The sequence below is a fragment of the Thamnophis elegans genome, chromosome 12, assembly GCF_009769535.1.
Source record: "Thamnophis elegans isolate rThaEle1 chromosome 12, rThaEle1.pri, whole genome shotgun sequence".
Taxonomy (NCBI): domain Eukaryota; kingdom Metazoa; phylum Chordata; class Lepidosauria; order Squamata; family Colubridae; genus Thamnophis; species Thamnophis elegans.
Genome location: NC_045552.1, coordinates 47,295,344 through 47,365,931, shown reverse-complemented (window position 1 = coordinate 47,365,931; position 70,588 = coordinate 47,295,344). Strand labels below are relative to the sequence as shown.

Sequence of the window (70,588 nt, the reverse complement as noted above, 5' to 3'; positions counted from 1 at the left end):
CACACCTACAGAAGAGGTTCCACTGTGGGCTTCGAGGGGAGGAGCTGCCGCCGTCGGGAGCTCAAAAAAGCTCCTGCCAGGACTCTGGTTCGTATATCTTATAAGATCTATAGATATCTCCCCTTTCTGGCAGAAAGGGGCAGAGAGGAGGTCAGTCGTTAGGATCTCTTTGTAATTCATAGCTTTTTTTTTGCTGTGAATGGAGAAGAGATTCAACATTAGCTGAGCCTTTACTCCGGCCAGTTTTCCGCGCTGCCTTTTTTGCAGCCTAGGCAGATTGCCTCCCCCCCCAGGACAAAGCTAAGCTATTTAAAAGCCAATCCGGGCGGGGACCATTCCCGAGGAATTTCTTCTATTACTATTTAAAATACCAGCTTCAATTTCGCAAAAGGCTCCCTTTCTTTTTTAGCTGCGTCACAAGATGGCGATCTCGTAGCTTTTGTGTTTGATGTGACGTACCTAGTAAGCCCTACCCTCCTGAAGGCTTCTCCGTACTAATTGCTAAAAGATTAACTGAGGGGAGCACAGACTTTGATTTTTGGCTCGCTTGATTGCTTGTCTTTTATTTTTATTCTGGAATGGCTCCCAAACCTAAACAGAAGCGCTTCCTTAATAACATATCTCCAAAAACTGCTATGAAGCCGCTACCCTTGTCTCCTACACCCTCCACGGGAGATTTGCTAACACAAGAATTCCTCCTCAAAACGCTTAATGATTTCAGACAGGAGATTAATCAACTGATATCGGATTTATGTGATCAATTTGATGCTAAAATTGCTCAGGCAAAGCAGGATATGATCGGAGTAATGACAGTCATGACAGATTATATTGCTGAAACAGAGGACAAATTGGAACTTTTGGAAGAAACTAACCTTAATCTGATATCAAAAATCCAAACGTTAGAACAGGAAATTGAATCTGCCCAAAAAGAACTTGTCATGATAAATTATAACAAGGCTGCCTTTGCCATACGAGTTAGAGGACTGCGTGAAAACCAACAGGAGAATTTGAAACAGACATTCTTTGAGGCTTTCAGTCGCTTGGTGGGAAGTCCGGGACTTAACTTTGATTGGCAGATTCAAAGAATTTACCGCCAGAATTCCTGGGTAGCAAAACAGCGACAGCTTCCGAGGGACATAATAATATACTTTACTACAAGGGAATCTAGAAATGAGATAATACAGAGGCTTTACGGAAAGAGGTTGATAATTGATGGGGAGGACTTGATTGTTTTTAAAGAGATACCATTTCAAATATTAAGAACAAGAAGACAGTACGCTTTCTTAACCGAAGAACTCAGAAATTCTCAGATTCCATACAAATGGGAAGTCCCAGCTGGTATTACAGTTACATTTGGCAACCAAAAACACCGCATTAACTCCGTCTGTGAAGCCCGAAAATTTTACTACGAGACCCTGAAGGCGGGACTTCCTGATTCATCCGGATCTGGGGAGAGGCAAGGAGAAGGAGAAGACAAACAGCGAGACACGTGGCTACAAGGCGGAGGGTGTTGTTTTTCTCTTTCGGAAGGGCAGAAGACTAAAGAATAAAGACTAAGCGATGTTTTTAAAGTTTTATGATTTCTGTCTGGGATAAAATGGAAAAGTGGCATATCGATGATGAGACATGGAGACTGAAAGAAGCGTTGCTGATTGTGGACATATATTGTACAGAAGTTTTGTCTGAACTCTAACTCAAATTGTGCATGAACTATTTTCTTAGGCGAGGAGAGCGGAAATTGTGATCTTTTTGAGTTGCGGTTTGGGACGAACGGAGTTGGGAGGTGCGTGGGAGAGGGAAGGGCAGCGAAAGTTTAATTAGATTACCTGGGGCTAGAACGCAAGCTGATGTTTGTTTGAGTTGCTATATCAATATAAAGTTAAGAAAGACTGGTCGGAGAATCTTCAGGAAAGTGGAGTAAACATGGGAGGAGCAATGAATGTGGATAAAATATGTATGTGGATATGGATAAAGGCAGGGTGGAAGGTAAAAAATTTATATGTGGAGGTGGGTAAGGATAGAAAGGGAGGTGTTGGAAATGAAAAATGAAAGAAGTATTTGAGTTTAATGGTGTTATAGAAAGGTTTGGATATTTGGATAAAAAAGAGATAAATTAAAGGTCTGAATAGATAGACAAAGCAAGGAGACTTTTAGTTGGGGAATTCTAATTGATCAACTTACCTGGCTCTAATACAGTTTGATACCCTGCAAGTAGCAAAATAATCGAAATTTGGAATGAGTCACATTGTTTAAGATTTACAGATAATGGGAAGCTGTGTTAACGTAGTGGGTTTATTGACCCTTTTTGTTTCTTTCTTCTTTTTGTGTGTGAGTGTGGGTGTTGTTTATTTCTTATTTTCTACTATTTTTCCTTTTTCTTTTTGGCTTTACTTTTATTTATTTTTTTAATTTTAAAGTTAGCTGGCCTTATTATACTCAAATGCTTGTTAAAGAATTATGCCGGGCATGGGACCTGCGAAGCCGTAAGGGGGTTAGGGAGGGGGGATTATAGGGGGGAGGGGGGAGGGTGGAATTACAGTTTCAATCCTTAGAACAATAAGAATTCACTTGTGTACTGCGGCTCGTTTTTCTTTTTTTTTTTTCTTTTTTTCTTTTTCTACTTTTATTGTAAAAAACAAATTGAATTGTATGGATACACCAAAGTGAGGAGAAGAGGGAAAGAGAAGGGAGAAGTAAAGAGGGAGTGAGAGGGAATGTATGGAGGGTGAAATGGAGGGAGGGGGAGATGTCTGAGGGGGTAGGGAAGTAGAAGAGGGGAATGCTGGAGGGGTGAAAGGAAAGTTGGAGGGGGAGAAGAGAGGGTGTATGGGGGAATGAAGTGTTATGTGGGGTTTTTTTTTTTTCCTTTTTTCTTTTTTTTTTTATGCACAGTATATAAGTGATTGTATAAAATGAAAATGAAAATGAAATAAAAGATATATATGAGAAGAGGTTCCACTGACACACACACACACACACACACACACACACACACACACACAGACGGACAGACAGACTGACAGAGAAAGTGAGAGAAAGAGAAAGAAAGGAAGAAATAAATAAAAAAGAAAAAAGAAAGAAAAAGAGTGAGAGAGATGAAAGAAAAAAGAAGAAAGGGACAGAGAGACAAAAGGAAGGGAAGAGAGAGAGAGAGAGAGAGAGAGAGAGAGAGAAAACACATGGCCGGCAAGCCACTCCCACCAGGTCACATGGCCAACAAGCCACTCCCACAAAGGAGGCCACGCTCAGAAAGTAGGTTCCAAAATGTTTTGAAACTCACCACTGGTTCAAATTACCATTAATATTCTTTCCTTTGTAACAATCCTTATTTCCTTGAATTCATAATTATCTATCAAATAACAATGAGTCTTTAAAGTATTATAATATCACCTATCTCCAAGGAGAAAAGGAACAAATTAGAACAAAGAATTCCCATTAATTTATAATATATTACTTGTTTCATTTTTAATGTATTTTTTAAAAAGAAAAACCCGAGTAGCAATGCCCTCACACCCTCAAAGCCCTTCGTTTTCCCCCTTAGCTTCAAAAAGTCTTTTTTTTTTTGGCAGACACTTTTGGGAGATCGAATACGGGATGACGAGATGTAACGTCAACTTTGGCCTATGCGGGCACATGAAATTTATTATTGGGGCCATCACAGGTCACGCAGATGCTTAAAACTTGTCAGTAGGGCTATGATTAGTGCATGGATGCCAGAAGACCCTGCGAGACTTTTACATCAAAGTAAAATGCAACTTCATGGCGCTTCCAATGCATGGTCTCATCTGTCAACTATTTGTAGTTATTGAACAAAACAGTGTACAAATTCGGTCAACTTCTTCCATAAAACCACCATCTGTTTAACAGACAACGACGGTATGGCTGCATATGAAATGAAAGCTACCGTATTTTTCGGAGTATAAGACACATTTCTCCCCCCCCCCAAAAGAGGGTGAAAATTTGAGTACATCTTATACACAGAATGTAGCCCCTGGCACCCTCCCACACTTTGGCTTCTGCCTCCAAGCAATTTGCCTCCTTGCAGCAAACAGCAAACTGCCTGTTTCAGTTTCAGCTTCAGCACAGCTTGATTAGCACAAACAGCTGATTGCTGGTTGGATGGGCCTCCCGAAGATCAGCTGTTTCAGGCTGCAGGGATTGCCATTGCCTACTGCCGTCTCCGCGCCCCGTTTTCGGCCTCTATTTTTGGCCTCCGCATCCTGTTTTCAGCCTCCGTATGCCCATTTTTGGCCTCCATGCGACCCATTTCCACCTGTTCTGAACCTTGCTGCCTAGAAAGGGTGGAAAATGGGGCGCATGAAGGCCAAAACAGGGGCGCGGAGGCGCCAATAGGCAATAGCAATCCCTGCAGCCTGAATAGCTGATCGTTGGGAGGCTGATCCAACTGACAACCAGCTGCTTCTACTAAACAGGCTCTGCTGAAACTGAAACTGAAACAGGCTGTTTGCTGTTTGCTGCAAGGAGGCAAATTGCTGGGAGGCAGACACAGATTTTTGTCCTTGTGCTTATCAGGCTGTGCTGAAACTGAAACTGAAACAGCTGTTTGCTGTTTGCTGTAAGGAAGCAAATTGCTGGAAGGCAGAGGCAGATTTTTTTTCTTGTTTTCCTCCCCAAAAGCTAGGTGTGTCTTATACTTTGGAGTGTCTTATTCTCTGAAAAATATGGTAACTGAATATGTGAATGAGTCCGGTTCCAGGAACTTCTGCTCTGGACTTGCGACCGTCTGCCGACTGTCTTGAACAAAACCTTGAATTCTAGAATTTGGGGGAGACTAAATTGATCGATTCCCGGTAGAGAAACTATTCCCATGATCGGCTCATTCTTTGTCTTCTTTCTGCAGGTCCAGTCTCTGAAGTAAGGGATGGGAAGGAACTCATAGAAGGAGACACAGTGAACATGGTGCACCCCAAAGTGGTCCGGAGTGCTGGGGGGCAAAGGCACAATGCCTGGCGGAGGTATCGCCGTCCTCGCCCTCGTCTTTCACATAAAGGACCCATGCCTTTCTAGCACAGGTAGGGAGAAGGCGGGAGACGGGCGATGGAAGAGGAGGGTGGACACCAGGGACATAATGCAAGGGGTTGGACTAGGTTGACTCAGCCTTCCATCCTTCCGAGGTGGGTAAAATGAGGACCCAGATTGTTTGGGGGCAATAGGGCTGACTCTGTCAACCGTTTAGAGAGGGCTGTATAGAGAGGGCTGTAAAGGCACTATGAAGCGGTATATAAGTGCTATTGCTATTGAAGTCATTTGCTAGTTCCGAGAGGGGCCTGCTGGATGATTTGGCTGAGCCCCTTGGATTCCAAAGAGATCATTCAACAGTCTTTATTTGGTCCTTATTTCTCCACATCCGTTGCTACAGTTTATGGACTTGCCTTCTCCGAACAGCCAAGGGTGCGATGTGGATGGTGGCCGGATGCCTCCAGGATGGTTCTAACTTGCTCTTTTCTTTGATCTTTACAGGATCAAGGACTGCTTGGGAATGACCCGCCCTGTTGTGTCCTCTCCGCTTGATCAACTTTGCTTGTAAAGGGCTTCCATCCATGGCAGAATTGGAACCAGCACTCTCTGCCCCCGGGAAGCCCCAAGTGGGAGGGAGGGAACCCGCCAGTCCAGCATTTCCGCCTTCTGTTGTCTCATGGGGCCTCCTGCTGAAGCTGGTGACACTTCTCGGATTCTCCTTTCCCACCGCCAGGCTAAGCTTAAAAGGATGCTGAGGAGGACCCAGAAGGCGGGGAGGGTAGAGAGGAAGGACGGAAGGAAGGAAGGGAGGAAGGAAGGAAGGAAGAAAGGGAGGGAGGGAGGAAGGAAGGCGTAGCATCGCTCTGCCTCTTTGCCACAGAAGTTAGGCGGCCTGTGGGAGAACAGCCTCATGTCCCGTCCCCCTCTAGCTGGTTTGCAAGGCCTTCCTCACCAGTGGTGCCCTTGGAGTCCAAGGCCCTTTGGCCAGTGAAAAGCACTTTTGATAGATCATCAGCACACACACCCCTCCCAGGTCAGCCCTCCTCCCTCCGCCCCCTTTTGCATTCCTCCCATCACAGCATTCCCAAGAGCAGCGTTTCCACGACGGCTCAAAACCCAGCCTTATAAACAGCTTCCCCCCTTTTTAGATGCTTAAGCTGAGCTGCTACATTTCTGCAAGACCTACGTAGAGCCACTGGCAAGGGTGGGTGCAGGGGTGGGTTCCTGCCAGTCCTAAGCTCTTCTATAGAAGAGGTTCCACAAATCTACAGTGCCGTTTAGAACCGGTTCCAGCTCCCTCCCGCCGCCCGTCCGCACATCATCAAGATGAAGAGCGAGAGGAGGAAATCTGGGAGTTGAAGTCCACAAGTCTTAAAGCTGTCAAGTTTGAACACCCTTAGGGTTTTTTTTTTCTAAAGGGTTAGGGGTGCAAAGGTCTTGTAACGTGAAAGCTTTAAGACTTGCGTGCTTCAAATGCCAGAGTTTCTGAGCCAACATTTTGGTTGCTAAGCAAGAGCATTGTTAAGTAGGTTTCACCACATTTTACAAGTTGGCCACGCCCACCCAGTCACATGACTGCCAAGCCACTTCCACTCGGTCACATGGCTGGCAAGCCACTCCCACCCGGTCACATGGCCAGCAAGCCACTCCCACAAAGCAGGCCACACCTACAGAAGAGGTTCTAAAAAATTTTGAAACCCACCACTGGGTGGGAAAGGAGACAGGCCAGGTTGAGGTGCTGCATCCTGCACCTACATTTCTGCGGGATGTCTTGGGAAGCCTCAAGCCTAGTCTTCCTCGGTGCAAAACGGGACATCCTCCCCTGTGTTTCTCTTTAAAAAAAAATAATAATCAAGCAACACTTTCCCGCACAAGACCATCCGTGTGCCTTCCCCCCCAAACACACAAACCAAGTTTTACCCAACCGAGATGGGCCCCGTTTCATACAGTCTTCTCCACCCTCCATCCTGAGCCGGGATACGATCTCTTGCTTGAACCTCACCCTTATTTTAAAAACAGTGGCAGCTGCAATGGGCCGGAGGACAAAGCCCCATCCCTCGAGAGTCCAAAGGAGAAAACCCCATGGAAATCAAGAATAGACAAGTTAGCTTCAAACCGTGTCCTTTCGGTCAGTGGCTTCTGCGACTGCTTTTTCTGCCTCTCTTGCCGAGATGGGCTAATAAGATAGGCCTACCTTGCCGGGAGGTTTGTCGGCGTTTCCGAAACAGATGTGGAAGCTCTTTCGATGCATGAAATGCGCCCTCTAAGTAGTAGCGTTGCAACTGCGTTTTTGGGCTTGGAGGAACCTTCTCACCAAAGACCACTGCTTGGGCTTTTTCCACACCTTGCAAAACAAAAATTCCCTGGCTTGTAAAAGAGGTTGCCTGCGCTCTTCTTGTTTTGCACTTGTGTGGGTGGGGTGGGATGGGGGGTGCGTGTGTGTTGGGCCACGGGGAGGGGGCTGCGCAGAAGGCCAGGGTGGCAGCTCCCATCTGTGTCACCTTTTTTTTTCCAGGTGGCTTTTCTTTGTAAAGAACACTAATTTATACCAGCTAGGGATGCCTACTTGCTTAAACCCTTGTTGGTAACTGAGTTACCAGTGTGTGTGTATCTGTAAAGATTTGTTCTGTGTAAATATAGCTTTATAATAAAGAGATACGAAAGAAATAAAACCTTGGGTTTTTTTTGGGTTGGAGTCATAAGACGGTCTTTATCTCTTCTCTTCTCCTCTCTTCCCTCCTCTCTTTCTTTGCCTCTTCCCTTCTCCTCTTCTTCCTTCCTTCTCTCTTCTCCCACTTCCCTTTCTTCTCTTCCCTCCCCTCCCCTCTTCCCTTTCCTCTTTTCTTCCCTTCCCTTCTGTTCCCTCTTCTGCTCACCTCGCCTTTCTTCCCTCTCTCTTCTCTTTCCTTCCCTCCTCCCTTTCTTTCCCTCCCCTTCCCTCTTCTCCTCTCCTTCCTTTCCTTTTTCTTTCCCCCTCCCCTCTCCTTCTCTTCCTCTTCCCTTTCCTCTTCTCCTCTTTCTTTCCCTTTTTTCTTCCCTGCTCTTCCCTCCCCTCTTCTGCTCTCCTCTCTCTTTCTTCCCTCTCTCTTCTCTTCCCTTTCCTCTTCTCCTCTTCCTTTCCCTTTCTTCTTCCCTGCTCTTCCCTCCCCTCTTCTGCTCTCCTTTCCCTTTCTTCCCTCTCTATTCTCTTTCCTTCCCACCTCCCTTCCCTCTTCTCCTCTCCTTCCTTTCCTTTCTCTTTCCCCCCTCTCCTTCTCTTCCTCTTCCCTTTACTCTTCTCCACTTCCCTTCCATTTTTTCTTCTCTGCTCTTCCCTCCCCCCTTCTGCTCTCCTTTCCTCCCTCTCTCTTCTCTTCTCCCCCTCCCCTTCCTCTCTCCCCCCAGCCTCTCTCCTTCCTTCTCCCTGTCCTTTCCTCTCCCTTTATTTCCAATCCAATCCTTCTCTTCATCAGAGAGGTCAAGGATGCACTAGGCTGTTATAAATATTTGTCCACCTCTGTCTGGAAGGCTTCAATTCATATAGAGAGTCACAGCAGCTGGTTCACATACCACCTTTTCCATCTGGCTGATTTGCGATGCTGCCTTGCTGCTATCAGGGGGTGAAACCTTTGGCCAACCGTGTTTGGTAGCCCATGAACTGTGTCACAGGCAACAAACATGGGTTGTCCTTGACTTAAGAACCACCCATTCAGCAACCCATTTGAATGCACAATGGCACTGAAAAAAAAATTACAACAGGTCCTTGCACATATGACCATTGCAGCATTCCCATGGTCAACAATTGAATGCCTGGCCACCAGCATGTATTTCCAACATGGTTGCGGCATCCCAGAGTCATGGGATGCCCATTTATGACCTTTCCAGCAACTTCTGCTAAGTAAAGTCAATGGGGTGTGGGGGGGGGGCAGACTGGATTTGCTTAACAACAGTGTGATTCAGCTATAGGGATTCACTTAACAACCAAGGCAACAAGAGTTGCAAAATCTGGGGCTACTCACTTGCTTATCAACAGAAATTCCAGTCCCAAATTCTGGACTACTTGTAAAATAAAATCTTCCAACAACTTCTTCCTCCTCCTCCTCCTCCTCCTCCTCCTCCTCCTCCTCCTCCTCCTCCTCCTCCTCCTCCTCCTCCTCCCTCTCCTCTTCTTTTTCTTCCTCCTCCACTACTACTACTACTACTACTACTACTACTACTACTACTACTACTTCTTCTTCTTCTTCTTCTTCTCTTCTCCTTCCTTCCTTCCTTCCTTCCTTCCTTCCTTCCTTCCTTCCTCCTCCTCCTCCTCCTCCTCCTCCTCCTCCTCCTCCTCCTTTTCTTTCTCTTTCTATTGTACATGTACATGATTCTGGTAGTAGCTAACATACCAGTAGATGAGCTGAGCTCTGTGTGTTTCCACATTTGCACAGCGTGTTGTTAGATCCACTAAGAGCCCCCCTTGAGTATGTTGGTTTTACATTTAGCCATTCCAATTCTCAACCTATTCAGGGTCCTCCAAGTAATATAAGGGAGGCCAGATCCTTCAGCCATATCCTCCTTCAATGTTATTCCTTGCTCGCTGGTCTCCTTCCCCCACCTTTTAATTCAATTTTTGTCCTTGAGTATCCTCAATAATGTTTTTCCTCAAGAATGCCATAGAACAAACTACCTGTTGTGGTAGTGTAACTCACAAGCATAGTGTAAAGATAAGCGTCTAGCTATAGTTCTGCAGAATGTCCAAATATTCCTTTGTCAAATCATCTTGCAAGCTGTGGGTAGCATTTACCATTTTGTTGGTGGTCTTCTCCTTTCTTCAAAATGTCTACAAGTGTTGACCTCACTCCAGCACAAGTGGTACAACTTAGCTAGGCTTCAGGCACACACCCATCTCTATTGATTAGAGTTGGAAGGGATCTTGTAGATCATTTAGTCCAACCCCCCACTCAAGCAGGAGACTCTACACCATTTCTGACAGAGGGCAGTCCAGTCTCTTCTTGAAAGCCTCCAGTGATGAAGCTCCTACAACTTCCAAAGGCAACTTCTGTTCCATGGGTTGATTATCCTCACTGTTAGAAAATGTCTTCTTATTTCTAGGTCGAATCTCTCCTTGATCAGTTTCCATCCATTATTCCTTGTCTGGCCTTCAGGTGCTTTGAAAAATAGCTTGACTCCCTCCTCTCTATGGCAGCCCCTCAGATATTGGAAGACTGCTATCATGTCTCCTCTGGTCCTTCTCTTCATTAGACTAGCCATGCCCAGTTCCTGCAACTGTTCATCGTGTGTTTTAGTCTCCAGTCCTCTAATCATTGTGATTGCTCTTCTCTGCACTTTTTCTAAAATCTCATCTGTGAAGCTCTCCAACCGTAGCTTAGGTTAATTCAACAGTTTTTGGCATTGTATTATGATGGCATTCCTTGCAGGAAAAGGCCAAGGGCTTAAGAAATAAAGAAATCCAGATTTGGTAGCTCGGGAAGCCAAAAGAATATCTCGGACAGAATTATGCACACTAATTATGTGGCTCCATCGTGCTTGAGGTTGTGTACAAGAATATCTGAACAACTTGAGGGCCGTTTGACCAAAGCTTCAAAATTCCCACAATTAAAGATAAATGCTGCATTTTTCTTTTTCTTCTTTGAAACTGCAGATGTGCCGTTCTGGGTTTAATCCCATCAAGCAGCTGTTTGAAAACACAACAGGGGAAAAAATGGGGGGGGGGGAGAGGGGAGGTTATTTTCAAAAAGAAAAAAAAATCTAATTCAACTTTTGCTTGACCTAAATTTGAACATGAATAAGTGTAAAAAAAAACCACCCAGGTGTCAACCTTGAAATTATTGGGGTTTGAATCTGTTAATTCTAGGACAGGGGCATAAGGAAGGAACTTCCACTTGGTGACGAACTGGTATTGTTTACAACCCATCGAGATGATTCAACATTTCAGGATCAAAATTTTGAATATCTGCCTTCGTTGACTTTGTTGCCCTCAATAGTCTTAAAAAAAGAATTTCACCCTGGCTCACTGGGATGAAGTATTTGCACGCCTGATGGGAGAAATCGTCCTCCCACCTAGGTTACTGGGAAAAGGTGCTTCCCAAATTTATGGTGATTTTCTGTATGTTCATTAGAGGCCTGGGCGTTAAACCAGGACAGAGAGAGCGAGAGTGAGAGTGAGAGAGAGAGAGCAAGAGAGAGAGAGAGAGGGAGGGAGTGAATGAGAGAGAATGAGAGAGAGAGAGAGAGGGAGGGAGGGAATGAGAGCGAGAGAGAGCAAGAGAGAGCCAGAGAGCAAGAGAGAGAGGGAGGGAGAGAGGGAGGGAATGAGAGAATGAGAGAGAGAGAGGGAGGGAGGGAGGGAGGGAATGAGAGAGAGGGAGAAAGAGGGAGGGTAGATTTTGACACAGGAATGGAAACTTTTCTGATTTGTGGAATTAATGGTCCACAATTTGGAAAATAGAGGGACCAGCTGCTGCAAAGACAGATGATTTTGTTTGTGTGTGTGTTTGTGTGCGCGCGCGTGTATGTTTCACTTAGGGAATTCCATCTGAAAATGGGAACTCCAGTTTTCTTTCTTCAAATGCTCAGAGCTCCATCTTGTGGCGAGTCGTTTTATTCAGGAGCTTCTGCTACAAGATTTTCATCCAATTTAGGGATTAAGATGAACCGGAGTTTTCCAAACGAAGACCGTCGGGGGGAGAAGTGTGGGTTTTAACGTTCGGATGAATTCCAGACAATTAAGAGTGCAGCCAATCATGGTTAAAGCATGGCCTAGCTACCACCAGGAGCCAAGCAGGGTTTTGTGCATTCAACCTCCTTGAGATACAAGAGCATCTACGGCAGGGGTGAAATCCAGCAGGTTCTGACAGGTTCGAGAGAACCGGTAGCAGAAAGTTTGAGTAGTTCGGAGAACCGGCAAATGCCACCTCTGGCTGGCCCCAGAGTGGGGTGGAAATGTTTCAGTTTCAGTTTAATAAAATTTGTATGCCGCCCACTCCCATTGGGACTCTGGGCGGCTCACAAGCAAGATAAAAGCATTTTAAAAAGTTAAGAAAAGATACAATTTTTAAAATTGATGGAGATTTTGCAGTATCCTTCTCCTGCCACGTCCACCAAGCCACACCCACAGAATCGATAATAAAAAAAATGAATTTCACCACTCATCTGTGGAGATGCTCAATCATCCAGGTCACGCAGAAGTGGTATTCAGCTGGTTTGGAATGGCTCGCCTGAACTGCTAGTGGAAATTGCGGGGGGGGGGGAGGGCGCCAACACCCCCCTCCCCACCCTTGCTCTATGCACGTTTTCCAGCCAAAGCACATGCACGAAAGGCCAAGCACATGTGTGGATAGGGCATGGGCGAGTGTAGTATGCATGCTTGCAAACCGGTAGAGAAAGTAAGGGAATACCATTCCCGAGATCCCGAGGACTTTTTTTGAGATACAAGACTTCTCTTCCAAACAAAACGTGAGGCTCTGTGCACTCACACAAATGTCTGTCTTTTTTAAGAAGATGGCCAATAGAACCCAAACGGAATCAAGTGTTGTGGCTCACCAACAGCCAGCAGAGCTGGTAGTAGATTTGGACAGTGAGGAGGTTGGGGAGGAACATGGACCAGTCCTGGAGTCTGGGGAAGGCTCTGATGAGGGCTCTGTGTCGGAGGCAGAGAGGGGACCAGGGCCGTCTGCCAGTTATCAGCTGCCTTCAGAGTCAGACATCAGTGAGGCAGAGGAACAGCTGGAGCCTGTTCCCAGTGTGTGCATGTGCAGAGTTGCCAGACGAAGGGAACAGCTAAAGAACAGGGGTTGACTTGAGAGTAAGGCCACAGGTGGATGATGAATGGCCCCACCCAGAGGAAATAAAAGAGGAGCGAAAGGGGAGTTGAGTTTGCAGGAGACAATGAGTTCACTTAATTGGTTCGTGACTCTCCGAGGCTCCTTGCCAAGTTTTGCAGCCATCGGCCTGGCAGCTCTCCAAGCCAGATAAGGTCTGTGACTGCAAATCCTCCCTTGAAAGACTTTGCTGGATGTGAACGAGCAGAATTCACACTCCATTAATAAATGGGGTTTTTGTTGGGACCAGGAGTTTGCTTCATGCTCTTGGGAAGCCTCGGTCAGAACAGCGAGGAACAATGAAGGTGCTAGAGTGGATTGCCTTGGAGATGCAGAATTTCCTCTTTTACTTTCTGGATATCACTCTGCTCAGTCGATGCCCCAATTTAGCAAGCGATGAAATTCAAGAGCACAGAGTACGTCAAGACTATGGTGTTTCTAAGGCCACGGAGATTCAGCCATGGGGAGAGCTTGCAGGAGACACTGTCATGGCAACGGTAGGGATTTCATGTTGCTTCTCTTCAGTCTCTCCCCCCCCCCCTCTCCCCCAGAATCGCTCATCCAAAACTTCGATGGGGCTGGTCGCCCTTTGCTTGAATCCAGGACGCTGAGCAGTTTGCAAACAAGGAGAAGCAGAGAAGGGAGGACCGGTGTTATGGACTGCCAGCTGCCAGCTGAGCTAGGGGCAGTCTCAGATGGTGAGGTTGGGGAAGATCTTGGGCCAATTTTGGAGTCTGGGGCAGATTCTGATGGATGCTCAGCGTCAGACGCAGAGATAAAGCCAGGGCCGTCCGGCATTTCCCGGAGCCTCAGAGAGGCTTTGAAATTTCTATTTGAAAGAGACATTCCTAGATTTTGGTGAGGCAGGAAAAGACTTGGGAGGTTACAGCTCCTTTAAAGGAGTCTTGATTAAAAGCATTGTGTGTGTGTGTGTGAACGGAACTGGAAAAATAAATTGCACCTGTTATTCCTTCCCATCATTTCCAGTCCTTCTTTCCAGATTCATGGACTGACCCTTTCCCTCCCAGCGCCCTCACCCTGCCCTTATATTAGAAACCCTCCTTCGTCTGAAAAACTTCCAAGCATTGCAAGGAAGATTTCACACAGACCTGAAGCCTGGCGAAGCAGAAACATCAACTCCCCACCCCCCACCTCTGCTAACTTTGGGTATTCCAACACCGTCTTCTACCTGGAGGAAGCCAACATGCTTGGTCACTTGGGACATAGCAGAGGCTGAAACATACAAAGAACGGTTGCAGGAACTGGGTATGTCTAGTCTGATGAAAAGAAGGACTAGGTGAGACATGATAGCAGTCTTCCAATATCTCAGGGGCTGCCACAAAGAAGAGGGAGTCAAGCTATTCTCCAAGGCACCAGCGAGTAGGACAAGAAGCAATGGGTGGAAAAATATCCTGACAGTGAGAACAGTTAATCAGTGGAACAACTTGCCTCCAGAAGTTGTGAATGTTCCAACACTGCTCTTTAAATTGTTTTGAATTAAATCATTTTAAATAATAAATAATGAAATGCAGTTCTAAATTGGTAAGAGGCGTTCAGTGGAGACCTACTCTGTTTAGAACTATGTTCAGTTGGGATGGTGGGCTTAATATCTGATTATAAAAGTACACTTATTTAATTTAGAAAGCTTAAAGATTCAAGCTGTTTTTCACTGAAATCAGTGGCATGGCGCCCCCCTGATCTCAGCGGAGCTGGACTGCACCACTGAAAAACAGCTAATTGATAGCGAGACATACTATACAACATGAACTGCGTAAATGAACTTGCGTTCATGATAAACAGTCTTTTATTTTGCACAGTCTGCCGCTGCATTCCAAGAGATAGTTTTAAGAAGAGGTTGGATAACCATTTGTCTGAAGTGGTGTAGGGTTTCCTGCCTAGGCAGGGGGTTGGACTAGAAGACCTCCAAGATCCCTTCCAACTCTCTTATTCTATGCTATGCTACGCTATTTCTAATTCTAATTCTCATATTTCTAATTCTATTCCTATTTCTATTCTATTCCCAAAATCTCCACCACTCCGCTGCTTGCCACCAAATACCAGGACGCTTTTTGCACAATGCAGATTTATTTTGAAACAACTTTCCCAATAAATTATACAGTTAAAAAAAAAAAGAAGACAGAGAAAGAGAGAGAGAGAAAAAAGAGTGAATATGCACAAAGTACAGAAACCTGAAGACGGAGAACTTGGAAAGACAAAGTTGCAGAACTTCAAGGGAAGGGGGAAACCCATCACCCGGTTTGTCCGTGGAGCTTGCTTGAAAGCAGGGATCTGCCGCTCCGACCTCCCCCTCTCCTCCCCCTCCTGTTTTGGCAGTGGTGTGGTGTTTTGCGAAATACAAGGAGTGCTACTACAGTGGGAGACCAGCTGAGCTGTGAGCAAGGGCCACAGATGGGAACAGACGACAGCTGAATTGTACAAAAGCAGGCGGAGAGATAAAGGGGGCTGTGTGGTGGGCGCCTGGCTCGTCTTCCCAACAGAGAAAAGATCCTGGCCCCCTTCGCTACTCAGGGGATAAGACCGGTGGAACAAAAGGCGAGGAAATACAGTACTAGACTGGGAGTGGACGGAACTGTTACTGCGTGCCGGCCAAGATCAGCAAACCGGATCGTCTGCTAAATCACCAGGGACCTTCCTGCGTCGACAACCGGCGACCGGCACAGATGGAAACTTAGGAACAAGGAATCGCGCGCAGTGTTGAAAAGCATCGTATCCCTGTTAATAACTGTCCCGGGGCCCGGAACAACCGGGCCTTCCTCTCTCCTCCCTCGCCGCTTGGCTGGCTCACGGCATGCATGCCAGGTCCTCAGTAGTCGTCTGGTCCAAACAGGAAGGCCAGGATGAAACTGTTGGCTCGCTGGCGGTCTTGCAAAGTCTGCTTGGACACCAGGTTGGGTGGAGGCCTCAGCAGGAGGCTGGCAAAGAGGGTGGCTGGGAGGAAGCAAATGTTCGGGTGAGACAAAGGGGTTGGGGGGAAGAGCGGGGGGGGGGGGAGGGAGGGACGCCCCGTCCACCCGATTGTTTTCTCACCTAACATGTTGCCACTGACGTTGTTGCTCTCGGAGTATTTCAGAAGTTCACGCAGAAAGGCCATCACATAGCGGAAGACGTTCCGGTGGGAGCGTGGCAACTGAGAGACAACCTGAAAAAGCGATAGCGATAGCAGCTTATATACCGCTCCGTAGCGTTTGGCAGCCCCCTCGGAGCGGTTTACAAGGGTCAGAATTTCCTCCCCGCCAACAATCAGGTTCCTCATCTGACCAACATCGGAAGGAGGGAAGGCTGAGTCAACCTTGAGCCCGTCAGGATTGAACTCCTGGCAGTGGGCAGAGTCAGCCTGCAATACTGCATTCTAAGCAAGGAAGGGAGGGAGGGTAGGAATGAAGAAAGGAAGGAAGGAAGGGCAATAGCTCAAGACCTATATACCGCTTCATAGTGCTTTACAGCCCTCTCCAAGTGCTTCACAGTCAGCATTTTGCCCCTCCCCAACAATCTGAGTTCTCATTTGATGGAAGGCCGAGTCAACTTTGAGCCCGTCAGGGTTGAACTCCTGGCAATGGGCAGAGTCAATCTGCAATACTGCATTCTAACCACGGAAGGAAGGAAGGTAGGAAGGAAGGGCAAGAGGGAGGAAGGAAGAGCAACAGCACAAGACTTATATACCACTTCACAGTGCTTTACAGCCCTCTCTAAGTGGTTTACAGGCTCAGCATTTTGCCCCAGCAATTTGGGTCCTCATTTGATGGAAGGCTGAGTCGGCCTCGAGCCTGGTGAGGATCGAACTCCTGGCAGTGGGCATAGCCTGCAATACTGCATTCTAACCACTACGCCACCACAATTCTTACAAAGGAAGGAGTAAGAATTATGACCACAGCACTTATGTTGGAGACGTGTTAATGGTACGGACCCTCAATGCTTGCGTACCGCACCCAGGAGGCAGTGGGACCCTCTGTGCCTATCCCTGGAGGGTCCGTACTGATACAAGTGGGGAAGAGTAAAAGAGGCAAGGGAACGGCTGGCCATATCCTACTTGCCCGGAAAAGGCTTGATCTCGCCGAGAAGCATTTGGGGAGGAACATGGGCCAGTACTGGAGTCTGATGAGGGCTTTGTTTGGGGATGGGGCCATGGCCGTCTGACTGTTATCAGCTGACTTAAGTGTCAGACATCAGTAAGGCAGACGAACAGCTGGAGCCTGTTCCCAGGGTGCGCATGCGCAGAGTGGCCAGGCGAAGGGAACAGCTAAAGAACAGGGTCAACTTGGGCGTAAGGCCCCAGGTGGACGGTGAATGGCCCCTCCCAGAGGGAATAAAAGAGGAGCGAAAGGGGAATGGAGTTTGCAGGAGACAATTAGTTCATTCCTGCATTCTTGCCAAGTATTGTGGCGTCTGAAAGATATCGGCCTGGCCACTCTCCAAGCCTGATCAAGGTCGGTAATTGTGAACTATCTTGAAAGACCGTGGGAGAGGAAAGACTCTGATGGAGAGAAATGCAATGTACATTAAATAAAAGGGGTTTATCGGGAAGAGGACTCGACTTCGTGCTGCTGGGGAAGCCGAGGTCAGGACAATGCCGCCCACAGGAAGGAAAACCTGGTCTCTCCATTGCTGAAAGTAGGAAACGTGACCAGGATGAACCGAGACCAATGACCGTTTGGGATCCTACCTGCCGGCAGAGGCGACTATCCTGGGAGCAGTCAAGGCAGCGCTGGTAGAGTTCATAGCAGATGACGGGCTCGGGAAGGGCCTCCAGGAAGATGAGCAGAGCTTCAGCCACCGAGTGATTGCTGCCAGCTGAAGGTCCTCCGTCAAGGAAGAAGATGGTCTACCACCATCTACACCAGGGGTCACCAACCTTTCGAACCTCAGTGACCACTAAATTCATAATTTTAAATCCCGCGGACCACTAATATGACCTGTCTAATGACTGGCTGGCTGGGCATGGCTAGGTGGTCATGTGACTGGGTAGGCGTGGCCAACTCGATGTCACTCATGTCGTGGGGTGCCTCGCTGGCCTCTACTCGTCCCTCCCCTCCCAACCATTCCTGACCTGCCCACCTGGGCTCCTTAGGGCCCCAACAGGAAGCAGTTGTTGGAGCTAAGCAGCCACCAGGAGAAAGAGTTGGCAAAACAGCTGAGTTCAAATTGGATCTAACCGAGAAGGAGGCTCAGTAGAAGCACCTCACTGAGGACTAGGAGCATAGGCTTTCCAAACAGAGGGAAGACCTGCGGGAGTGCAAGGCCAGGTACCAGCGCCTGGAGGATCAGCAGGCTGAGATGGTCAGCCAGTTCCAGGCCATGAACGAGGCCCTCCGGCTCTTCACCACCAGCAGTGCTTCCCCCTAGCCTTTGCCCAAAGCCCCACACCAGGAGGCTGAAGCAGACCCTGAGTCGGAATTCCTGCCCCTCTCCGACCCGCACAAAAAGACCCTGAAGGGGGAGATTCTCTGCAGCAACACAAGCGTTCATTACACTGTATACTGCAAAATCCCCATTCCCTACCCACCAACCTGCTTTCCAGTTCCGTCCTCCTGTGCAGGGCAACAGAAGAAGACCCAGCCGATCAGCTGGGACTCCAGAGGCAGAGAAAAGATGGGGGCGGGGCCAGCCAGAGGTGGTATTTGCCTGTTTTCTGAATTACTCAAAATTTCCGTTACCGGTTAGCTAGAATTGGTCAGAACCGGCTGAATACCATCTCTGGTGATAACTTGAGGACGATCTGTACTCTGGTTAGGGAGACTTGAGGCATCAGATAGGAGGAAAACGGAGCCCAGACTAAATCTAGCTGTTTGGTCCTCTTCGCCAGGAAAAGGATACGGATGGACTCCGGGATGCTGGTGTCCAGGCACTCAATTATATCCTGTAGTTCGTCTTGCATGCCGGGGGTTTGGAACAGATCCTCCTGCCAGAGAGAAGCCCCCACGTAACACTCGTGTTGGACCCATGAAACATGCTAGGACATCATACAGGCTTGCTCGCCTTTGATTCAACCTGCTGGGTTATTTCTAAGCATCGTGATTCGTAAACCACACTGTTAGCTTAGTTGCGATGGGCAAAATTAGCCATGATCTATGGCAGAAACGGCGTTTTCATTGCCAAATGAAAACTTCATTTGTTAGCCAAGATGAACAATCATCATCTCCTTTTAATGACCCCCATAATCCCTTGCGAGGTGGAGTCTGGGTCACTGAATGGAGCGGATTGTTTACTGGCCCGATGCCGTTCCTGTCGCCAATGTGGAGTTTTGTTCAGCAGATATATTCTCATTGTGCCCAGAGGTAGAAATATCTGCCTCTACCTAGGATTGAACCCACAGCCTCCCATTTGTGAGGGGAGAGCTCAACCTCTAGGCCACCTCACTACTTAGCCAAGACTAACAAGGATGATGAATAAAACCATGCGTACGTAGATCAGGTGTCTCCAAAATTGGCAATTTTAAGACTTGAGGACTTCCAACTCCCAGAAGCTGAAGTTCAATTCTGGAAGTTGAAGTCCATAAGTCTTAAAAGTTCCCACGTTTGGAGACACCCCCCCCTCCGGCTTAGATGGTTCCTGAACCATACCTGATGGCAGGCATTCTTGAAGAGGTGGTCCACCAGGAGCCAGATCTCCTTGGGTATGTGCAAAGGTCGATCGTTAGAGTCTTCATCTTGAGGTACCATCTTCAGAAGGGACTTCTCCTGATTGGAAAGCAAATGGATTGGCATCAGAACCTCCAACTACTTGGAGGGGCTTATTTTATGTCTCCCCACTGAAAGCTCAACTGATGGCATCTTTTGTTCTGACCCAGGCTTCACCAAATCACGAAGCAGACTCCTTGTCCCGACAAAACCCCTTTTTATTAAGCTCGTGTGAACTCCTCTCGTTCACATCCAGCAAAGTCCCGGCAAACAGTCTTCCAAGGGTGAATTTACAACCACAGACCTTATCAGGCTTGGAGAGCTGCCAGGCCAATATCTTCCAAACGCAACGCTGTACAGGAAAATACTTGGCAAGGAGTCTCTGAGAGTCACGAACAAATCTTCACACTAAATTAAGCGAACTACCATATTTTTCGGACTCTAAGACGCATGGAGTATAAGATGCACCACGATTTTGAAGAGGTAAATTAAAAAAAATAGTTTTTGCACTCTGCAGGCCTCCCAAAACATCTGCACGCCTTGGTTTTTTTTTTTTTTGTGAAAAACGGGGCATTCCTAGGCTTTGGGAACCCTGCAAACTGACTTTTATAAAAAACAACAACAGCCCAACAACCATATCACACCACTAACACATATCCCTTTTTGGCATTTGTGTTAATAGATCCCTTGTGCATCTACTGCAGGTAGTCCTCGAGTTACACAACAGTTCTTTTAAACACCATTCAAAGTTACAAGACTATTGAAAAAAAAAGTGACTTATGACCATTTCTCACATTTTCGACCACTGCAATGTCCCGTGATCCCCTGATGAAAATTCAAACTCTTGGCAATTGACTCATATTTACGATGGTTGCAGTGCCCCGGGGTCGTGTGATCCCCTTTTGCAACCTTCCGACCAGCAATGGGGAAACTAGATTCAGCTGAACAGCTGTGTTACTACCTTAACCTCAGTGGTGGGAGTCAGCTGGTTCGCACCTATTCGGGAGAACCGGTTGTTAACTTTTTAAGCAGTTCGGAGAACTGGTTGTTGGAAGAAATCTCCTTTTGCTCCCCCCCCCCCCCTTATCCTGTATGGAAGGCAGGAAGGAAACATTCTGGTGTTGTTTCTAGCCTAATCTTGATTGCCCTGCTTACAGAAACTGCCTCTCCGGTTAACCCTTGTTACATTGTAACAGCTAAGGCAAAAGCGCCCATCGACCCGAGTGGCCATGCCCATGAGTTGGCCACGCCCACATGGTCACATGACTACTGAGCCACGCCTACCCAGCTGGTCATTAGGACAGAGAACCGGTTGGTAAATTATTTGAATCCCACCACTCCTTAACCTCTGCAGCGACTCGCTTAACAAAACTGTGGAAAGGTGGTACAAAAAGATCTCGCTTAGCGATGGAGATTTTGGGCTCAACTGTGGTCGTAGGTCGAGGACTACAAGTACACAATTCCAATCTTCTCCGCAGGCACCGCCACCAAGCTTTGTGTTCCCCATGCCCCATGCTTCAACCTTCAGTGGAAAACCCTGCATTTCTCGCCAGGTAGTGCCCCTTGTGCTGTGTTTCACCCTGTTTACCTACCGAGCAACCGTGAAGGCTCCCCAGCCCTATTTACCTTTTCCAGGTAGCTGTCCTCTCCCTGAGAGCACATGGAGGAAGCAAGAGGCGAAAAGGAAAAACAAAAAAAAAAAAAAAAAAAAAAAAAAAAGGGAGAAAAAGACACAAAATGTGTTAACTGGCACGAGTCCAAAGTGTGAAGGAAGGAACCCAACCATCTACAGGGAAGTCAGAAGCCAGATGGTGGGAAAATGCACGCGATAAAAAGCGAAGCACGGGAAGGGAAGCTCGGGTTAAAGGGCAGATGGAAACAGGAGAGCTGCTGGATCCACTGAGGAGAGCGGGATTTGGACAGCACGACAGGAAAGCAAACGCAAAGCGGCAAGATGCCGGTTGGGAGGGTTGAAGTCCCCTCTGCGGCTGGCGGGGACGAAAGGGCGGAGGAGGTTCAGGCAGGTGGGAGAAGGAAGCAAGATGCTCCACTGAATTCAGCTACCATCCAAAATCCCCGGAGGCTCCACCCCTCCAGCTTCCTACCAGGTCGATGAGCTTGGTGACGGGGACTTCGCGGATGGGCTGCCTCATCCGGCAGAGGGCTTCCAAGGAGGTGCCGAAGCAGCTGGCCAGGTAGTTGCCGCTGATGGTGAGGAAATAATCCTTGCCCCGGTCGAGGTGAAGAACCAGGATCTCCTCGATCTTGTCCTCCCCCGAATTGAGAAGGGTCACCGCGTCCTTGCTGACGTAGACGTCCAAGGAGATGTCCAACGTCTCCTCTGGCAGGGAGGAGAAGACCCGTGAACCAGAGGTGGTATTCAGCCAGTTCTGACCGGTTCTGGAGAACCGGTAGTGGAAATTTTGAGAACCGGCAAATAGGCTGGCCCCGCCCCCACAGCCTTCCAGCTGATCTTTCATTGCCCTGAACAGGAGAATGGACTGGAAAGCAGGTTAGTGGGGTGGGGAGGGAATGGGGATTTTTCAGTATACTTCCCCCAGGAGTGGGGAGGGAATGGGGATTTTGTAGTATCCTACCCCTGCCACGCCCACAGTAAAAAAAAATTGAATCCCACCACTGCCGTGAACTCTTCAAGACCGAATCTTGAAGGTGGACGCGGCTCCACCATGAAGAGGCATTGGGGGCCGGGGGTGCAGAGAAAAAACCCAGAACTCCAACCTATTCCTCAAGACTCACCTGGCTCTAAGTACCCTTCGTTGGGTTCGGCACGGAGCCAGGGTTTGCAGTACTGCGTGTCGTTGAGCTTGGGGATGAAGGAAAAGTGGCAGGGGACTTGGCCGTTGTTTGTGATCTGGAATTTCTCCTTCTGCAGTTGCCGGAACTTCACATTCTCAAAAGAGAACTGTGGGCACAAAGGAGAAGAAAAAAAAGAAAACAAAAGAAGACACCTGAATACTTTTCAGCAAAAAAGGGAAACCGTTCCGGACAACAGAATTGGCTGCTATTTTTAAGTGTACACAAGAAGGATATTTGGTTCACACAAGCACTTCAGGAATTTGCCTTCCTCTGAAGAATTGGGGTCTTTCTGGGGTCATGACCCAACAAAAGCGTGCCCGACAACAGCGCACCGACAAAACTGCGTTGATAAAACCGCAACAACAATAGCGCGCCCAAAAGGGGCGCCGACAGAAGCGCCATTACGGTTAAGGTAAGGGTTAGGTTTAGGGTTAGGTTCAGGGTTAGGTTTAGGGTTAGGTTCAGGGTTAGGTTTAGGGTTAGGTTCAGGGTTAGGTTTAGGGTTAGGTTTAGGTTTAGGGTTAGGTTTACAGCGTGCTTCTGTTGGCGCGCTGTTGTCGGCGCACTTCTGTCATTGTTTGGCACGATTTCGAACTCGCGCTTTTGTCCCTGCGGTTTTGTCGGCGCGCTGTTGTCGGGCGTGCTTTTGTCGGTGAACCTTCTGGGGTAGGTTCAGGAGTGGGCTGCTGGGGGTTCGTAGGGGGTGAAAACCTCTAGCTAAGATTTTGTGCAGTTTGGGAACCCCCAAATCCCACTCCTGGTTGCCTCGTCCTGCCCTTCCCAGGAGTCTCCACGTGACCCGTTTTGGATACAGGTAAGTGCAGGGCATGCGGGGAGGCTCGGGGAGGGGGAAAAACGGGTCTACCTGAAGTTCAAGATGGCTGGAAATGGGCCTGCTTCCAGTCTCTAGAGGGCCTCCGGAGCCTGAGGAGGCCATTTTCACCCTCCTGGAGGCTCGAAGAAAGCCTCCAGAGCCCAAGGAGGGCAAAAACGCCCCCCCCCCCCCCAATGGCGCAGGAGGCTGACTAGCCCACGCCCACCCAGCAATCGGGCAGAGAACACCTTGTTAAAATTTCTGAAGCCCACCCCTGGCTAGGACCCCCTTGGGGGCAGATGTTTCCTGCAGATGTGTTGGACTCCATTCCCAAGGTCACGCATGTTAAGAGATTTATGGGAGTTGAAGTTCAATTACATCTGGAAGACACCCAAGACGGGGGGTTTCCTGTGGCTGAAGAATTTCGCTCTTAAGGAAGGAAAGAGGTATTCCCCCCCCCCCCCCCCCGCTTACCTCCCTCCTGCTCAGCTCCACTGATGGGAGGAAGTCATTCTCCATCCTGTCCATCAACCGAACAATGTCCTCAAATACTTTCCGGTACCGTCGGTCATCTACAACTTTCACCTGTGGGAAAACCAAGATCGTGTTATTGGAAGAAAGGACTTCAAAATGAGCTGAGACATTTCACTTTGACTGAGCACTGCCAAACTCCCAGAGTTTCCGGAAAGGACCCAGCACTTCTACCACCTGGCTGTGTAGAAAAGCAAAAAAGGTTTGTTTCCAGGGAGGCTTTGCTAATTCTGTGTTCTGACGCGGCTCCCAAACACGACAAGCCCTCTGTAATTAACTACGGTAAAAGGTAAAGGTTCCCCTCGCACATAGGTGCTAGTTGTTCCCGACTCTAGGGGGCGGTGCTCATCTCAGTTTCAAAGCCGAAGAGCCAGCGCTGTCCGAAGACATCTCTGTGATCGTGTGGCTGGCATGACCACACACCTCAACAACTGAGCCACTGAATAGAATTACCCCTATGAGGAAGAGGGAGCTGACGGGCTTGTGGTCGCTCGTTTTTAGTTCCATGTGGCTGCGGTATTGGAGCTGGTTGATGTTGCCTCCCCTCCAGAGAATCCGGTCGCACCAAGCGGGCACACGGCATTTTCCACTGGAAGGAGAGAGGATCAATATCAGGGATATTCTGGAAGGCTGCAGGATGCTCAATACCCTCCGAGGTCTCCGGAGTAAACAAATTGCAATTCATGGGATCCATCCTTCTATGGGATCTATCTTCTCATTTCCCCCCCCCCCCCAAAACCCCAAAAGTTTTGTACAAGACCATGTACCAAGGTCGAGATTCTTACCTGGATTTAACTATTGGGGCGAGATTCTTACCTGGATTTAACTATTCGGGTGAGATTCTTACCTGGATTTAACTATTGGGGCGAGATTCTTACCTGGATTTAACTATTCGGGCGAGATTCTTACCTGGATTTAACTATTGGGGGAAGATTCTCAACTGGATTTAACTATTGGAGCGAGATTCTTACCTGGATTTAACTATTGGGGCGAGATTCTTACCTGGATTGAACTATTGGGGTGAGATTCTTACTTGGATTTAACTATTGGGGAGAGATTCTTACCTGGATTTAACTATTGGGGTGAGATTCTTACCTGAATTGAACTATTGGGGTGAGATTCTTACCTGGACTTAATTATTGGGGTGAGATTCTTACCTGCATTGAACTATTGGGGTGAGATTCTTACCTGGATTGAACTATTCGGGCGAGATTCTTACCTGGATTGAACTATTGGAGTGAGATTCTTACCTGGATTTAACTATTGGGGCGAGATTATTACCTGGATTTAACTATTGGGGAGAGATTCTTACCTGGATTTAACTATTGGGGGAAAGATTCTCACCTGGATTTAACTATTGGGGCGAGATTCTCACCTGAATTGAACTATTGGGGCGAGATTCTTACCTGAATTGAACTATTGGGGTGAGATTCTTACCTGGATTGAACTATTGGGGCGAGATTCTTACCTGAATTGAACTATTGGAGTGAGATTCTTACCTGGATTTAACTATTGGGGCGAGATTCTTACCTGGATTTAACTATTAGGGCCAGATTCTTACCTGGAATCCCAGCGATCTGTTTTAGAGTCATATTTGTACGTGGGGATAAACTTGATTTCGCCTTCTGTGAAGTCGGCAAAAGCTGCTTTTTGGGTACGCTGAATATTCAGCTGCAGGCAAAAGGCAAACAGTCAGTCAGCTGATGTCACTCAGACCGTCTGGTATTGACAGGGAGGGCCATGAAAATTGTAACTCTGCCTGTCACATGACTTTGGTGTGGGTGGGTGGGGGGTCAACCACCGTTATTCAAAACGCAGGAGGCACATCATGGTGGGTCTAGGACAATTCTCCATGGCCAACCCACCATGGCGAACGTTCCATTGCCATTTCGTCCAGAGGTGGGTTGCTGCTGGCATTACCGCCAGTTCAGTGAGTGCGTAATTTGATCATAAATGCAATGTGCAGAAGCAAAAAACAAGATGGTGGTGCCGTAGGAGAACCAGTTCGGGGGCCTGGCAAGCCTTGGTTGCTGCTGGTTCCAGTGACCCAGGCCGCCAAGCTACTACAGGTTTGGCTGAACCGGTCCAAACCGGTTGGAACCCACTACTGATCTCGTCACAGGGCAACTCACTGAGGGACGAGAGTTACTCTAATATCAAATAAATGGTGGAATAGAATCATTAAGGAAGGGATGCAAAAGGAGGGACAGGATGAAATGTGAACGGCAAAAATTGGAATAAATTTGTACTGATTTTAAATAAATAAGTGGAATTGTTAAGTTGTCCCGCAACGAGTTGGCTGTGGTGAATTCTCCCATTCCTCATTGTGTTGCCTCTCTTTCTCTTGGAGTAGGAACATTGAAAAGCAAACAGTTTGGTGTCTAGGCATGTTAAGAAACAGCTGCTGGCCGCAAAACAATGAAAGGAAGCTTAAACTTCCAAGCAGCCAATAAAAAGCTGGACTTTAATGAATGTAACCCAAGCCTTTGCACTAGCGACACACGTTAGATAACAAAATGAGTTCCAGACGGCACAATCATCACAATGTGAGCAAATCGTATGATTACACCACGGGAAGAAAGGAGGTCTGAAGGCCTGTCTGATGGGGGAGGACCCATATCCAAAAGGAAGGGATAGATATTTCAACTTAAAAAAAGAAGAAGAAGCTCCAGGGAATTCCTCCCCACCTTTCCCTTCTTACCTGGTCAAATGTGAGCAGTTTCTGGAGGTCGTTTTTACTGATTAGATTTTTTACATCATTGGAGTCCGGGAGGCAAAGTCTGTAGTTCAGATCTCCCAGCCAGATGACAACACTGAAAGGTACGAGAAAGAGCAGAGAAACGATTAAGAGCCATGGTGGCGCAGTGGTTAGAATGCAGCATTGCAGGCAGCCTCTGTCCACTGCCAACAGTTCGATCCTGACGGGCTCAAGGTTGACTCAGCCTTCCACCCTTCCGAAGTGGGTAAAACGAAGACCCAGGTGGTTGGGAACAGTAGGCTGACTGTGTAAGCCGCTTAGGCAGGGCTGTAAAGCACTGTGAAGCGGTATATAAGTCTAAGGGTTATTGCTATTACAGAGTCCTTGACGTCGCCAATGTGGAGTTTTGCGTGACCCGACAAATGCGCGCCCGACAACAGCGCGCCGATAAAACCACAACGTTGACAGCGCGCCGACAAAGGCGCGCCGACAGAAGCGCAATTAGGGTTAAGGTAAGGGTTAGGGTAAGGGTCAGGGTTAGGTTTAAGGTTAGGTTTAGAGCGCGCTTCTGTCGGCGCACTGTTGTCGGTGCGCTTCTGCGCTCATTCGTCGGCGTGATTTCAAACTCGCGGTTTTCTCCCTGCGGTTTCGTCGGCGTGCTTTTGTTGAGCGCGCATTTGTTGGTGAACCGGAGTTTTGTTCAGCAGATATATTCTCATTGTTCCCAGAGATAGAAATATCTGCCTCTACTTAGGATTGAACCCACAGCCTCCCGATTGTGAGGCGAGAGCTCCACCTCTAGGCCACCGCACCACTCATGGCTTGGGCTTCAATGATTGTGTGTTACTTCACTGAGCCAACCGTGTCCCTTTCTTTTTTGCTTCAACGGAATCAATAATGCAGCCCCCGTGGAATTCTCTCCCCGCCACCCGGGTCCCGCCCTTCGGACGCACTCGTGTTTCATGATGGTCAGCTGGGGCAGATTCTGGTCGGGAACCTGGAAACTCATGCGGGCGCAGATGTCCTTGTAGTCTTGATTGCGCTGCTCGAAGTTCTCCACGTGGGCAGCCAGGTGGGAGTTGACGATGCAGAAGCTGGTGTTGTGGAAAACAAACCTGACGGCCACACCACCTTTGTTGCCCTGCAGAAGGACGGACAGAAGTGAGGGGAGAAAGGAAGAGTGGAAGGAAAGGGTCGGTTGGAGGGTGTTCTGACCTAGGCTTCATCACATCACAAAACAGACTCCTTGTCCCGAAAAAACCCCTCTTCTTATTTGGCTAATGTGAATTCCTAGAATTCACATCCAGAAAAGTCCCGGCAAACAGTCTTTCAAGGGTGAATTTACAACCACAGACCTTATCAGGATTGGAGAGCTGCCAGGCCAACAGCTTCCAAACGCAAGGTTGTAGCAGACAATGTTTGGCAAGGAGTCTCTGAGAGTCATGAACCAATCTTCACACTAATGAAATGAATTGTCTCCTGCAAACTCCCCTCCCCTTTCGCTCCTCTTTATTTCCTCTGGGAGGGGCCATTCACTGTCCACCTGTGCCTTTACTCCCGAGTTGGCCCTTGTTTCTTTACTGTTCCCTTCTCCTGGCAGCTCTGCACATGCACACATTGGGAACAGGCTCCCGCTGTTCTTCAGCCCCACTGATCTCCAACTCCGAATGCAGCTGATAACTGTCAGCCGGCCCTGGTCTCCTCTCTGCCTCCGACACAGAGCCCTCATCAGAGCCTTCCCCAGACTCCAGGACTGGCCCATGTTCCTCCCCAACCTCCTCACTGTCTGAGTCTGTCAACAGCTCTGCTGGCAGGCCACAACAGAGGGTGACAAGAGACAACCTGGGCCGCCCAGTATTGAGGGCACTACTCACCATCTTGCCCATGATCCCGGTGCCAACCGTCTCTGCCACCACGTCTTTGATGGAGTCGATCTGCTCCTTCCGGGCGAAGATCAGCAACATCATGCCAACCAGGCGCACCAGCTGCACCTGCAAGATTGGAGATCCTAGAAATGGATCTGCCCTGCTCTCAATACTGGCCCTGATCTGGGGGAGCTCTCCGGCCTGCTTGCCAACAGGATGAGGGAATTGGACTTACTTTCCTGTACTTGGCTTTGCGGTGTAAAGCCTTCTCCACAGCCGTCAGCCACTCTTGCTCTTTGTTGGAGTCGAAGTAGAAGAAGGCTTCTGTGCTCAGGTCCAGCTCCTGGAAACTGGAGGGGAGAGTTCACCAGATGCTGAGCGTGGCCTCAACACCCCAACAGTCAGCTCATCATCAGCCATCCTGGGCTTGAAGAGCCCTGGTGGCGCAGTGGTTAGAATGCAGTATTGCTATAAAACAATAGTCTAAGTGGTATTGCCATTGCTGCTGTTGCTACTGTTCTTTGAAGAAGAGTCCTTATTGCAGTCAAGACTAGTCCAATACTGTCTATCTGTCTTTCCGTCCATCCGTCCGCCCCTCCCTCCCTCCCTCCCTCCCTCCATCCATCCATCCATCCATCCATCCATTCTTTCCCCAGGGAGCTCAAGATTAACATTTATGCTCGAATACTGCTTCCCTTCCCCTGTGCCTTCCCTCCCTTCCTGGAGGAAAGCGGACCCTTATGAACCCTTTGCTTCTGGGTTATCATTTAAGAATCCTAGGACAAAATCCTGGGGATTGTTTTTCTCTCTGGGCCAAATTTAAAGCTAATGATTGCTGTGAACAGAACTGGAGTGAATAAAGTCTCGGTTAAAAGTTCAGAGGATCATTGGAACTGCAGAAAAAACAATTACTGCCAACCTGCCTTCCATTGAGGACCTGTATACTGTACGAGTAAAAAAAAAAGGGGGCCGTGAAAATATTTACAGAGCCCTCACATCCTGGACATAAATTGTTTCAACTTCTATCCTCAAAACGACATTATAGAGCATTAAACACCAGAACAACTAAGCACAAGGACAGTTTTCTCCCTGAATGCCATCACTCTGCTAAACAACTAATTCCCTCAACACTTTCAAACTATTCACTAAGGCTGCATTACTATTACTATGAGTGTTCTCATCATTCCTTTCACCCATCTCTTCCCACTTATGAGTGCAGGACTGTAACTTTGTTGCTTGTATCCTTAGGATTTATATTGATAATGATTGTTTCCTGATTGCTTATTTGTACCCGATGGCTATCATTAAGTGTTGTACCTTATGCTTTATTGACGAATGTATCTTGTCTTTTTATGTACACTGAGAGCATCCGCACCAAAGACAAGTTCCTTGTGTGTCCAATGACACTTGGCTAATAAAGAATTCTATTCTATTCCATTCTATTTATTCCTTATTCTATTCCTTATTCTATTCTACTCTATTCTATGCTCTATTCCATTCCATTCATTCCTTATTCTATTCTATTTCTTATTCTATTCTACTCCTTATTCTATTCTATTCAATTCTATGTTCTACTCCATTCCATTCTATTTATTTCTTATTCTATTCTATTCCTTATTCTATTCTACTCCTTATTCTATTCTATTCTGTTCTATTCTATGTTCTATTCCATTCTATTCTATTCTATTTATTCCTTATTCTATTCTATTCTATTCCTTATTCTATTCTATTCTATATTCTATTCCATTCCATTCTATTCCATTTATTCCTTATTCTATTCTAGTCCTTATTCTATTCTATTCTACTCTATCCTGTTCTAAAAAACAAAACATGGAACAAAACCAGAAACCGAACCAGCATGGGGGCGAAGAGAAAGCAAGAATGGTCCCAATAAGGCTCTGGTCCCTCTGGGGATCTCACCCCACACAATATATGTCTGGAGGCTCCGGGTCCGAGATCAGCCAAGGCTCCAAACTCCCGTCTGGCGATTGCCCGTTGACATTCCACGTCCCGATAAAAAACCTGCAACATACAGAAGGAAGCGGAGGGGTTGAGGCAGGGCAAATCCCTAGAGGTCAGAGATCATGAGCCCAAGAGCAAGGAAGACCCCTCCTCAAAAGCGGAAAGGCAGGGTAGATCAGTAGCAACGCAAACGTGAAGCTGGCACCTCTGGACTCACAACCAATAACGCAATGTGCCCCGCCCCCCCTACGCATGCGACCTCCCGCCCCGCATGTGACCCATGACCCCCTGCGCATGCGCACGGATCTCACGCACAAGCCCCCCCCCCGCATACCCAGCAGAGACCTGAAAATCAGCTGATAGGTGGGAGGCATGCGTGCATGCGCAGTGGAGGTGAGCTCGGGTGAAGGCTCACGGGTGTAGGGCTCCCATTTGGGAGGGTTTTTTTTAGACTAGACGACCTACAAGATCCCTTCCAACTCTGTTAATCTGTTATCTGAATCAAGCTTCTTCTTGGGCGGGTGTGTGTGTGTGCGCGTCTCACTCCTTCCCCCACCCTCCACCTTTTCTTCGAAAATGGACCGGCGATGTTGGGAGCCGAAGTGGAGGCCCAATTCTCCCAGGCAAAGCTCCAAGGTGCCTTTGGCGCAGCTCTCACCTGAAGTTCCGGATGTTGACGTACTCTTTCTCCCGCTTAAGGACGTAGTGCTTGATGAGCCCTTCCCTCTGCCCGGATTGCGTGGTGGGGGAGGACGGCGCAAAGAACGTCCGCATGGTGTTGCTGCCTTTGGGGGGCTCCTTGTTGGCGCTCTCCTTCTCGCGGGGGTATCTAAAGAGGAGACGAGGCATGGGGTCAAGCTGCCCTCTGAAGCTGAACCCAGGGCGCCCATCTCTGAGATGACTTACGACCGGCCGGGAGGCTGTGGGGGAGGTGGGGGCTCTCGGCGGGCACTCATCTGCTGGTTCTGCAGGTTCCTTTTGTTCTCCAGGCTTATGGCGCTGAAGTTATCCTCGAACCCCAGAACGCCTGAAAACAAGGGTGAAAAAATAAATAAATCAAAATATCCTTCAGAAGCCTTAGAGGAAGTTCAACAGCAGAATGGAAGAAATAAGGCCAACTAAGAGTTTGTTAAAGCAGTGGTTCGGTAGTTAAAATGCTGAGCTTGTCGATCAGAAAGGTTGGCAATTCGGCGGTTTGAATCCCTAGTGCCACGTAACAGAGTGAGCTCCTGTTACTTGTCCCAGCTTCTGCCAACCTTGAAAATACAAAAAAAAATGCAAGTAGAAAAATAGGAACCACCATTGGTGGGAAGGGAACAGCGTTCCGTGTGCCTTTGGCGTTTAGTCATGCCGGCCACATGACCACGGAGACGTCTTCGGACAGCGCTAGCTCTTCGGCTTTGAAACGGAGATGAGCATCGCCCCCTAGAGCCGGGAACGACTAGCACCTATGTGCGAGGGGAACCTTTACCTTTTAAGAGTTTGCTTCTATTTTTTTATTTTATTATATCAAATATAAAATACCAAAAAAGAAAGAAAAGAAAAGAAGAAATTAAGGGCAGGAAAGGAAACAGGAAAAGGGGGTGTGAGATAGAAGGGGAAAGAGAAAAAAAAGAAGAAAAAGGGGCATTGACTCTAACTCTTCCTAGCTCAGTACAAGATAAACATGCTCCAGCCTCAACTTTTCGCTTTGACACATTAATATATAACTAGCCATTTCTATAACACCAAATCTTTCTAATCAACATAACCAAGATCAAAGTTTCAATTTTTCCCCCCTTCACAAGCAAGCACAAATCCCAGAAGTGAATTTCCAAAGAACGAATTTTCCTCTTTAAATAAAGTAATTAAGTTAACTATTCCTCCTTTATCTTCCTTGCTATGGGGAAATAATGTGTTCTTTCTATTTGCAGTAATCTTTATAAACTTTCACCATTTTATAAAGGTGACTACCTATTCCTCCCCCCCCCTCCCCCAGCACCATTGCCACCTAACTTCCTCCTGGGTGCGGCCCAGATTTTTCCAACTTCAATTTCCTCTCCCAGAATTCTCAGCGTATCTGTTCCGACCGAGGCTTCCCAAGAGCATGAAGCAAACTCCTTGTCCCGACAAAAAACCCTTCTATTAATTGACCGTGCATTCTGCTCATTCATAGTCAGCAAAGTCTTTCAAGGGAGGATTTATAGTCACAGACCTTATCTGGCTTGGAAAGCTGACAGGCTGATATCTGCAAAACTTGGTAAGAAGTTTCGGAGAGTCACGAACCAATTAAGCGAACTAATTGTCTCCTGCAAACTCCACTCCCCTTTTCGCTCCTCTTTTATTTCCTCTGGGAGGGACTATCCATGGTCCACCTGTGGCCTTACTCCCAAGTCAACCCCTGTTCTTTAGCTGTTCCCTTCGTCTGGCAACTCTATGCATGCGCCCACTGACTCCAGCTGTTCGTCTGCCCCACTGATGTCTGACTCTGAAGGCAGTTGATAGCTGTGGGACGGCTCTGGCCCCCTCTCTGCCTCCAATGCCTTCCCCAGACTCCAGGACTGGCCCATGTTCCTCCCCAACCTCTTCACTGTCCGAATCTGCCGCCAGTTCTGCTCGTGGGCCTTAACAGTGCCCTTGACAACTGGGGGAATTCTGGCAGTTGACTCTCAGACATCCAGAGGACTTCCAGGCTGTTCCCGGGATGCTCTAGAAACCCAAGGCCACCTCTCTTCAGGAAGCGAGAGCAATTTCTGCATTCAAGACATATTTGCTAAAAACGAACTTGCACGGGGGGCGGGGGGGGAGTGTGCAAGACAGGTAGATCTTTACCTGCAGGAAGAGGCTCCACGGGCCCCGAGAGGCCTTTCACTTGGCGCCAGGAGGGCCCAAAGTCAGGAAGAGGGACTTTTGAGGAGGCCACAAATTCAGGGAGGGAGGGTTTTGGGGATCGCACAAATTCAGGAAGAGGTTGATTTAAGCACGCTGGAAGAAAGAGACATCTGTGTCACCTCCAGCTCTGGTCATCCCCCATCGAGGTTTCATTAATGACATCACATTTTTCACCATTTTATAAAGGTGACTTCCTATTCCTCCCCCCACCTCCCCCAGCACCATTGTCACCTAATAATTTCCTTCTGGGTGCAGCCCAGATTTTTCCAACTTCAATTTCCTCTCCCAGAATTCTCAGCGTATCTGTTCCGACCGAGGCTTCCCAAGAGCATGAAGCAAACTCCTTGTCGCGACAAAAAACCCTTTTATTAATTGACCGTGCATTCTGCTCATTCATAGTCAGCAAAGTCTTTCAAGGGAGGATTTATAGTCACAGACCTTATCTGGCTTGGAAAGCTGACAGGCTGATATCTGCAAAACTTGGTAAGAAGTTTCGGAGAGTCACGAACCAATTAAGCAAACTAATTGTCTCCTGCAAACTCCACTCCCCTTTTCGCTCCTCTTTTATTTCCTCTGGGAGGGACTATCCATGGTCCACCTGTGGCCTTACTCCCAAGTCAACCCCTGTTCTTTAGCTGTTCCCTTCGTCTGGCAACTCTATGCATGCGCCCACTGACTCCAGCTGTTCGTCTGCCCCACTGATGTCTGACTCTGAAGGCAATTGATAGCTGTGGGGCGGCTCTGGCCCCCTCTCTGCCTCCAATGCCTTCCCCAGACTCCAGGACTGGCCCATGTTCCTCCCCAACCTCTTCACTGTCCGAATCTGCCGCCAGTTCTGCTCGTGGGCCTTAACAGTGCCCTTGACAACTGGGGGAATTCTGGCAGTTGACTCTCAGACATCCAGAGGACTTCCAGGCTGTTCCCGGGATGCTCTGGAAACCCAAGGCCACCTCTCTTCAGGAAGCGAGAGCAATTTCTGCATTCAAGATATATTTGCTAAAAACGAACTTGCACCGGGGGGGGGGGGGGGGAAGCTTGCAAGACAGGTAGATCTTTACCTGCAGGAAGAGGCTCCACGGGCCCCGAGAGGCCTTTCACTTGGCACCAGGAGGAGGGCACAAATTCAGGGATCGGGGGTATTGAGGACGCTGGAAGAAAGAGACATCTGTGTCACCTCCAGCTCTGGTCATCCCCCACCGAGGTTTCATTAATGACATCACAAGGAACCGGAAGCAGCATCACCTTTCTGGACTCTTAGCACCTCGGCAAGGAATTCCAAGCATTGCTCCTCATCGGCAATTTCAAACAGACGCTCTGCGGTGCAATCGCCCTGCAGACGGATCTTGCAACCAGCTTTGAAGCCAAACACAAGAGAAGGACATGTGTCAGGAAACAGGCGTCTGGGCCGATAAAAGTCCAAGAACGGACGTTAGCCGATCACAATTTACTTTAAAAGGATAGAACGGGGGATGGGATGGTTAAAAGACAGCGAAGGAAGAGGAAAAGGCCACAGCAGGTTTTTTTGGGGGGAAAGCACCAGCTTTGCTCAAAATCGGGAGTGGCTTTGGGGCTGCCCTTGGAGATCAGAACACCGAGGAGCAGGATATGCTCTGATCCGTCGCTCTGGAAAACGCATGACTGCGGAAAAAAAGAAAAGAAACTATACCGGGATTAGACTTTGAGCTGTTGTGGAAGATCCTGAAGTATCGTGAATGGAACATCTGAATTAAGATACAAATTTGGGATAGGTTTCTATGGTTGGTCTACTTGGGTGAAAAGGCTCAGATATCCCTGACAGACCTATCTTAATTTTGCAAAGCTTCTTCTCTGGTTAAGGAATGAGGTGGCTCTGTGGCTAAGACGCTGAGCTTGTCGATCAGAAAGATTGGCAGTTTGGTGGTTCGAATCCCTAGCTCCCGTTAGTTGTCCCAGCTTCTGCCAACCTAGCAGTTCGAAAGCATGTAGCCGAGGTGGCGCAGTGGTTAAATGCAGCACTGCAGGCTACTTCAGCTGACTGCAGTTCTGCAGTTCGGCTGTTCAAATCTCACTGGCTCAGGGTTGACTCAGCCTTCCATCCTTCCGAGGTGGGTAAAATGAGGACCTGGATTGTTGGGGGGCAATATGCTGACTCTGTAAACCGCTTAGAGAGGGCTGAAAGCCCTATGAAGCGGTATATAAGTCTAACTGCTATTGCTATGTAAAAATGCAAGTAGAAAAATAGGGACCACCTTTAGTGGGAAGGAAACAGCATTTAGTCATGCCGGCCACATGACCACGGAGACTTCTTCGGACAGCACTGGCTCTTCGGCTTTGAAACGGAGATGAGCACCGCCCCCTAGAGTCGGGAACGACTAGCACATATGTGCGAGGGGAACCTTTACCTTCTCGGGTAACATTGTATTGCTAAACTAGGGCATATAAAATGGAAGGGAGGAAGGAAGGAAGAGACAAGGAAGGGAGGGAGGAAAGAAGGGAGGGAGGGATGTCAAATAATTTCTGGTCAAGAATGAAAGAATCCTTTTGCTTAAGTTCACAGTTTGAATTAACCAGCAAAATCTCAAAGTTGCTTTACCTTCCCCATTAGTACAATCCAGGAACTATGCTTATCAGCTTTGCAATAAATCAATATACAGAATACTCTTTGAACCAGGGTTTAATAGCTTGCTTTGCTCTCCACCCAACTAAGAGATAAGCAGAAGGGCTGCTTGTTCATTTAACTGTCATCTTACTAACTGTCATGTACGATAATACACATGTGACCTTCGGAAGCACTTTACTTGCTTACTGAATAAATTCCAAAGAACGGTTAAAAAAAAAAAGGAGAATGGGAGGGAGGGAGGGGAAATGAGATTTTTCTGCATCATATAATACCAAAACATTATTTGAGGAAGTCAAGTGAGGTTAGCTCCTGACATATAAGGAAAGGTATGTGCAAAACCGGTCTGGAGAGATTTAATCTACTGCCTTTCCCTTCCTTGCTGCTTATAGACTAATACCATCCTTTCAAACAAATGAGTACAACAGGCATTGGCTCAGATGCTTCTCTGATGGTTGGTGAGCTTTTTTTTTTTTAGATTCCCCCCTCCCCAAAAGCAGCAAAATGAGTTCTGCAACATCCCTTTCGGATCCCCTAAAGCAATGGTTCTCAACCTTCCCAATGCCGCGACCCTTTAATACAGTTCCTCATGTTGTGGTGACCCCCAACCGTAAAACTGGTGTCTCGGTTCCTAAGACCATCGGAAATATGTGTTTCCTGATGGTCTTAGGCGACCCCTGTGAAAGGGTCATTCGATCCCCCAAAGGGGTCCCGGCCCACAGGTTGAGAACCACTGCCCTAAAGGAAAAGGTTCCCCTTGCATATATGTGCTAGCCGTTCCTGACTCTAAGGGGCGGTGCTCATCTCCGTTTCAAAGCGGAAGAGCCAGCGCTGTCCGAAGACGTCTTCGTGGTCATGTGGCCGGCATGACTAAACGCCAAATGCATACGGAACCCTGTTACCTTCCCACCAAAGGTGGTTCCTATTTTTCCCCTTGCATTTTTACCTGCTTTCGAACTGCTAGGTTGGCAGAAGCTGGGACAAGTAACGGGAGCTCACTCTGTTACACGGCGCTAGGGATTCGAACTGCCAAACTGCCAATCTTTCTGATCAACAAGCTCAGCGTCTTAGCTACTGAGCCACCCCCCCCCCACTTCTGAACAGTTCCCCTGTCTGGATAAAAAAATTGCTCTTCCCAGGCACTGTTTGATTGAAGGCGGGGAGGGACAGGTTTCAGATCGACAAACTCAGCGTTTTAGCCACTGAGCCACCGCGTCCCTTCAGATCCTTAAATTCTCAAAATCCCCTCCCTCACTGGGGTCCGTAGGATGCTTTTTTTTTTAACACTCCGGCTTTAGAGGGAGAGAGGGATCCTTTCAGAGCTCCTCAGCCGAGAGCGAGATAAGACACCAATCTCCACCCCAACCAGAATTTGCAATTTTATCACCGTTTCCGCCAAGCCGACGCCTGAGTGAGAGAGACTTTGCAGAGGCATGCAAACTAAAATAGAAAATATCATCTGCAATATTATCTGCTTTAAAAAAAAATAAACCAACCTGGACATCAGGCTTCACTGCCTGCCCTTTTCCACTCCAAGGTTAAAAACAACCACCACCACTACCAAAAAGCCAGTGGCTTCTTCTTCTTCTTCGCTATTACAGAAAGGAGGCGAAGCCTTTTGAGAAGACAGAAATCCAGAGTTCCTGGCTTCAGATGAGTGGGCCATTCTGCAGAGCGTGCAAAGGTTTTTTGGGCATGACTAGCTAGAGAGATGATATCGCTCTAATGGCAGAAAGAGAAGAGGAACTAAAGAACCTCTTGATGCGGGTAAAGTAGGAGAGTGCAAAAGTTGGCTTGAAACTCAACATTAAGAAAACTAAGATCATGGCATCCGGCCCTCTCAGGTCCTGGCAAATAGATGGGGAAGAAATGGAGGTAGTGGCAGATTTTATTTTCCTGGGCTCCAAAATCACCGCAGATGGGGACTGCAGCCAAGAAATTAAAAGACGCTTGCTCCTGGAGAGGAAAGCTATGGCAAATCTAGACAGCGTACTAAAAAACAGAGACATCACCCTGCCAACAAAAGTGCATATAGCCAAGGCTGTGATTTTCCCAGTTGCAATGGATAGCTGTGAAGATTGGACCATAAGGAAGGCTGAGGGCCAAAGAATTGAGGCCTTTGAACTCTGGTGCTGGAGAAGCCGAGGTGGCGCAGTGGTTAAATGCAGCACTGCAGGCTACTTCAGCTGACTGCAGTTCTGCACTTCGGCTGTTCAAATCTCACCGGCTCGAGGTTGACTCAGCCTTCCATCCTTCCGAGGTGGGTAAAATGAGGACCCGGATTGTTGGGGGCAATATGCTGACTCTGTAAACCGCTTAGAGAGGGCTGAAAGCCCTATGAAGCGGTATATAAGTCTAACTGCTATTGCTATAAAACTCCTGCAAGTCCCTTGGACTGCAAGGCAATCAAATTGGTCAGTCCTAGAGGAGATCAACCCTGACTGCTCTTTGGAAGGCCATATCCTGAGGAGGAAACTCAAATGCTTTGGCCACCTGATGAGAAGGAAGGACTGGAGAAGAGCCTAATGCTGGGAATGATTGAGGGCAAAAGAAGAAGAAGGGGACAACAGAGAAGGAGGTGGCTGACTGGAGTCATTGAAGCAGTCGGCGTGGGCTTAAATGGACTCCAGAGGATGGTAGAGGACAGGAAGGCCTGGAGGAATGAAGCGAAACGTCTTTAACAGGAAAACAAGAAAGTCCAGTTGCCTCCTGAAAAAGCACCTTTGGGAGACTGAGAATTAGACTGGGAGTTGGCTAAGCTGCATAAACAGGTGTCTCTCTGGAATTCAGAGTTTACACTTGCAGGCATCTTCAGAAGCAACCAGTTTTGAGGTTTTATATATTTTTATCCTGCCTGTTGTTGTTTTTATAAATACCTCAAGGCACCTAATGCTCTTTCTTCCTCCTATTTTCCCCACAACTCTCTCTGGTGAGTTGGGCTAAGAGAAAGTGACTGGCTCAAAGTCACCAAGGTGGCTACCATGCCTGTGGCAGGACTAGAACTCACAGTCTCCTGGGGATTAGGTAAAGTCACTCAGCTGGCTTTCATGCCTAAGACAGGACTAGAACTCACATAGTCTCCTGGGGATTGGCCCAGATTCACCAGCCAGCTTTCATGCCCAAGATGAGACTAGAATCCAGTGTCTCCTGGTTTCTAGGCCAGTGCCTTAACCACTATACCAAACTGGTTGGCAGGCTGTGATGAAGAATAAACCCGAGAAGCTACTGATCAAGTTAAGAAGGTCAGTTATAAGTGGGCCTCTGAAAGGATCAATAATTTCATCCAGTTCATTTTTTCAATTTCTCTCTAAATAAGAGGCAATCAGGCCGACAGGTGTCCCCAATTCATTCTTCCGTCTCCCAGACACCCAAAATGGCATTGCCGAATTTACTGGGAAAAATGCTGATTTCAGCAGAGCGATTTGCTTTCCTTTTTGCGAGAGAGATGCAAAAACCCAGGATTAAAGCTTATATGGACTCTCTCCCAGCACAAAAAAACCCAAAAAGAATGCATAAACGCTGTCCGCCTACCCTCAAAAAGGAGGGGCAAAGTTTTTTGGAACTGCCCCCCCTGGCATCAATGTACCATCACTAAGAGTCTCTTGAAGGTCAAGGTTTTTTTTAGAAAAAGGAAAATAGGTTGTCAGCCTCCGTATGTTTTTCCACCTTTGTTCTACATCATGTACCTTTTACCAATTCCATTGCTCTGAACTTTCTGAAAGATTTCACAGAGAGAGAGAGAGAGAGGGAGGGAGAGAGGGAGGGAGAGTTCTGATCTCATGTAGCTTGTGATGCCAGCATTCTGGAATACCATTTTTTTTCAGAAAAAAACATTAGCTTGTTGTTAGTTGTGAAATCTTGTCCAACCCATCGCAACCCCATGGACAACGTTCCTCCAGGCCTTCCTGTCCTCTACCATCCTCTCCATTGAAGCTCACGCCCACTGCTTCGGTGACTCCATCCAGCCACCTCATTCTCTGCTGTCCCCTTCTTCTTTTACCCTCCATCGTTCCCAGCATGAGGCTCTTCTCCAGGGAGTCCTTCCTTCTCATTAGGTGGCCAAAGTATTTGAATTTCATCTTCAGGATCTGGCCTTCTAAAGAGCAGTCAGGGTTGATCTCCTCTAGGACTGACCGGTTTGATCACCTTCCATTCCAAGGGACTCGCAGGAGTCTTCTCCAGCACCAGAGTTCAAAGGCCTCCATTCTTTGGTGCTCAGCCTTCCTTATGGTCCAACTTTCACAGCCATCCATTGCAACTGGGAAAACCATAGCCTTGACTATACGCACTTTTGATGGCAGGGTGATGTCTCTGCTTTTTAGTATGCTGTCTAGATTTTACCATAGCCTTCCTCCCCAGGAGCAAATATCTTTTAATTTCTTGAAATTTAAAAAAAAAGAACTCTCTCTTAATACTCTCCCTGGATTGAAAGTAAACAGAGTTATATCTATGTAATCACACCGGAGGTCTGTTTCCTGGTTTCAACCCATCCTTGCTGAATTTTATAGCATACTTTTGGTTCTCTCTATAGTACCCAGACAGAGCAATAAAACAATGGCTAAATATTCCACTTTTCCCAGAAAACCTCTAGCCAGGCAGCCGAAGGCAGAAAAGAGAGAAGAGCAGGACAATGAGTCAAGGAGGAAAGACAACACGTCAGCTTTCAGGGAAGTCTATTTCTGACACCATTTTCTGAGGAAAGACGACTCACAATTTGTGGCTATGTCGATCAGCAAAGTTTCTTCGGCCTCTGGAAGGAAAAAACAACCACCAAGAATCAGAAAACTGCAAAAGGCAAAGATATCATAGGAATTTTTCATTTGGGCTAACTAAGGGGGGAACATAAGTGGTTGGGGACCAGCTTGACAAAAATCTTGAAGACGCTCCGTCGAGTGGTAGACTTTTAATCCTGGTTTGCAAGAGCTCATCACCTGGATTGTGTTTTATAGGTAACTAGCCGATAACCCGGCGTTGCCCAGGTATTTATTTATAGGGGGGAAATGTCCGGACCAAATTTAATATATAATGTTGGACTTTCCCCTTACGAGAGGAAGCCCCATTGTGGAGTATCATGAAGCCGTTATCATGGCAACTCCAATGCGCTGCACAGTAAAGCCATTTTACGGCAGTACAGTAGAAGCCGTTTGAAGGCACAACAGGCTGTATCTTAACAGAATACACACCCCAAGGGGTTTTAGGGGTGTCTTACCCCCACAGTATTTGTTTCCAGAGAGTAAGTCATCTGTGTACCAAGTTTGGTTGAAATTGCTCGAGGCGTTCCAGAGTTATCGCCTTTTTCTCTGAAGACGTTTTGCTTTTCACCCGAGAAGCTTCTTCAGCTTCTCTCAGAAGCCGCTTCTGCCCTCAGCTCCGAAGAAGCTTCTTGGATGAGCAGCAAAACCTCTTCAAAGAAACACTAGAAAGTCCAGCTGCCGCTTGGAAAAGCACCTTTGAGACTAGCATTATCAGTTCATTAATCAAGCAAGGGGCACTCCCTGCTATGTTTCCATTGGCACAGGATTTATGGTTGCATAAAACTCCGGCCAGCATCTCCAGTTGCCAGGGTCCAGATTCTGTTTGTGGTTTTGATTTTGACACTAACCTTTCCTGGCTTGCAGGAAACCATGAGTCATCAAACCAGAAAGAAAAGAGACTTTGAATAATACCTTGCACACATTTAAAACGGTCGTTGACTGGAATGCGTTCTTGAATAGGGGGGTCTGTCCCCTGGGAGCTTATAACCAACCTGCAATTTAAAAAAAAAAAGTGATAAAGTTAGAGGCACAGGAAGGAAACGGAGGGAAGCGTGCAAACATTCTTCGTTTTGCCCTTCCAGGCAAAAATACTACGCGTGGGATGATTCACACACACAGACATATGCAAACGGGAATGGCATTACAGCATTTGTCCAAACACAAGAGACTACACTGATTTTCTGTAGTGCAAATGGGGGCTACATTCTTGCTGGGGAATTCTGGGAATTGAAGTCCGCACGTTTTAAAATGTGCCAAAGTTGGAAATACTGCCATAGGCTACCAGTGCAAGGATCTGGGTACAGATATGTAAGCAGTGGCGACAGAAATGTTCACCCTTCCCTGGGGACTTACTCATATTCTCCGCCACGTTGGACCAGGGTCAACTCACACGGCATTTGCTGACCTGCGTTCACCTCCACGCCCTGAAGACCAGTTAAGGAAAAAGGAAGAGCAAAAAAGCAAGGAGCGCAGGACTTCAGGCTACTTCAGCTGACTGCTAGCTGCAGTTCGAATCTCACCAGGCTCAAGGTTGACTCAGCCTTCCGTCCTTCCGAGGTGGGTAAAATGAGGACCCAGATTGTTTGGGGGCAATAGGCTGACTCTGTAAACCGCTTAGAGAGGGCTGTAAAAGCACTATGAAGTGGTGTATAAGTGCTATTGCTATTAGGAACCCCACTGGCACAGTGGTTAGTATTGCAGGCTAACTCTACCGACTGCCAGCAGTTCGATCCTGACCGGTTCAAAGTTGGCTCAGCTTTCCATCCTTACGAGGTGGGTAAAATGAGGACCCAGATTGTTGGGGGCAAGAGGCTGACTCTGTAAACCACTCAGAGAGGTATGTAAAGCACTGTGAAATGGTATTATGTCTGAGTGCTATTGCTATTGCCCTTCCTTCCTTCCTTCCTTCCTTCTCTCCCAGTGGCTAAAATGCAATATTGTAGCCTAACTCTGGACACTGCCAGCAGTTCAATGCTGACAAAACTGAAGCTTGACTCATCCTTCCATCCTTCCGAGGTGGGTAAAATGAGGACCCAGATTGTTTGGGGGCAATATGCTGACTCTGTAAACTGCTTAGAGAGGGGGTGTAAAAGCACTATGAAGCGGTAAACAAGTCTAAGTGCTATTGCCATTTCCAACCGGCAGAGTCTCCGTATCTGGTTCTGTTCTCCTCTCTCCATCTTATTCAACCTCTGAAAGAGGATAAACTTCAGAGCCTTGCTGTCCCAGCTCCCCCCTCCCGCAAGCGCCTTGAGGAGGAACATTTCACAAAATGTTCCTTAACAGGGAGAGCGAGAGGGGTACAAGCCAAAAGATTTGACCTGGAAAAAAAAAAGAAAGCACTGTTGTACACTTGCTAGAGTACAATGGTTGAAAAACACTGCACCGCCATCAGTTCTGAAAGCAATGTGGTTACGGGGGAAACCAAACAGGTTGGTTTCTGACTTCTATGCTTTGAACCAAGACCTGCTGGGTGCTAATCTACCAGCAGGAGAACCATTCCCCCCGCCCCCCTGTTTTAAGTCCAGTTCATTTTCCAACAGCAATCCCAGCCAGGTGTTTTCTGAGAAACTCATCTACCTGCAGGGGAAAAAAAAAAAGCTTTCTCGACTGACTGCCTACAGCATCCGAGAGTATAGAAACGAAACTGCTGAATATGGAGATGTGCTCCGTGGCTCGCATACTTTGGGGATTGTGATTTTGGGAAAATGGACTAGAAAAAAGTAGATGATAGATAGATAGATGGTAGGTAGGTAGGTATAGATACTGGTAGAGAGGTATATGGATAGCTAGATCAGGGGTCACCAACCTTTCGAACCTCAGGGACCACCAAATTCATAATTTCAAATCCCGTGGACCACTAATACGAATTTTTTAAAAAAAGATAAATAGTATTTAGTGCAATATTAAAAAAAATGCAAATGATTTTTCTGCAGACCACCAACATTTTCACGCGGACCACCAGTGGTCCATGGCCCACCGGTTGGTGACTGCTGAGCTAGATGACAGATAGATCAATACATAGATGATAGATCGATAGATGATAGGCAGACAGAAACAGAAATAGGTAAATAGTTTGATCGATGACATCGATAGATCGATAGAGATGACAGACATAGATATAGATGATAGAAGAGATTGATAGATGATAGACATCTAGACAGAAATAGAGATCGATGGATGATAGATCAATAGATGATAGACATAGATAGAGATGGACAAACAGACATAGACATATACAGATATAGATAGATAGAAACAGAATAGAAGAGCTGAGGAAAGTACAAGAAAGGGAAGACAACAGATAAAAGAGCCGGAGCGGATCAGAAAAATCCTAGAACCTCCTCAGAAGAGATACACTTTATTTCTAGAGGTCTAAAGAGATCCAGATGCTGATCAACATCTTTCTATATTCACCAGACCAACAGCTGACTAGATAACCCTTTGATTCGGTACCCATCTCTGTCCTATGGTGAGAACAGCTCTCTCAAACCAGACTTTTAAAAACTGGGCTGAAAACATGAAAGTTCTGAGTGGCAGAGCCCAGATGTTTTGCTTTGCCATCCATTGCAAGGATTCCCCTCCCCAGCCTCCCGGATCAGCAGCAGCAAGGACCACACAGCGCACACCGTTTGCAAATCAATTAGCCTGCTAGGAGGAGGAGGACAACAACAACAGGAACCTGGCAAAGGCTTTGAAATGCTCCTCAGCAAGCAAATTTGGGTCTGGGAAGGCGATTCTGGCACTCTTACCCTAGCCTTAATACCATGGGGGTTCAGATGCTGGCAAGTCCCTCCTGGACAGGCCACCCGAATGACCTAAGAAACTGGCCTGGGGGGAAAAAGAAACAGGAAAGGTGGGTGTCCATCATCCACTGCCCAGCCTGCAGGAAAGCAGGGTGCCCATCGTCCCCTGCACATCCGCAGGAAAGCAGGGTGTCCATCATCCTCTCCCCAGCCCGCAGAAAAGAAGGGTGCCCATTACCCAGTTCACAGGAAACCAGGGTGCCCATCATCCCCTCCCCAGCCTGCAGAAAAAAAGGGTGCCCATTACCCAGTTCGCAGGAAAGCAGGGTGCCCATCATCCCCTCCCCAGCCTGCAGAAAAAAAGGGTGCCCATTACCCAGTTCGCAAGAAAGCAGGGTGCCCATTGTCTCCTTCCGAGCCCACAGAAAAGGGTGCCCATTATCCAGTTCACAGGAAAGCAGGGTGCCCATCATCCCCTCCCCAGCCTGCAGAAAAAAAGGGTGCCCATTACCCAGTTCGCAAGAAAGCAGGGTGCCCATCGTCCCCTTCTGAGCCCGCAGAAAAGAAGGGTGCCCATTATCCAGTTCACAGGAAAGCAGGATGCCCATCATCCACTCCTGAGCCCGCAGGAAAGCAGGATGCCCATCATTCCCTGCCCAGCCAGCAGGAAAGCAGGGTGCCCATCGTCCCCTGCCCAACAGTCCACTGGGTTTCAAGAGGAAGTACTTTTGGAGGAAGCAATCAGGGCAATCTTCCAAGCCATTTGGCCCTGAACATCATTCCCCATTTCTGGGCTGCTGTAAGGACAGCAGGGCCTCCCCCCCACTCCTGTGCCCCCCAATCCTTAAATGGGGGGGGGCGACTCCAAAGCCAAGAGGAACTGATTTTAAGGGGGGGGGCTCCCCCTCTAGCTGCCCTTCCCAGGACAAGGACAGAACCTGCCCTCCCCGTTTAGACACCCCCCAACCAGCACCTCACAGACACCCCCCCGCCCCATAACTGACCCCCCACCCCAACCAGCTCGGCTAAGGATACGGCGAGGGTCCTCTTCCCGGGCGCGGGGGTCGCCAGAGGATCCATGGAGGCGGCTAGGCCCCGTGGCGGGGCAGGGGATGCTCGTTCCCGGGGGGCTGCGCTGCCCCCCCCCCCACTCCCTCCCCACCGCGCGCGCTCCCGACTCGGCGGCGACCTTCGGCGACGCGCAGCCCGCAGAAGAAGGGAGGAAGGGAGCAGAGGAGCGCAAGGGCCGGAGGGCGGCCAGAGCGGCGCCGCTTCCGCCCGGCGGTGGGCGGGCGACTGGGGACAGCGACCTCTGCCGGGCGGAAGGTGCAGGCGCCCAACAGCGGGAGCGCTTGGCTCTCGCTTGGGGTAGAAGGCGGGAGGTTGGAGGCGCATGGGGTTTGTAGGAGAAGGAGAAACATGGGAGGTGCGGTGCAAGGGATCGCGGAGAGTATCGCCACGGGGGAGCTGTTTCCTTTGGATTTAGATTTATTAGCTTCCCCACTTCCCCCCCAAGGCCATAAATGAGTAAAAAAGCCGAACAGATAAGAGGTTGAAAAAGGAAGTGAAAAAAGGAAGAAAACGTAGAATTATGATTTCCGCCCGTGTTTCTATTGAATAAATTGCCCTCTTACTCCCCTCATCCGCCTTTGACCTAGTTTATCCTCAAATCTCTTAAATCAGCTTCTCAGTTTAAAAAAAAAATCTTATTAGGTTTTCCCCCTCACCCCCCTCGGCCAAAGAATTTACCATTTCCACAAATTGGGTTAGTTTTATCATCCCGCTTGTGGACCTCCAATTTTATCAATGTGACTTTATTTATTTAAATGCTTTTTTAAAATTGGAAATTCTACTTATTCTGAATGCTATTCTATTCCTTACTGCATTGTATTGCATTGCATTGTATTGTACTATATTGTTTCTGTTTCTGTTTCGTTTCTATTCTATTCTATTCTATTCCATTCCACTCCACTCCTATTCCTATTCCTATTCCTATTCTTTATAGTCTAATCTACTTTCCCTATTCTATTCTATTTCCTATTCCTATTCTATTCTTTATAGTCTATTCTATTCCATTCCATTCAACTCCTATTCCTATTTCTATTCGTTATAGTCTAGTCTACTTTCCCTATTCGATCCCATTCCATTCCATCCCATTCCATCCTATTCTACTCCTATTCCTATTCTTTATAGTCTAGTCTACTTTCCCTATTCTATTCTATTCTATTCTATTCTATTTCCTATTCCTATTCTATTTTTTATAGTCTAGTGTATTTTTCCTATTCTATTCCATTCCATTCCATTCAACTCCTTTTCCTATTCCTATTCTTTACAATCTAGTCTACTTTCCCTATTCTATTCTATTCTATTCTATTCTATTCTATTCTATCCCATTCCATCCCATTCCATCCATCCCATTCTACTCCTATTCCTATTCTTTATAGTCTAGTCTACTTTCTCTATTCTATTCTATTCTATTTCCCATTCCTATTCTATTCTTTATAGTCTAGTCTAGTCCTAACTGTATTCCTTTTTCTACTCTGCTCTACTCTACCCTTAATTCCATTCCATTCCATATTTAAAGGAAAGGGTATACAGATAACACGTCCATTCTTCACCTTGAAAACCTTCCTATTTTCTAAAAGGCTGGGTTTTTTTTTAACCACGCTCTGTTGAGCAAGCCACCGAATCCAAACCAGTGCGACATTGTGTGAAGCCTATTTTAGCACCCCAAACCCACACACGCACCGTGGACAGAAACAGAGGAGACCCCTGAAGGTTTGTTGGGCCACGAGTAGTAACTCCTGGTCGGTCCCTCCTTGGCTTTGGTGAACTTACGGGAAGCACAATTTACGCTCGGGGAAAATCCTCCAGGAGCGGCTGCCAAAGTTAACATTTTAAATTTCCCATTTAATTAGAGTCGGTGATGGGTAAACCAGGCGCTTCATCAGCGTCGGCAAGGGAGGCTGTAAATTTCCACTCCATTCGGCCTGCTTCAGTGACTCTGGAGATTACAGCTCCATGAATATGAATGAAATTCCATTATGTGCCATCAGGGGTGGCGGCAACGGCTGCATCGCTCTGCCCGAGACTCTGAGCCAGCCTTGCCCCTCCTATGGCAGGGGATTCTGGAGAAACTTCTGCTCCGGGGATCGAGGGTGTTTCTACTCCTTATGGACTCTGCCCTGGTGAAGCAGAAGGACCAGCCTTGGCCTACCGTGTGAGGGGGTTGGTTCCAGTCAACAGCGTTGGGTTCTTGATTACAGATAATGGGGCAGTCCTGATATTCATGGGAGACAAAGCTTCCCATGGATCGCAAGAAATCATAACTAGGGCTTGCAGTGGTTAAGGTCATAAGACATCTTTTGACCTCTGGTGCTATCTCCATGGATGAAAAAAGTTATAGCTGGTCCAGAATCCCTCCCTCCCTCCTTCCCCTCTCCCACCTTCTTTCCTTTTTCTCCTTCCATCCATTAGTTTATTCCTTCTCTTTTATTTTACATTGTTCTCTTTTGTTTTTCCTTGGTTCCTTCCTTTCATTCTCCCACCTTCCTTCCTTCTCCTTTCCTCCATTCTTCCCTCTCTTTTCATTTTATATACTTCTCTTTCATTTCCTTCCTTTCCTTCCCTCTTTCTCACTCTCACTCTTCTACCTTCTTTCCTTCCTTCTCCTTCCCTCCATGTTTCCCTCTTTCATTTTACATACCTCTCTTTCATTTTCTTCTTCCTTCCCTCTTTCTCACTCTCACTCTTCCACCTTCTTTCTTTCCTTCTCCTTCCCTCCATTTCCCTCTTTCATTTTGCATACTTCTCTTTCATTTCCTTCCTTTCCTTCCTTCTTTCTCACTCTCACTCTTCCACCTTTCCTTCCTTCTCCTTCCCTCCATTTCCCCCCCTCTTTCATTTTACACACTTCTCTTTCATATTTTCCTTCCCTCCTGTCTCCCACCCTTCCTCCTCCTTTCTTCTCTTTCCTTCCCTTCTTTTCTTCTCTCTCTTCCATTTTACATCCTTCTTTCATTTTCCTCCCTTCCTTTCCTCCCTCCCTCCTCTCACTCTCTCTCCTCCTTTCCTTCCTTCTTCCCTCCGTTCTTTTCTTCCCTTTTTCATTTTACTTCTCTCATTTTTTCCTTCCTTCCTTCCTTCCATTCACTCATCCTTTTTCTTTATATTTTGTCAATTACAGGGGAAACCAGGAAATCCAGGCAGTTCAAATGAGTATAAAGTGGGATCCTGCATGCTCTCCAAGGTTGTTTTCTTGCAGATGCTTCATTACCCTAACTAGCTAACATCATCAGTGCTAGTAAGGAGGGCTGTTTGCTCTCATTATATTTTCTGGTGTCTTGGCTGTCTGTGTGGGTAGGGAGGGTCTTAAGTGATTCTTTGGTTGGGCTGTTTACTGATGGTGCTTTGGCAGATTGGAGTCTCATTTACTTGATTGTTGATCTGAGTATATTGCAAGCTTTATTGCAAGCTTAAGCTCTCTACAAGAATCTGACCAACTAACGGTCAAAGGGGATGAGCGGGAGATAAGAAGGGCATTCAAAGTTGTCTGGACTTTGCTCTCTCATGGATACACCGGGACTTAGGATGCGTTTGACCTCTCTTTCAGGCTCAGCCTAGTCATCTACAGATTGGATGTTTACTGCATTGAAAATCCTTCATGAAAATAAACAACGTTGCATTTGTCAAGGGAGGCCACGTTGCGTAATGCCACCAGGGGGCAGCATGTCCGAAGACATACATGCATGTAAAAATTGCTAAACACTAAAGAGTGTTTTTTTTTAATGTGCTGCAGATGGTTGCAGAATGAAGCATGCACCAGCAGTGCATTGAATCCCCTGTTTTGCTAGGGCATTGATTTATTCTGGGTTCTTGCCCACCAGATATCCACGGGCCCAAATCAGTAAAATTGCAGAAACCTATCCTTCCCCCACCAACCTCTTCCTCCAACCAAACAGTGCTTGGCAAGAGCAGTTTTTATCCAGATGGGGGAACTGTTGAGAAGACGCGGGTGGGGGGGGGGGAGGGAAAGGACCCGATGGCTCAGTGGCTAAGACGCTGAGCTTGTTGATCAGAAGGTTGGCAGTTCGAATCCTTAGCGCCGCGTAATGGAGCGAGCTCCCTGTTACTTATCCCAACTTCTGCCAACCTAGCAGTCCGAAAGCATGTAAAAATGCAAGTAGAAAAAGAGGAACCACCTTTGGTGGGAAGGGAACAGTGTTCCGTGCGCCTTCGGTGTTTAGTCATGCCGGCCACATGACCACGGAGACGTCTTCGGACAGCACTGGCTCTTCGGCTTTGAAATGGAGATGAGAACTGCCCTCTAGAGCTGGAAACGACTAGCACAGGGGACTAGTAAGGGGAACCTTTACCTTTTAATTAATTAATTAATTAATTAAGTAAGTAAGTAAGTAAGCAAATATATGTTAACCTTTCAAAGAAATAGTCAACGTAACAGACTGAACCAAAAAGCATTTGATTTTGTTTGGACCTGAATCTGAAGTAAGAGTCAAAGAATTCAGACTTCCTACTTCTTCTTGACAAGCTCAAGAATTCAGTAAATGGTTCCTTCAATGCTAGCAACAACAACAACAACAACAAAAATCAACAAAATAGCATAAAACATGGGGAAAAAGTGTCTGGTTTAGGATAGCATCATCTTAGGGCTCCTGGTGGTTTATATTAATAACGCTTTAGGATTTGAAACCTGCTCTATATTTTTCAAACAGGGCTCATTTGCATCTAATAGACCTACAGAGATTTGGGCCATGGATAGATAGCATAACTTCTCAGTCAAGAGAGACAACTATCTCAGTTGTCTTGATGAGCAATATGACATCTTCTCCAGACGACACAACCAGACCTCTTCTGTAGGGATACAGATTGCACAATCTTGCAGCCCTAGTATAGAGATGTAGGGGTGGGGCTGAGCGGGTCTTGGGGGGATGATCATGCAGGAGTTTGTCCCTCTCCTGCACCGTCCCCTAGAGTCGGGAACGACTAGCACATGATGTGCGATGGGAACCGGGGGGGGGGAAGGGGCATTTTCTTGCTCTTCGCTGATTCTGCCTCTTTCGAACAGCTGCTGCTTCCTAGAAACTTAGCACGTTCTTCCTTCCCCTCTGAGTTTCGCCATCATCCCAGAGTCTGAATTCGCGGTTCTCCCCTCTCTTGATATCCGCCCACCCATCCAGCTTCTCTTTGTGTTTTAATTAAATCTCCCTCCCAATAGCTGCGTCCAAAGGAGGAGGGATCCAATTAACTTTATGGAGCTTTAATGCGACTCTCTCTCTCTCTCTCTCTTTTTATTATCATCGGTCGACGGGCGGGCAGAGGGGAAGCTGATGGAGAGTTTTATGGCGTCTGTCTGGAGGAGACCATGTCTCTTTAAATGCCGCGGGCTTACGAGGGCGATGGGAACATCTGGTGAGAAACTCCAGGACAGGTGTTCCCGATATTTAAAGCCAAGCAATGCCCTCTGGATATCTGTTAGCTAATTTTAATTTTAGGTTGCCTCTCAGAAACTGGTCCATCTTTTACAGATGCTCTTAGGTGTGTGCCGTCTCCAGCCTAGGCTGATTCCAATTTGACCTCCCTTAAATCTTAGTTTTCCTTTAAAATTAAAAAAGCAAGATTCTATCCTTTAGTGCCACTAGCCAAGTTTATTTATTTTGAATTGCGGTGGCGCAGTGGTTCGAATGCAGTACTGCAGCCTACTTCTGCTGATTGCCGCCTGCCAGCATTTCAGCAGTTCGATCTGGACTGGCTTATAGTTGACTCAGCCTTCCATCCTTCCGAGGTGTGTAAAATGAGGACCTAGATTGTTAAGGTCAGTATGCTGACCTTGTAAACTGCTTAGAGAGGGCTGTAAAGCACTGTGAAGTGGTATATAAGTCTAAGGGCTATTGCCCTCCCTCCCTCCCTTCCTTCTGTCAGGCTAATTAGCCTGAATTAGCAGGCTAATTCAGTTCACTGCCAGGAGTTCAATCCCGACTGGATCTGGACTGGCTCAAGATTGACTCAGCCTTCCATCTGAGGCCGGTAAAATGGGGACCCAGATTGTTGGGGGCAGTAGGGTGACTGTAAACCAATTAGAGAGAGCGGTAAAACCACTATGAATGTGTATATGTCTAAGTGCTATTGCCTTTCCTCCCTCCCTCCCTCCCTTCCTTCTTCCCTTCCTGTTAGAATGCAGCATTGCAGGCTAATTCTGCCCAATGCCAACAGTTCACTCTTGACTAGTTCAAGGTTGACTCAGCCTTCCATCCTTACGAGATTGGTAAAATGACCCAGATTGTTTGAGGGGGGTAGCATGCTGACTCCGTAAACTGTTTAGAGTGGGCTGTAAAGCACGGTGAAGCGGTATACAAGTCTAGGTACTATTGCTATTTATAAAATTTATGTAGCCTCCTGACTCATGATGACTCCAGGCAGCTTACAGAAACAAACCCCCTAATACAAAATACAAAATCACAATTTTAGACCTTTTGATAAGTTGTCAGGGTGGGGGCCAATCTTTTCTACGCAGGGATGATACTCTGCAAGGGGGGGGAGCAACACGGAGATGGCTCTTCTTCTTTGTCCCATTACATAGACCCGTCACATCTCCTAAGTGCACCCTCTGCGGGAAGGAAGAGCATCTCTGATGACTTTCTCCACCAGGAACCAGATACCGTATTTTTTCGGAGTATAAGACGCACTGGAGTACAAGATGCACCAAGGTTTTGAAGAGGCAAATTTAAAAAAAAGTTTTTGCATTCTGCAAACCTCCCCAAAAGGCCCATTTTTGCAAAAAACGGGTCCATTCCCCCCCCCAAAGGCATGAATAGCCTTTAGGGGGCTTGCAGAGTGCTCCTGGGGGGGGGGGATGAGCAAAAAAATGGCTCGTTTTTCGCAAAAACAGGCCCATTTTTTGTAAAAAAAAAAGGGCATGGATAGCCTTTAGGAAGCTTATAAAGTGCTCCTGGGGGCTGGAAAAATTGAGCAAAAAACAGGATGGTTTTTGCTCATTTTTGCCCTCCCAAGCCCCCGGGAGCTCTCTGAAAGCCTCCTACAAGCTACGCACGGCCATTTTGGTGAAGGGGCGGGGATTCAGGAGGCAAAAAATGCTGTATTCGGTGTAAAAGACACATCCAGATTTTCAGCCTCTTTTTTTCAGGGAAAAAGGTGCGTCTTATACTCTGAAAAATATGGTACTTCGTGAAGGTGGGGCTGGTGGCCCCGCTTATGTGTGAAATGCCATGGTGTCCCTCATTAATTCTCTCGCTAATCAAACTTCTCCTCTGCAAAAGGGCAAAGCGTGGGCATCTCACAACCACCCATCAGTTTGCCCTGTGCGGAGAGCAGTGCTATTAAGGCAAGGCTTAGCTTGACAGAAGATCTAGCTAGAGCATGAAGAAATTAGCACCGATGCCTTGGGGCAAATAAATATTTTAGTCCTCGGTGCTAAAGCTGACTTGTAGCGCACGGACTCCAGGATATTTAATGTAAGAAGACCCTTCTCATCACTGTGTCTGTCAAGGGGATTTCTTGAGGGTGCCTTCAACACCAATTATTTACGCCTGCCTCTGTAAGATTCATACCCTGCTTTCCATTACAAGAATTAGCAAAGCTGTTTATGTTAAAAGAGTTGTTACCATCAGATCAAAGAGACCCCTGTCATGTTTTAAACACCCAAGAATAATAAACAAATGATTATTGAGGAAACTAGCAAAAGAAGACAGAGGGGAATTCAAAAGAAGGCTGGGATACATTTGTGTTTTAGTTTATTGGGCAAATATTTCAAATCACGTGCTGGGCCAGACCTGGGATGTCTACTGGGTATGTCAAAAAAAATTTTTTTTACAACCCTTTGGCCACCCCTGTGATTTTGTGACCATGCCTTGCAGACAGCTCTGAGATAGTTTTAAAGAATCGAAATTTGGATTTCCTTTGCTGAACAGAGGTGTCAAACTCCCGTCAGATATGGCCCACAGGGCCGGCTTGGAAAATGTAAGGGGCTACTCTGCATTGCTTTGGCCCAGTCTGTTGTGGCCTGCCAGCGGCCATCAGAGCTGGCAGCAGATTCGGACAGTGAGGAGGTTCGGGAGGAAGATGGGCCAGTCCTGGAGTCTGGGGAACACTCTGATGAGGGCTCTGTGTCGGAGGCAGAGAGGGGGCCAGAGCCGTATGCTAGTTATCAGCTTCAGAGTCAGACATCAGTGAGGCAGATGAACAGCTGGAGCCTGTTCCCACTGTGCGCATACGCAGAGTTGCCAGAGGAAGGGAACAGCTAAAGAACAGGGATCGACTTGGGAGTAAGGCCACAGATGGATGATGAATGGCCCCTCCCAGAGGAAATAAAAGAGGAGCAAAAGGGGAATGGAGTTTGCAGGAGACAATTAGTTCGCTAATTGCTTCCTGACTCTCTGAGACTCCTTGCCAGGTTTTGCAGATATCGACCTGGCAGCTCTCCAAGCCAGATGAGGTCTGTGACTGTAAATCCTCCCTTGAAAGACTTTGCTGGATATGAGTGAGCAGAATTTACAGTCAATTAAAAAGGGTTTTATTGTGGGAAGTCCGAACACCAGTCTACCCAGTGCAAAGAGGAAACATGCTAGCAGTTTGGGGAGTGGTGACAAGCAGCCACGCCTTGATTATATATACTTGTTGGCAGAATGATGTCTCTGCTTTTTAGTATGCTGTCTATGTTACGTATTCAGCTCCGTGCCAGAGGAGGGAGCTGCCCTGGATGTGATTGGCTAAGCCATCTGACGGGGGTATTTAAGGAGCTGTCAGATGGGGAAACCTCTCTTCTGTTCGTTCGTAGTTTAAAGCAGTTGCGGCTAGCTAGTGATATTAATAAAGCGTTTGAACTAAAACTGTTTCATCTCATTTGCCCACACCCACCTCCAATGTCCACGATATTGAACAGTCTAGATTTGCCATAGCTTTCCTCCCCAGTCTAGAATAATACAGCTCCTTGAATCATAAGAAAGAAACAACTTTAGGGTGGTGTTCTGACCCCCCTCCTCCGTCCAGGAACGAAAGCCAAAACCCACGTAAATAAAAAGGTTTCTTTTAATCAGTCAAGACTCTCGTTGGCTGCAAGCCACATAAACAAAGAGATAAGCACTCTGGCAGCAAGTCCTACAAAGCTTGGCAGCAATGCACACAAACTCTGGCAGCAATCCAGCCTGCTAAGTTTGTTTCTGGTTAGTTCTTAACGTGAACGTTGACTTCTGCAAAAGGGCGTGGCACAAGCAGTCTCTTTTATAATCAGGAGAGGATCTTAATAAGCATCAACTGAGTGTAATCATTTCCTATAATTATGCAGTTGTTCCTGCCGCCGAGTAGCCCTTCAACGGCGTGCATCCCGAAACAACTCACAAGTGTTTTCCTGATCACTCCCTCTGATCCAAGGTTCCAGTGCCACCTGGTGGCCAACCAGTCTCTCCTCGCCCTGCTTGGAGTCGGCACCCTGTCCAGGGTCCTCCACCTCCTCCAGGGCCGACTCATAAGACCCCTCGCTGTTGGAGTCTGGCAGCAGCTCCAACGGCACCTGCCGGGCCACAACAGGTGGTGATTAGCCTGCATAATTAAATCACAAATTTTCCGAAGCATGGCTGGGTTCACACAACCAGGAAGTCCAAAGCAAAGGAACTACCTTGTGGCTTAGTGCCATGTGTGAACTCGGCCACAAAACGTTTTAATTAAAGGCATCCACCAGCTTGGCCTGTCTCGTAGGAAGATTCCCAGAGAGGGGGAAAAAATCAATACAAGAACTCTGTAAATGTGTGTCCCTCTGTGTGTGTTGGGGGTTCGCAGGAACATGGGGAAACGTGGCAGCATTTAAAGCCCGCTCATCAGAGATGCTATTTATAGAAACAGCAGCACCGGTAAGCCCTAATTGGTGCCACGGCGGCTTCGAAGGGCACATTCATTGTCAGGAATCTTTTGCAAACAGAGCGATGCCACCTTAGCTGTTCAGCTGGGAAATGCCATCTTCCAAAGAATGGGTCATCCAGACGAAGGTTGACTCCACCGAGGTGTCAGATAAAGCAAAAGAGGGAAACAGCCAAGAAATATCCAAGCCCCCAATTAAAAAGAAAGAAAAAAAAAAAACAATTGCAAATCCAGCTCACAAGTCCAGGGTGATACGCCACCAGCTCTTCAATATACCCTTCAGAGCTGTTTCCTAAAAGAAGTGGAAAAATGGACTACCATATTTTTTCAGACTATAACACACACCAGTGTTTAAAGATTTTGAAGAGGTAAGTAAGAAAAAAAGTTTTTGTCTTCCCTGGCCCCCCAAGGAGCACTCTGCAGGCTTCAGCAGGACTCGGGGAAGGCAAAAACACCCCTGGTTTTCACCAAAATGGGGGCATTTTTGCCTTCCCCCAGCCCTGCTGAAGCCTGCAGAGTGCTCCTGGCGGGGGGGAATGAAATGGCCCATTTTTCACAAAAATGGAATGCGGGGCGGGGCTTCAGGAGGCCAAAAATGGCTGTATTTGGTGTATAAGATGCACCAACATTTCCACGCTCTTTTAGGAGGGGAAAAGGTGTGTCTTATACTCTGAAAAATACGGTATTTTTGCCTTCCTTTTTCACTCCAAAACCCTCTTGTGATCTCTGCTTCAGCACATAGATCAGGGATGAAATGCAGATAATTCTGATAGGTTCTGGAAAATCCGTAGCGGAAATTTTGAGTAGTTCAGAGAACCGGCAAATACCACCTCTGACTGGCCCCAGAATGGGGTGGGAATGGAGATTTTGCAATCTCCTTTCCCCCCAGGAGTGGGGAAGGAATGGAGATTTTGCAGTATCCTTCCCCTGCCATGCCCACCAAGCCACACCCACAGAACCGGTAGTAAAAAAATAAATGAATTTCACCGCTGACATGGATGGCATTCTTGGTTGAAACACAGCAAGTTCTGGAGACGAACACATTTACAATCAAATATTTCAGTTCTCTATGATATGCTTCTGGTATAATTCCCAATAAAAAGATCTCTGGTTTAAAGTCGATATGTTTTTGTATCATTTTTTCCAACCAAGTGTGGATTTTAGTCCAATATCTCTTAGCTTCTATGCAAGTCCACAGGGGAAGGAGAATTCTTAAATGGGAGGAGAAAGATTGAGAGAGAGGAATGATGGTTGCTCTTGAGCTCAGAACATGAGAACTGGCTTGTCTCTGTGTTTGCAAGGCAAGAAGAGCATGAAGCAAACTCCTGGTCCCGACAAAAAACCCTTTTATTAATTGACTGTGCATTCTGCTCATTCACATCCAGCAAAGTCTTTCAAGGGAGGATTTACACCGGCGCCACTGCTTGTGACAGGAGGCCACGTGGCACGCCACACCAGTGGTGCCACTTGTGGCAGGGCACCACGTGACTCGTCGTGCCTGTGCCATGGCTCATGGCAGGATGCTCCGCGGTGCATTGTGCCAGTGCTGCCACTTGGGGGTGCAACGGTGCAACGTACCACCATTGTAACGCTCTCTACATGGGGCTGCCCTTGAAGAGCATCCGGAGGCTTCAACTGGTCCAGAATGCGTCTGCGCGGGTTATCATGTTACACCCCTTTTAGGCGGCCTGCACTGGTTGCTGGTTGTCTTCCGGGTGCGTTTCAAGGTACCAATTATGACCTTTAAAGCGCTCCACCTACTGCCACCGGTAGCCTCCCACCATCCAGTGCGATCTCACAGAGTTGGCCTCCTCAGGGCGCCGTCGGCCAGACAGTGTTGGCTAGCGACCCCCAGGGGGGGAGCCTTCTCTGTGGGAGCGCCTTCCCTCTGGAATGAGCTGCCCCTGGAGCTTCGTATAATCCCCGACCTCCGGTACTTCCGATGCGCCCTAAAAAGTTGGCTTTTCCAGCAAGCCAGCCTGGCCTGAACAAAACAAAATAAATTATTGATCATTGTTAATTTTAATCGAATTTTTTAAAATGTTATTTATAGTTTTTTTTAATTTTTTTTTTTGAAATATACTTTTTTATTTTCCATTTTCATAACATATAATCACATGTATACTATTACATAGCCAATATCCTCTTGTATTAAGTAATAATTACATCAGTTCCTCTTGCCATCAATACCTAGAAAGATAAAAACCCATTATTAGCTCTTCTGCTCTCCATACACCTCTTTCTTCTACCTCTCTCCTACCTCCTTTCTTCCCTCCATCATCCTTTTCTACTCTACTTCCCCTTCCTTTCTCCTTCTCCTCTCTCTTCATTCCACTCCTCCTTTTCCTTCTCATCTTCCCCCCTTACCCTCTCTATCCCTCTCTTCCCATTTTTCTTCTCCCTTCTCCCTTCCCACTCTTCCTCTCATTGGTGTATTTCTGCTTCTGAGCAAACTCCAATCTATGTTGATGGTATTTATACTTCCATATCAATATATTTAACATATCTTAGTTTTAAAGAAAAAATAAGAGAAAACAGTGTACATGGGCAATCATATTACTTTAAAATCTAACATCCCTCGTCAAGTCTAATATACATCCCTCCCCCCCTCCCCACAACCCCCCCCCTGATTTTTAAAAAAATGTTATTGTTAATCCTAATTGAGTTTGTTTGGGATATTCTATTTAATTTTTTTAAACTTTTGTAATATGTGTTTTTTTAATGTTATACGCCGCCCTGAGTCCTTGGGAGAAGTGTGGCACATAAATCCAATAAACCAATCCAAACATGGCCTCCTGCCGTGAGTGGTGGCACCGGCACGAGCCACGTGGCGTCTTGCCACAAGGGGCCACAGAAGAAGTTGGACAGTGGCGCGACAGGTGTCCTAAGGTAAGCAGGTAAGACATCCCCCCCAAAATAAGACCTAGTGCTTATTTTGGTGCCCAAAATAAAATAAGACCGGGTCTTATTTTCGGGAAAACACAGTAGGAGGGAGATGGATGGTGAACCTGAAGCAGAAGGATCTGCCTGTGTGTGAATCCGTCTTCTGATCTCTCTTCAAATTGGGACCACAAAGGTTGGCTGCTCCAACTTTTCGGAAACACCAGCTTGTCTTTCTTCTTCGCCTTGTAAAATGCCTCCATTTACTTTCCCTTCGTCTTCATCCCCGAAGGCTGGCAGAAGGTCAACCTTTTCCTACTTTGAGATTCAGGGCTGGAGAAGGGAAACCTTGACATTCTCACTCTTCTTTTTAGCCAGGTGAAAGCAGCCCGCCTCTCACGGACTGGCATTTCGGAGAGCTTTGCTGCCGCCTCTGTGTCTGGAGGCTGCTGAGCAAAGGTTAAATGAAGCGTGGAAGAAGATCTGAGGCCAGGTGGGCAGGGAGAGGCGGAGAGGGAGAGGGAAGCTTAGCCAAGGGGTGGGTGGTCTTGTTCTGACCGAGGCTTCCCAAGAGCCTGAAGCAAATTCCTTGTCCCGACAAAAAAAAACCCTTTTATTAATTGACTGTGAATTCTGGTCATTCACATCCAGAAAAGTCTTTCAAGGGAGGATTTACAGTCACAGACCTTATCTGGCTTGGAGAGCTGACAGGCTGATATCTGCAAAACTTGACAAAGTGTCTTGGAGAGTCAGGAACCAATTAAGCGAACTAATTATCTCCTGCAAACTCCACTCCCCTTTCGCTCCTCTTTTACTTCCTCTGGAAGGGGCCATTCATTGTCCACTGGTGGCCTTACTCTCAAGTTGACCCCTGTTCTTTAGCTGTTCTGGCAACTCTGCGCATGCGCACACTGGGAACAGGCTCCACCTGTTTGTCTGCCTCACTGATATCTGACTCTGAAGGTAGCTAATAACTGTCAGACAGCCCTGCCCCATCTCTGCCTCCAACACAGAGCCCTCATCAGAGCCTTCCCCAGACTCCAGGACTGGCCCATCTTCCTCCCCAACCTCCTCACTGTCCCAATCTGCTGCCAGCTCAGCTGGCCGCTGGCGGGCCACAACAGGTCTTCGCATCTCGAGATGATCTCAGAAGCATCCTACCATTTTGGCTGAAGGTCATAGCAATGGTCTCCAGATACAGGATGCCCTTCAAAGCATGGAAGTGCTCTTCAATGGGGACATGTTATAGAGAATCCTGGACCTATGATCGTTTGTTTTACCACTGTCCAAAGTTACAAAAGCCCTGGAAAAAAATGACTTATGACCCATCCTCCTACTTATGACCAAGGGTTACAGGATACAAATTTTGGGCATTTGCCCATTGCCATGTATTTTTTGACAGTTGCAGCATCCGGTGTTTATGTAGTCACCATTTGTGATCTCAGTCAGCTTCCGACAAGAGAGAGAACCAAGGAAGCTTAACTCCAAAGAAATGCAGGATAGGTAGGTAATTTGTGTCAAACAGAGCTGGAAGGGACCTTGAGGGCCTTCTAGTCCAACACCTACTCAAGCAGGAGGCTAGGTAGGTAGGTAGGTAGGTAGGTAGATGGATAGATAGATAGATAGATAGATAGATAGATAGATAGATAGATAGATATGATAGATAGAGATGATAGATTGATGATAGATAGATAGATAGATAGATAGATAGATAGATAGATAGATAGATAGATAGATAGATATGGATAGATATAGATAGATAGATAGATAGATAGATAGATAGATAGATAGATAGATAGATAGATAGATAGATAGATATGGATAGATATAGATAGATAGATAGATAGATAGATAGATAGATAGATAGATAGATAGATAGATAGATAGATAGATAGATAGAGACAGACAGATGATAGATTGATGCGTGACCCGACAAAACCGCGGCGCTAAAACCGCGATGTCAAAAGCGCGCCGACAACAGCGCACTGACAACAGCGCGCCGACAGAAGTGCGATTTAAGTTAAGGTAAGGTTTAGGGTTAGGTTTGGGGTTAGGTTTAGGGTTAGGTTTAGGGTTAGGTTTAGGGTTAGGTTTAGGGTTAGGTTTAGGGTTAGGTTTAGGGTTAGGTTTAGGGTTAGGTTTAGGGTTAGGTTTAGGGTTAGGTTTAGGGTTAGGTTTAGGGTTAGGTTTAGGGTTAGGTTTAGGGTTAGGTTTAGGGTTAGGTTTAGGGTTAGGTTACAGCGCGCTTCTGTCGGCGCGCTGTTGTCGGCGCTCATTAGTCGTGCGGTTTTGTCGGTGTGGTTTTGTCACCGCAGTTTAGTCAGGCGCGCTTTTGTCGTTCGCGCATTTGTGGTGGAACCAGATTGATGATAGATAGATGAGAGATAAAGATAGATAGATAGATAAAGATAGAGAGATAGATAAGATAGAGAGATAGATAAGATAAGAGATAGATAAATTAATATGAGAGATTCTCTCTCTCTCTCATTCACACATACACACACACACACACGTAAAATCCATGGAGGAAGCTGGATTCAGTTAATGACTGTATGATTCACTTAGCAACTGTAGTGATTCACTTAACAACCATGGCAAACAGGTTATAAGATGGAGAACAACTCAATGAAACACCACTTTGCTTAGCAACCAAAATTACGTTCCCAATGACATTCATAAATCCAAGGCTACCTGTCCACATTTGCCAGTCCCTGTTAGAGAAACCTGTTAGACATCTACCTGCAATCCCCAAATCTAATAGACCCGTTAGACATCTACCTGTGTCCCCAAACGTAATAGACTTTTCATCCAGCCTTCTGCTTAGTACTGCCGATTTTAGCCTTTCAGAGGGCAATACAAGCAGATCATTATTTCAACAGCCTCTAATAATCATGAAATCATGAAACGTTATTTTTGGAGTCGCTATACCTATTTCAGGTTTTTTTTTTCAAATTTGTGCCCCGCGGAAGTGCAGTCCTGGAATTTCCAGCTGGCACAGAGAGACTATTCTGTCGTCTTGCACTGCTGAACCAAAAAGGGCATATGTTATGTTCTGCAGGAGAAGACATTGGTAATCATCAATGATTCATCATTTGGGCAAATTTGTACAGACAGCCACTGGGATTGCGTTTCTCCGAAGAAATAATTCAGAGCAGAAAAAATATACAGGCAGGGCCTGTCCATAATACATTGGCTAGGTTCTACTATTGGTTTTCAATGCGCAGAGCTTCTCCGAAAAAAAATGTCTTCACTCAATCAATCAGAATAGAGCTGGAAGAGACCTTGGAGGTACAGATTACAGATTTCAAGAGTTGGAAGGGACCTTGCAGGTCATCTAGTCCAACCCCGCACCCAAGCAGGAGACCCTACACCATTTCTGACAGATGGCAGTCCAGTCTCTTCTTGAAAGCTTCCAGTGAGGAAGCTCCCACAACTTCTGAAGGCAACTTCTGTTGATTGGGTTGATTGCTCTCACTGACAGAATTTTTTCCCTGATTTCCAGGTCTAATCTCTCCTTGTTCAGTTTCCATCCATTCTTCCTTGTCTGGCCTTGGAAAATAGCTTGACACCGTCTTCTCTGTGGCAGCCCCTCAAATATTGGAAGACTGCTGTCATGTCTCCCCTGGTCCTTCTCTTCGCTAGACTAGCCATGCCCAGTTCCTGCAACCATTCATTGTATGTTTTAGCTGCCAATCCCCTAATCCTCTTGATTGCTCTTCTCTGCACTCTTTCTAGAGTCTCAACATCTTTTTCATAGTGGTGACCAAAACTGGATGCAGGATTCTAGGTGTGGTCCAGTGGTGGGTTTCAAAATTTTTTAGAACCTCTTCTGTAGGTGTGGCCTGCTTTATGGGAGTGGCTTGTCAGCCATGTGTCCAGGTGGGAGTGGCTTGCCAGCCATGTGACCGGGTGGGAGTGGCTTGGTGCTTAGCAAGAAAAAGGTTGGCTCAGAAACTCTGGCATTTGAAGCACACAAGTTTTAAAGCTGTCAAGTTACAAGACCCTTGCACCCCTAACCCTTTAGAAAAAAGAACCCAGGGAACAAAGATAAAGGTTCCCCTTCCACATATGTGCTAGTCGTTCCTGACTCTAGGGGGCGGTGCTCATCTCCGTTTCAAAGCCGAAGAGCCAGCGCTGTCCAAAGACGTCTCCGTGGTCATGTGGCTGGCATGACTCAACGCCGAAGGGGCATGGAACGCTGTTACCTTCCCACCAAAGGTGGTTCCTATTTTTCTAATTGCATTTTTACGTGCTTTCAAACTGCTAGGTTGGCAGAAGCTGGGACAAGGAACGGGAGCTCACTCCGTTACACAGCGCTAGGGATTCGAACTGCTGACCTTTCTGATCGACAAGCTCAGCGTCTTAGCCACTGACCCACCTTTTTATCTATCTAGGTAGCAGTTGACTTTTCAGCCGGTTAGATTTTGGGGGACTGGGGGAAAAGGACTGGATTGGGGAGCCCTTGGCATTTTGGTGGCATTTTGCTGAATTGGTCGGCATTTGGCAATGCCAGCTGCCTCTGCTGAGCCTCCACATTTGGGAACTTGGCAGCAGTAGTTTTTTTTTTTTAACCTTGTAATTCTTTTTCTCATTAAAATTACATACAGGTAATCCTTGATTGATTCATTGGGTGGTGGTTTGAAGTTGCTGAAAAAAGCAACTTTAGCAACCAGTCCTCTTTATAACATTATGTCCTCGTGTTCACTGGATCAGAATTCGTGCTTGGCAGCCGTCATGGATTTACACCAGATTTAAGTCATGTAATCACCATCTGCAACCTTCTCAGATGGGTTCTATTCAAGCGAAGTCAACGAGGGAGCTGTATTTCCTTAACAACCACAGGATTCGCCACCAGGAGACCTGGTGGTGCAGTGGTTCGAATGCAGTCTAATTCTGCCAGCAGTTCAGCAGTTTGATCCTGACAGGCTCAAGATTGATTCAGTCTTCCATCCTCCTGAGGTTGGTAAAATGAGGATCCAGATTGTTGGGGGTGATAAGATGACTCTGTAAACTGCTTAGAGAGGGCTGCAAAGCACTGTGAAGTGATATATAAGTCTAAGTGCTATTGCTATTGCCCTTCTTTCCTTCCTTCCTTCCTTCCTTTCTTTCTTCCTTCCTTCCTTCCTTCCTTCCTTCCTTCCTTCCTTCCTTCCTTCCTTCCTTCCTTCCTCCCTCCCTCCCTCCCTCCCTCCCTCCCTCCCTCCCTCCTTCCCTCCCTTCCCTTCCCTTCCCTTCCTTTGGTTTGAATGCAGTATTGCAGGCTAATTCTGTTGACTGCCAGGAGTTCAATCCTGACCGGTTCAAGGTTGACTCAGCCTTCCATTCTTCGAAGGTCGCTAAAATGAGGACCCAGATTGTTGGGGGAAAATGCTGACTCTGTAAACTGCTTAGAGAGGGCTGTAACAGCATTGTGAAGCGGTATATAAGTCTAAGAGCTATTGCTATTGCTATTCACTTAACCCTGCTAATTCACTTAACAAGTGCTGCAAAAAAGGTCATCAAATTGGGTGCGACTCGCTTAACAACTGTCTCCCCTAGCAACTGAAGTTCCAGTTCCAATTGTGGTCATACATCGAGGACTACCTGTTTATAAAACTCATGAAGAACAGATTACTTATATATTGATGTAAGCTTTCAGGGTCAGTATCTGTTGAGCTTCGGGGTTAGTGGCCATGGCTTAGACAACAGATTTCCCGTTGTTTCCCCAATAAAGGTGTGATTGGCATCTTTAGAGGCACAAGCAGCTGATAGTGTCCTGTCTTTATGGCCAGGTATTTTGACTCCTGACTGGTCTTCAGTGAAGCTGGTTTCCAGTTGATGCACCGCTAGGGTTCAGCCTTAAATAGGAATCCACCTTAATGTTTTCAGGAGCTGTGACTGCCAGAAAAGAGATTGCTTGTTTACTCTCTTCCTTGCCTAACAAGCTGCTTACATTCTTCTTGAATTCTCTGTCGTTGATTCTTGGATTGCATTCAAGCCTTCGTTCCTGTTGACCAGGTACAGCTTAATAAGACGGGGGAATTTGTGTGAGCTCCCACATTGCGCTAAAACTGGCTTCCTTTCATCGTCGTTGGTGGGTTCAAAGCAGTGGTGGGTTTCAAAATTTTTTTGAACCTACTCTGTGGGTGTGGCCTCCTTTGTGGGAGTGGCTTGCCGGCCATGTGACCTGGTGGGAGTGGCTTGCCAGCCATGTGACCTGGTGGGAGTGGCTTGCCGGCCATGTGACCTGGTGGGAGTGGCTTGCCAGCCATGTGTTTTCTCTCTCTCTCTCTCTCTCTCTCTCTCTCTCTCTCTCCTTCCTTTTGTTTCTCTGTCCCTTTTTCCTTTTTTTCTTTCATCTCTCTCTCACTTTTTCTTTCCTTCTTTCTTTCTTCCTTTCTTCCTTTCTTTCTCTTTCTCTTTCTCTCTCTCTGTGTGAGTCTGTGTGTGTGTTTGTGTGTGTGTGTGTGTCAGTGGTGGGTTTCAAAATTTTTTGGAACCTCTTCTGTAGGTGTGGCCTGCTTTCCGGGTCCACTGGTGGAACCTCTTCTAACCGGTTCGGTAGATTTGATGAACCGGTTCTACCGAACTGGTGCAAACTGGTAGGAACCCACCTCTGGTTCAAAGCCAAACTCAGCTGTAAACAAGGAAAACGTATAACGACTTAGCGCTGGGTTCGCTAAACTGTTTAGTTTATTTGATTGTCATGTTCTGCTCATCGTACAACAGAATTAAATGCCATCTTCAGTGTACATTATAACTATAAAAATACAAACACACATCCTTCACATGCTATATAATTGGTATTGAAAACCTGATATTGCATTAATATTGCACTACACTGCAGAATTCAATATAGTTATTGCCCTGGAAGCTGTTTTTCAGCCTATTTGCCCTTGCTTTTATTGCCCTGTACTGGCTGCCAGATGGTAATAGTTAAAAAAAAAAGGCTGCCTAGGAAGGACTGGGGAATGACATGATAGCATAGTGCCCTACTCACCTCAAGGCTGGATTACTGCAACATGCTCTACATGGGGCTACCCTTGAAAAGTGTTCGGAGACTGCAACTAGTCCAGAATGCAGCCGCGCGAGTGATATTGGGTGTACCTAGGTACACCCACGTTACACCTATCCTCTGCGAGTTGCACTGGCTACCTATTGATCTCCGAACGCAATTCAAGGTGTTGGTTATTACCTTTAAAGCCCTACATGGCTTAGGTCCAGCATACCTGTGAGACCGCCTACTGCCACATTCCTCCCAACGGCCGGTGAGATCCCACAGGGTGGGCCTCCTTCAGATGCCGTCAGCCAGACAATGTTGGCTGGCGGCTCCCCTTCTCTGTGGCTGCTCTGACCCTTTGGAATGAGCTACCCCCAGAAATCCGGACCTTACCCACTCTCATGGCCTTCAGAAAAGCTGTTAAAACCTGGCTATTCCGGCAGGCCTGGGGTTGACCTCATTGTTGAGGTCCAGCCCCGATCATAACGAATGTATGTGTGTTGATTTTAACCGGTTTTTTATTTTTTATTTTTTATTTTCATTTTTTATTATTTTCCTTCTTCCTTCGTTGTAAGCCGCCTGGGAACAGTATGATTTAAAGAAACAGGTACAACATTGTTACATGATTTATATATTGCCAACCCAACCGATAGGTTATATTCCTAACAGAGTAGCCGTTAGGTCATTGAGATAGGGTCGGTAAGATAGGGACTTGTCTATCCCGAGCACGTGAAGACAGATTCTGGCGGATTGAGTGGATGAAACCTACTAGAATAGGACGACGGTCATGAAGGCGGTCTCTGCAAGCGACGTGATACGCTAAGAGGATGTCAAGACAACTGCTAATAAGTGGAACGTGGAGCAAGATTGCAGTTGAGGAATGACTTACAATCCTGGTGGTAAGGACTGCTTGCGTTTCTCCCTCTGCTTTGTTGGCTGCTATTTCTCGTCTGCCTTCCTACTTTATATTTCACCCACTCTCGTCTTGAGACTCTGAAGACACGGAGCAGCTGGGGAGTAAAACGAGTCTGATCCGGACACTTGAAGGATGGCGGTAAGAAATATTACAGGCTGGAAGGAGCAGACATAGAAAGCAATTCCCTTCTCAAAGGCAGAAGAGGTGACAGAGCCCAGATTTAAAACGGACAGAAGAAAACTTTATGCTCCAGTGCTTCTCTTCTTCAATATTGAGTTTTTCTTCTCACTGGGGAGCTGGAGGGACGTCCAATGTTGTCCATACCATCTTCCAGCATGAATGATGATTCCAAAACTTCAGCTTTAGTTGCCTGTTCACTTGTTGTTGCTGCTGTTATTATGTGTTAGGAATATAATCTAACGGTTGGGTTGGCAATATATAAATCATGTAACAATGTTGTACCTGTTGCTTTAAACATACTGTAATATGTGACTGGTTGCTGTTTTCCTCAATCAGCCATAAGAGGGAGCCAGAATGACTGTTAGTTCTCTCTCTGTTTGTTAGATGCTGGGCTGATCTGATTTGAGTGCCATGAGCTATTGTAAGTTTTGCAACTGCTAGCAAACTTTGCGTACCGGACTGTTTGTATGATTATGGACTATGTTATTTGGATTATCTCTTAACTGAAAGACGTTGATGACTGACTGTCTTATCCGTGTATGACTTGGACTGTTTAATGGACTCTGATACCGCTATTTCCACGAAAGTAAAAGCCTATTTAAACTGCAGTATCTCTGTATGCTGATTTGTGTGTTCTCCAACACAACTCTCCCAACGCTTCGCTGAACGCACTCGCTCTCCCAACGAGGAGCTTACCTAACATTATGGTTGGTTGCACAGTCAGCCAGATGTTGAGACTGGACTTGGCGTTTTTATCCACCTTCCCAAGGACTGGCGATTGGCAGATGTTGTCGTCTGATGGTGTGAAAGGTATTGTGGCGGAATGTAAGCTGCCCCGGTAAAGCTGCCTTTTGCAATTGACTGGTGGTGATTTTGTCAGTGCTGACGGGGTTCAAGGAGTGTCCCAGATGTTTCGGGATTGCACCAAGATGCCTTATCGCTATTAGTACCATCTTCTCTTTCTTTTGCCATTTGACACAGTCGTTCTATTTCTGTAGTGTTGTTGTGGCTTCGAGTTGGAGCTTTCGCCTCCCAATCAGGAGTTCGATCCGAGGGGGAGGCAGATATTTCTCTCTCTGGGCACACTGAGAATATATCTGCTGAACAAAATCCCGCATTGGCAACAGGGAAAGGCATCTGGCCATTAAACACTCTGCTAGCTCTGTTCAGTTGCCGAGACTCCACCCTGCAAGGGATTATGGGGTTGTTAAAATGTTATGATGCTGGTTATTCCATTTCTATTAGCAAATCTTTGTATTTTATGATGTTTTCCCAGTTCTTTCTCTTTTATTGCTGTCTGCAGGTACTACCATGTCAGTGGTGGGATTCAAATAATTTAACAACCGGTCCTCTGTCCTAATGACCAGCTGGGTAGGTGTGGCTTGGTGGTCTTGTGACTGGGTGGGCGTGGCCAACTCAACATCACTCACGTCAATGGGCACTTTGCCTTAGTGTTACCATGTAGTAAGGGTTAACCAGAGAGGCAGTTTCTGTAAGCAGGACAGTAAAGATGAGGCTAGAAACAACACCAGAATGTTTCCTTCCTGCCTTCCTTACAGGATTAGCCCTGTAAAGTGGGGAAAAAACAAAAGGAGATTTCTTCCAACAACCGGTTCTCCGAACTGCTTAGAAGGTTAACAACCGGCTCTCCTGAATAGGTGTGAACTGGCTGAATCCCACCACTGTACCATGTCCACTATTCAGACTTTTTTGTCTTTTCTATTAATAATTGTTAAGTTTGGGGTGTTATGTGGCAGGTGCTTCTCTGTTTGAATTCTAAAATCCCAGACCTCATCAGCATCTTCCATTTTCTCTTGTCTGTTTTGTGATCCAACCAGAGATGGTATTCAGCAGGTTCTGACCAGTTCTGGAAAACCGGTAGCGGAAATTTTGAGTAGTTCAGAGAACTGGTAAACCATACTGCTATCATCATCATCGTATCCCCTAGTCCTTCTTTTCTCTAGACTGAGCAAACCGAAATCCTGCAAATGTCTACGGAGAATCTCAATCATCCAGATCATGGTTGTCCCAAAGGTGTTTTTTTTCCAAGCGGCAACTGGACTTTCTGGTTTTCCTTTGAAGATGTTTCACTTCTCATCCAAGAAGCTTCTTCAGCCCTGCTTCTTGGATGAGAAACAGAACATCTTCAAAAAAAAAGCAGACAATCCAGTTGCCTAAAGAGCCAAGGTGGCACAGTGGTTAAATGCAGCACTGCAGGCTACTGCTAGATCAGCAGTTCAGCGGTTCAAATCTCACCGGCTCAGGGTTGACTCAGCCTTCCATCCTTCCGAGGTGGGTAAAATGAGGACCCAGATTGTTGGGGGCAATATGCTGACTCTCTGTAAACCGCTTAGAGAGGGCTGAAAGCCCTATGAAGCGGTATATAAGTCTACTGCTATTGCTATTGCTATTGCTATTGCCGCTTGAAAAAAAAACACCTTTGGGACAACCAAATCCTTGCAACCATTTTTCATAGGGTTTAGTCTCCAGGCCTTCCATCAGAGGTGGTATTCATTCAGCAGGTTCTGATCAGTTCTGGAGAACTGGTAGTGGAAATTTTGAGTAGTTCGGAGAACCGGCAAATACCACCTCTGACTGACCCCGCCCCCATCTATTCTCTGCCTCCCGAGTCCCAGCTGATCGGGAGGAAATGGGGATTTTGCAGTATCCTTCCCCTGGAGTGGGGAGGGAATGGAGATCTTACAGTATTCTGGAGACCCGGTAGCAGAAATTTTGAGTAGTTCGGAGAACCGGCAAATACCACCTCTGACTGGCCCTGCCCCCATGTATTTTCTGCCTCCCGAGTCCCAGCTGATCGGCAGGAAATGGGGATTTTGCAGTATCCGTCCCCTGGAGTGGGGAGGGAATGGGGATTTGGCAGTATCCTTCCCCTGGAGTGGGGAGGAAATGGGGATTTTGCAGTATCCTTCCCCTGGAGTGGGGAGGGAATGGAGATCTTACAGTATTCTGGAGAACCAGTAGCAGAAATTTTGAGTAGTTCAGAGAACCGGCAAATACCACCTCTGACTGGCCCCGCCCCCATGTATTTTCTGCCTCCCGAGTCCCAGCTGATTGGGAGGAAATGGGGATTTTGCAGTATCCTTCCCCTGGAGTGGGGAGAGAATGGAGATCTTACAGTATTCTGGAGAACCAGTAGTGGAAATTTTGAGTAGTTCGGAGAACCGGCAAATACCATCTCTGATTGGCCCAGCCCCCATGTATTCTCTGCCTCCCAAGTCCCAGCTGATCAGGAGGAAATGGGGATTTTGCAGTATCCTTCCCCTGGAGTGGGGAGGGAATGGAGATCTTACAGTATTCTGGAGACCCGGTAGCAGAAATTTTGAGTAGTTCGGAGAACCGGCAAATACCACCTCTGACTGGCCCTGCCCCCATGTATTTTCTGCCTCCCGAGTCCCAGCTGATCGGCAGGAAATGGGGATTTTGCAGTATCCGTCCCCTGGAGTGGGGAGGGAATGGGGATTTGGCAGTATCCTTCCCCTGGAGTGGGGAGGAAATGGGGATTTGGCAGTATCCTTCCCCTGGAGTGGGGAGGGAATGGAGATCTTACAGTATCCTTTCCCTGCCATGCCAACCAAGCCATGCTCACCAAGCCATGCCACGCCCACCAAGCCACACCCACAGAACCAGTAGTAAAAAAATTTGAATCCCACCCGTGGTTCTCACTGCAAGTTCTGGCTTGTAGGCAAATGTGTGTGTGTGTGGGGGGGGGGGTTTGCAGCTCTTCCATTGTTGCTACTTTGTCATGCCATGGTTTTAGTCAGTCTGTGCAATCTTCTTGCAGCAGCCAACTAGGTAGTTATTATTATTATTAATCAGTGAATGGTGGTTTAGCCTTTGGAGAATGATTGCAAATATTGGAAGAAGCCACCTTAAAAAGAGGCTCGTTTTCAAAACTGAATTTCTAGACCTTTGCAGTCAGAATCCGAAACAAATTCCAGTCCTCCTCCCCCACCACAGGCCTCATCTTAATTCTTCACCGTGACAAATGAGGGGCGAAACCGGCAACCTATCAAGGATGCTGAAAGCATCCGTCCTACAGGTAACCACTTTCATCACAATGGCTTCCCATTGTAATTTTGCAAGCGCAGAGACACAATCGCGGAGCCCGTTGTGATCAATGCTTCTCTTTTGCCCGATGGGTTCATTTGAAAGCACTTAACAGCAAATAGTGTACACATCGCCATCTGAAAATGCCTATTATAGAGGCATCTCCTCTTACGGACTCTTCTCTTATCACAGCTTTGCCAGCCCGCAGTCTGGAATTGGAGTTGTTTCATCCCACATAGTGTGGGTCCTCGAGAACGGCGAAGTGGTTGGCTTAGATGGTTGGACCCGTCAATCAGTCGTGGGTTTCAAAAATTTTTGGAACCTACTCTGTGGGTGTGGCCTCCTTTGTGGGAGTGGCTTGCCGGCCATGTGTTTTCTTTCTTTCTCCCCCCCTCTCTTTCCTTCCTTTTGTCTCTCTGTCCCTTTTTCTTTTATTCTTTCATCTCTCACTCTTTTTCTTTCTTTTTTCTTTTTCTCTTTATTTATTTCTTCCTTTCTTTCTCCTTCTCTCTCTCTCTGTGTCAGTCTGTTTGTCTGTCTGTCTCCCTCTCTCTCTCTCTCTTTCCTTCCTTTTGTCTCTCTGTCCCTTTTTTCTTTTTTTCTT

The 70,588-nt window shown here is 47.1% G+C and overlaps 1 protein-coding gene and 1 long non-coding RNA gene across 3 annotated transcripts in view; one reads left to right on the top strand and one right to left on the bottom strand.

The window, feature by feature from the left end:
- The window catches only part of LOC116515783, a 22,953-nt gene extending 18,059 nt beyond the window's left edge, over positions 1–4,894 (top strand). Inside the window, exon 2 of the long non-coding RNA XR_004256277.1 lies at positions 4,862–4,894. This is a non-coding gene — a long non-coding RNA (uncharacterized LOC116515783). The remainder of the gene's footprint in view (positions 1–4,861) is intronic.
- Positions 4,895–14,849: 9,955 nt separating this feature from the next.
- OCRL (OCRL inositol polyphosphate-5-phosphatase) lies at positions 14,850–45,331 on the bottom strand. 2 transcript variants are annotated; one of them, XM_032227570.1, is made up of 24 exons: positions 45,110–45,331; positions 41,682–41,752; positions 41,241–41,320; positions 40,286–40,324; positions 34,221–34,331; positions 34,037–34,126; positions 32,919–33,071; positions 31,014–31,134; positions 30,766–30,936; positions 30,066–30,167; positions 28,381–28,495; positions 28,155–28,271; positions 27,234–27,421; positions 26,284–26,395; positions 25,144–25,253; positions 24,036–24,171; positions 23,526–23,636; positions 22,178–22,343; positions 21,526–21,761; positions 19,364–19,480; positions 18,618–18,702; positions 17,467–17,594; positions 15,834–15,945; positions 14,850–15,734 (listed from the first exon to the last, which is right to left on the bottom strand). In XM_032227570.1, exons 1-24 carry the CDS (start codon positions 45,152–45,154, stop codon positions 15,610–15,612), a joined length of 2,841 nt encoding a protein of 946 aa, XP_032083461.1. In that variant the 5' UTR covers positions 45,155–45,331; the 3' UTR covers positions 14,850–15,609. The 2 variants fall into 2 exon arrangements, with proteins under 2 accessions (XP_032083461.1, XP_032083462.1); XM_032227571.1 differs by lacking the exon at positions 32,919–33,071 and having other exon boundaries at positions 45,110–45,330.
- Positions 45,332–70,588: the final 25,257 nt, after the last annotated feature.

Coding starts and splice junctions, on each gene's coding strand:
- OCRL (XM_032227570.1), bottom strand. CDS start 45,154: ATGGATCCTCTGGCGACCCCCGCGCCCGGGAAGAGGACCCTCGCC. Junction 30,168..30,765: donor GTCAACATCCGGAACTTCAG/GTGAGAGCTGCG, acceptor TGTATGTTGCAG/GTTTTTTATCGGGACGTGGA. Junction 25,254..26,283: donor AACTGCTCACATTTGACCAG/GTAAGAAGGGAA, acceptor TTTTGCCTGCAG/CTGAATATTCAGCGTACCCA.